The following is a 72,089-nucleotide window of genomic DNA, read 5'->3' as shown; positions in this document are numbered from 1 at the left end:
ATCATGGGAAAGAACCTTGGGGTCATTCCTTGGCCTCTGGGGAATTGGCTTTGAGCCATGATCTGCCTTGTCCTGTGCCCACTTCTGCAGTCCCCCAGATGATTGGTCAGAGCCTGCCACACTCAGGATGCCAGTTAAGGTGTAGGTCTTCCATGTCCACAATTCCAAAGGGCTCACAGTCCATGTGTGCCAGGCTCAATCCCCTACAGTACTTCCCAAGGGAGGGAGGCCATTAGAGAGGGAACAGAGAGGAGGCCAGGTTAGCAGTCTAGGGCTGGGGAATGAGAGGTCTTTGTTTCCTGGAGTTGTGCCCCACAGGGAGATGATTGCAGGGAGCAATCCCAGGCCATCCATGGGCTGGCAGAGAAAATGGCCATCAGGGAACTGTAAAACCCTCCTTTCAGGATTGGGGCACCTTAAGCCACCTAAGAGTCATAAGTGTCTAAGGTAAGTGGGTGAGAAGCAAGGCTCAAGCGATAGCTATCTCATCATCCCTTGCCATTTCCCTTCCCTGCCCTGAGGCCGGCTACCATTTGAGGCTCAGTTTGGGCTCAACCAGGATGCTCTCACCCTCTGCGCAGATGGTCCCCTGAGGCCTGTGTCTACGTCCTCCCAAAATGGCTCTCTGAGGCCCATCATTTTCTGTTACAATGACCCAAGACTCCCCTGACATGCTTTCTCCCCTCTGCCATCATCACTCACACTGTCCTGTCCCCTGAGACAAGAGAAGCCACTACTCAGGGAATCTGGAGGACCACACTGGGCTCACACAGGAGGAAGTGTGAAGAGACTGCAAAATGATTGGGACCTTCGGTGTTTGTCCAGCGAGGGAACCTGGCTAGGATTTTAGGCCCACCTGAGTAGTGGTATGGACACCCAGTGTTACTTATCATGATAAAGACTTGCTTTGTCACATCCCCTAATATTAATATGGAAGTTATTTTCTTAGAATAGTGAAACTATGAGTACGAAGAAATAGTGTTTGTTCAGATTTGTATGGAAATGCTGCAGACATGTCCATTTTCCATTATAATTCTTATGTGAGACTTGAAGTGTTTATTGAGTTTTAAGATACATTTTGATTGTTCTGCTCCTGGCAAATTTTATGGTCATGTTTGCAATGTAGAGACATAGAATTCAGACAGTTTTTAAGTGACTTTCAGTTTCTTTTAGAGTACTTACTTGTAAATTTTGATTTTTTCCCCCCTTGATTCTCTTCAGCTTATTATTTGAACTTTATATGCAAGCTGATAGATTTGTTTTCTTATTTCCTTTTGTGGAACTTTTGTTTTAAAGTACATTTTTTTTTCTTCTGTTAGATATGTGAGTTTGACTGTGAGTACTTTTTCTAGTACAATTTTTAAATTTTCATTTGTGTGTGTGTGTGTGTGTGTGTTTTGAGAAGGAGTCTCGCCCTGTCACCAAGGTTGGAGTGAAGTGGCAGGATCTTGGCTCACCTCATCCTCCGCCTGCCAGCTTCAAGTAATTCCCCTGCCTCAGCCTCCTGAGGAGCTGGGATTACAGGTACATGTCACCATGTCCAACTAATTTTTGTATTTTTCATCAAGACTGGGTTTCACCATATTTGCCAGGCTATTCTCAAACTCCTGACCTCAAGTGATCCACACACCTTGGCCTGCTAAAATGCTGGGCTCAGAGGCGTGGGCCACCCTGCCCAGCCTCAATTATTTGTTTATGTTTTTGAAGCTTTCCTCTGTTGTCTTCATGGACACATATTTTAGAGTTATTGAAATAATATATTTTATTTATTTAGTCAATACTTTTTGTAGAATTTTAAAAGTAATGTATTTATTCACTAAATACAGTATTGTGAATAGGTTAAACCTTGTGTATTATTCTCATTCTTTCATAAATTGTTCAAGAACTCTGATCCTGTTTTTCCCCTGCCTGAGGAGAACATGCAGATAGTCACGAAAAGTTGTGTGAGTGGATATGAAAATATAATTTGAAGGCCAGGTGAGGCTTCAAATACCAGATTACCAGATGTCAGAAGTTCAAGACCAGCGTGGTCAACAGGTGAAACCCCATCTCTAGTAAATTTTCAAAAATTAGCTGGGCATGGTGGCAGGTGCTTGTAATCCCAGCTACTTGGGAGGCTGAGGCAGAAGAATTGGTAGAATCCGGGAGGCAGAGGTTGTGGTGAGCCAAGATTGCAGGACTGCACTCCAGCCTGGGTCACAGGAGCAAAACATTGTCTCCACTGCCCCACCACCACTGCAAAAAGTGCTAAATTTATAAAATTTTCCTAAAAGCCAGCATAATTTTAATTTTATTGTAGTCATCATGGTCAGACGTTGTTTATTTTGGAGAAGTCATTACAGAAATCTGAAAAATCAAAACCTGAAGAGAATACTTAAATAAACCACACTCCTGATGCCCAAATCTGAAAAAGCAAAGGTGTTTCTGATATAACAGTCCAAATTCTGCATTTCTTCTCTATTGGGCAGTATAATATTGCACATACGAAAAACAAATGCAGTGTTCAATAAAAAGCATTGGAATTAAGAGGATTCACTGCTTAGTGAGTTAAAATGACACACAAATAGAGAAGAAAAGAAAGACAATGATAGAAAATATGTTGTCTACTGATTTAATTCAGAATAACTTTCACTTTCATCTATTACCATTAAATAGTACCATTACAATAATATAATTTTGAATATTGACTTCTAACATGTGAGTGGTTTTTGTTTTGTATAGTTGGAAATCCAATCAAAAATTCTTTATACATTTTATTTTGTCATAAATTTGCTAACAGCTAGGTAGGTAAATGCTAGTTGCCTGAATACCTCTCACTAAGTAGTTTGTCTTTCCCATTAATTTTAATATGAACTTGGTGTGTATTTTGTTGGCATCTTTACTAAACCTGTAGGTGTTGAAGTTGTTCAAGTCTCAGTCATGGATTCTTTTGGGTTTCCTCAAGGCTAAAATACACTTTCTATGCTGAGTATTAACAAATTCCCAACTTCAGACCATATCTTTATTCTGACCTTCAGACTTGAGAAATCCGACTGTATGCCTTACATCTCCACATACCAAAACCAGACCTTCATTTCATCCCCCAAACATGTTTCCTCCTATAGTATTCCACTATTTCAGAAATTCACAGTACCAAATACCCTGTATTTCAAGCTAAAAATGTAGAGGATGATCCTTGAGGCAGCCTTTTCTCAATGACTCTTCCTCATTGACATCCAACCCTTCACAGGTTGTGTGTCCCTTATGAGAATTATATAGTCTTAGTAAATAAAGACTGGCCCCTAAGTAACCTTCAATCATCCACTTTTTTTTTTCAATTCATGTCAGTTTCTTTACAGAACAGCTGGAGCTCTGCAATGTCAATGTTGGAGGAAGTACCATTCTCTGCTAGTATTAATATTTTATTTATCAAGAGATAAATGTTCCTTGAAAATGACCACACAAAGCTATACTAAGTAACACAATTAAATGATGTCGTTGTTTTACAGAAAAGTACAAGGCAAATAGAATCAATTGTTATTATATGATCTTTATAACTACACACACAGGTACTAGAAATTTTAGACCCCAATTCATGCAACTGAAATTTGGGTCTCAAAATAATTAACTTCTCTTAAAGTCTAATTTCAGATTATAAAACTATCTCTTTCCACAATATTGTGCTGACTCCCTTTAAGAACCAGCTGGGGAATTATTAAGAATTAAAAAACATCATTTTCTTCAACATCTCCTAGCTGAGCCAAAATCTAAATTTTCTGTGGAGATGTTGTTATGTACAATTTCACCAAAACTTTTACAACTTTAACCACAGTTATGCTTCAGTGACCTGCCTGTTCATCCAATACCTGCACACCTGCTTTAGCACAGAAAAATTTAGAAGTTAATACAAGTATTAACTGTTATCATTATAGACAATGACATCTGAAGACACTTTCCAATCTTCCTTTATCATATAAAATTCAAAATGTCAGTACAGTGTCCATATTGTCAATGTAATCTTAGTAGCAGTGGATCATTTACAGAAGGTAATTTTGCCACAGTGGTAAAACATTTTTGTTAAATACTGCTATTTTATAGCTATACATAGCATTAACTCACACATAGTGCATAGCTAGAAATATGAACCTAAAGAAAATTTTCAGAAGTTTCATAGTTTTTGCAAATTGCAAGCTAATAGGTTAATTACAACTGTGAAGTGCTAGATAGATGGAGTAATATTTACCAAGAATGAAAAAGAAGATGGGGGCAATAGGGGCATATGACTTGAGAAGGCTGGAGTTAGGAAAAGATAACGTATTTATTCCTGACTCCTGGCTTGTTCTTTGTTTGAAGGTTGTTTTTTTTTTTTTTTTTTTTCTTTCTTTCTTTTTTTGTTTTTGTTTGGTTCTGTTTTTGTTGTTGTTTTCTGTGTTGTTGTTGTTGTTGTTGTTGTTGTTTTACTTTCTCTTACCTGTCAGACCAGAGTTTCACAAATATCCCCAAATAATTATGTGGGTCATAAAATATATATCTAGATACTTCTAGCTATTTTCCTTAAAATCCTGGTTCAGTCATCTGAAATGAGACCTGGAGAACCAGTAATTCTCACAAGTATGCTAAGTGATTATTACCACAATGACAACTGTGAAATATTTAGAAAACCATCTAGGAGCTAGGTAATCAACATTTAATAACTGGTTCTTACTGTAACAGCGAAGGATTTTGTTGAAATGACTATTTAAACACAAGTTTTATTAAAAAGAATTGAACACTTCAGGGCTTTCTAATTAGTATCTTTAAAGTATGTTTTGCTAAAGTTGCAAAATTATTTTTTCATTTGAAGTTAGCATTATGGGCACAAAGGATGTCTGAATTAGCTTTCTGAAAATCTTCAGATCATAAATTCTTAAAATTATCTTGGGTGTTTATAAAACTACAAAAAATCACTAATAAAAATATAAATAAAAATACCAGTATCCAAAATAATCAAAATAACTGTTACAAATATACAAGAAAACATATATACAATTTAGCCCAGTAAAAGAAAGTAGTACAGGTAAATTGTTAGATCCCTTTTAGAAAAGAAGAAAGTCAAATGACCAAGGAAAAATGGCTAGATGCTTGAGCTCATTAGTAATCCAGGTACATAAATCAAAACCACATTAGGCTCCAATTTTCATTCATTAGTTTGGCAACTATTAAATAATAATACTGAGTGTAGTCAATAATGTAAGGAATGGTAATTTTTTTCCACCAATTCACAGGACAATCTAGTGATATTTAGTAAAATTCAAGTGACCAAAACCTTTATTGTTCCAATGGAAACTTTTTGTAGGATAAAAGAGTACTAACATATTCAAAATCATTTATTATTTAACTTGTTATTTTGTTAATTTATTATTTATTTCCTTACAGGTAAATTGTTTTTGCTATATCGATGGATCTATGAAATAATTATCTTTCAACTAATTTTGAAAATGAAATCCTTTCAAAAATTGAAAACCACATATCTTGAAGCAAAATAGAAAAATAACTACATTTACTATTTAAATATTAGAAATAGTAGGCAGAATAATGATTCTGGAATGTATTTACGTAAATTAATCTGTTCCTTAACAATAATTATTCATAACTATTTTCTGGAAAATGCATATCTTTTAATTTTACATTGATGTTTAAATAAAGTTATTTGCAAACTTTTCCAAAATTGCCTCTTCTCACCAATAAAAGTCATCAACAATGTTTAGCTTTTTAACTGAACATGACAAATCATTTATCACATTGTTCAATTTTTTTTTCTGGAACAACAAAATTTCAACAGCTTTATTTTGGTTCCAATAATTGATTAAAAATTCAAACCATTTTTTTTGTTTAATTTTCTGTTTGAAACATCTAAATGGCATTAATCAATTCTTTTGGAATTTCTTCTGTAGCTAATGGAGCTAACATATTAACGACTACTTATACATATTTCTTAACTGCAGAAAAATTAGAATTAAAAATATACATAATTGATTTAAAAAATTAGTAATTTGATGTAAATAAAAAGCTAGGCATCTCAGAATTATGTGCTTAATTCTTTTCCAAATTCACATATTAAACCTATGAAAAGGTCATCTTCAGGCATAGTGTTCTTAATGTAACTAAGTATTACCTTCTGAAATAGCAGCTGATTTTTCCCCTCTGCCCTCTATATTCAGGATATTACTTTTAGCTTGTGGTCCCAATATCGACTACAAGGCTTTATGATCTTTATGATTACACCATGTATTTATTGACACTTTTCAACCCATAATTTGATAGAAGGGAAATTGAATAGTTTTTAGTTAAACATGTACTTGCATTTGTTAGGTCATTGTTGCTGAAACAGATTCTTTAAAAAATAGTCATTAGCAAACAGCCCAGAAATAAATAGTTGTAGGTATACGAGAAATGACAAAATCACTGTGGCCAGACCAACTAATACTCTCTGTGTGCTCAGCTTCTATTTCCAGCACATAATTACATATATCTAGCATACTATTTCCTTCACTTTCCCCAAACCCGTCATATGATGATCTGGAACTGTCATTAAGTGGACCACACAGGAAAAAAAAAAAAACAAAAAACGATGTCAAATACTTCTCCCATCACCAGGCAAGATTGGAAGAAACTACCCATCCCCAGCCACTACTGAGTCAGTGGATATTGATTATCACCCATTGTGCTGCATACTGTCCGTGAAGAAGTAGCAGAATCTTTATTTTGTGTGAACTGCGTTAGGAAAATAAAGTTAAATTTTCAGATTTATCACCCTACTAAAGTCATCATTCTGTTAACATTTTATTTTTTCTCACGTACTGATAGAGGCCTGACAATAGCTATAATTATTAAACAAAATGAACATTTAACACACACATGCTGGTTCTAATCAATGTAACTTATAATAATACTTTATTAAAAATGAAAAATCTAAGACAAGTGCTAAGCCAATTAGCATGGATCAACAATAGTAATAAAGTGGTAGTACAGGGAGCTAATGAGAATATTTCATCCCCTCAAAGTTAAAACTGTACACACACTGCAGTCCAGCCATTCTTTTAGTGTATTCATTAGAAACCCTCACACAAGTGTACCTAGAGGCATAGGGAAGGTTTTTCACTGTAGTATTCCAATAAAGACATCATGGAATGTGAGAATTCAGTAGACTGAGAACTATGCCATCAATAACGGCAGCTCTGAACAAGAATGTTAACAAAGAATATGTGAAATAATACACACCTTAGAATATTCACATACACACTGAAAATTTAGAAAACACTAGTATTATTTACAAATAAATATTTTAATAAATTTAAAAAATATGAAGGTAATAGCAAGTTCATGATAATGGCACCTCCAGAAATGGAAGAAAGGAAATGAACCCGAGGGCGTATATTCCAATTACAACCAGAGGTAATGTAAATACAAAAAGGAATATATTAATAACTGTTATTTTTAAGTGGAGTTAGTTGGTATTTTTATATTATTTTGTATTTGTATACATTTTTAAAATTTTACTCAAAAACAAAATAATTTTATAATGAACAATATACTCTTTACATTGGAATCATCTTATGAAGTAATTGTTTTAAAACTTCCCTGTCCCCATTGCCACCTCCAAGGAACTAAAACAATTAAAAATTAAAAGGTGGTATTTTAAAAAGAAAAACATTTTACAAGTATTAAATAAAATATGTTACCAGCACATCACATTTTTTGACTGATTATCTATGTAAAATCGTATAGTAGGAGAAGAGAGAAGGACATAGGCAGAATTTCACGTATGAGTAGAGGCAATAATTTTATGTTTATTTAAAATATCTTCTTAAGACATACTAGTGGCCAAGAATCATAACGAAAGTGCTCAAGATCACTGATCATCAGAGAAATCCAAATCATAATCACAAGATACCATCTCATACCCAGTCAGAATGACGATTACTATTAAAAAACCAAAATAATAATAACAATAATAATGTATGTGGGCAAGGCTGCAGGGGAAAAGGAACTCACATACTCGTGGTGAGAATGTTCAGTCACAGTAGAAAGCAGTTTGGGGATTTCTAAAATAACTAATAATAGAACTACCATTCCATCCAGCAATCCTATTACTGTGTATACGTTCAAAGGAAAATAAATCATTAAAGCTACCAAAAAGACATGCGAATTCTCACATTCATCACCATAGCAAAGACATTGAGTCAACCTAGGAGCCTGTCCATGGTGGATGGGATAAAGAAAATGTGGTATATATGAACTCTGGGATTGTACACAGTCATAAAAAGAACAAAATGATGTCCTTTGCAGAAACATGGGTGTAGCTGGAGGTCATTAATCTAAACAAATTAACAAGGAAACAGAAAATCAAATATAGAATATTCTCACTTACGAATAGGAACTAAAACTTGGGTGCACACAGAAATAAAGATAGGAACATTAGACACTGAGGACTCCAAAGTGAGGACAGAGGGAGAGGGGCATGGGCTGAAAACCTTCCTATTGGTTGCAAGGTTCCCTTATCTAGGTGATGGGATCAATAGAAGACTAAACGTCGGCATCACGCAACATACCTTTGTAACAAGGCTGCACATGTACTCTCTGAATCTATAATAAAAATGAAAATAAAAAAATGAGATTTTTTTCTATAATGTAATGCCTTACATTATAGAATTAACATTATTGCAGTGATACATAACTGAAACATGGTAATAAAATCTATATAAGCTTTATGTAACAGTGAATAGTCTCCTGACTGTCTTTAAAATTATAAAAATGGGATGGCTACCTTTATGCAAATCAACTAGACTTCAGTTGCACTCATTAAGGGAGCAACAGCTGAGTTAATCAAGTGATCATAAACAAATTAAAATTTATGTGAAAATTCTACCTTATTATATTGCCTTCAAAATCATATCCCAAATTTTCTTCTATTTTGAGAAACATCACTCTACATGTATATAGCACAAAGACTGCTTTTGCAGATTAGCATGATTTTAATAGAGCAAATTTCATCTTCAAATTTCATAAGCACTTTCCAATACATAAAACCCTGTTAGAAAAAACTGTCAATCTGGCTAGACACACTTTCAAAGAGCCTATCAGGTTACAAATCACTTATGCCTCACTCTTATGTTACCATGATAGTGCCTAGCACATACATAGTGTTTCTTAGCTTGAAAGAGCCTAGGAACTTTAACTAATTAATCCCTTAAAGAGATCATTTAACTGTATAATTCATACTTGCTTAAATGTAATTCAGCATATATGCCATGTTGTGTTTTCCTAGCTTTCTATTTTAGTCTTCAGATAAATATTTACGTGTGAATATATCATGCATAGGAATCTATTACAAATACAATTATGCAGACTGCACTCTGTCTGCCACTAAACGTTAACAGATGCATATACATCCAACACATAAAATACATGTGGTACATTCTGCTGTATTTTCTTTTCTTATTCATTTCATATCTCATTTTCAGGTATTTCAGAGTGGACTTCTCAGATTTGCATGGCTAAAACTTTTTAAATGAAGAATATACAATTCTCTCGTTAATTTTTATAATTACTTTAGTTTTCTGGAAAGTGTATTAAAACTAAATGTTTATAGTTATGCTGAATATAAAAGAATATCGTATGTGAATGTTTCACCCCAATGAAAGAATATTTATTCTATTTATTATATTCTAGTAGGATTTCCTTCTCTGCAGGTAGCTGGCTACAGAGGTCTACCAAAAGAAATCTATTTCTGCAGTAAATACCAACACTGGGTAACTCAGGAAAGCACTCCTTCAGTCTGTAAAGCATAATACATCTTTTCCCTGAGCAGAATAAATTCTTATTCAGTTTTACTCTTCAACTAAAATTTCAATAAAAGTTAATCATTTTCCTTTTTATTACAAAGAAAATCTGGTTACTTTCTAATTACTTGCCTGAAATCTATTCTCTATAACTATCTAAAATTACATAGACATAAACACATGCATACAAAAGAAACAGTACAACTGGAAGACCAACCAATGTGTACAAGTTTTCTGTTTTAAAAAACTTTCTACTGTACTATTTGCATTAAGATTATAGTTGTCATTCAATCAATGACCTATTTTAAATTAGTGCCTAGGACATCATGGAGAAAGTGTGTACAAGGCAAGAAACATTTCCCTATGTGTATACTTTATTTGTAAATACATTTATACTGTGTAGGTAAAATGGTTAACTTTGTTGCCAAAGACTGGTACTGGCTAAAGTTTTCTTAATATATTCTTCTTCAATTTTTTCCAGAATATTTTGAAATATTGTTCATAAATTTACTCTAATTTCATCTGGGAATAGATGGTCAAAGGAAAATGGAGAAAATTGTTTTTTTCCCTATAAGTTTATCATCTTCTGAGTATCAAACTTGTCATGAAAGGACAGATGCATCCCCTGCTCTTACTTTAGGACCAGACTTTCCACCAATAGATTATAAATGTGAAAATACCAGCCTACTTAAAGCCACTGTTCTGCAGAAAATACTATTACAGTCTGAGATTGAACCCAAAGGATTGGCCTTGGGAACTTTGAGACTCTGGTCAACTAATTTCTAAGCTTAATTCCAGGGATATTCTCTGTTGCAAGAGTTATTGACTCTTTAGTCAAACACTCTATCATGGAATATCTAACCTAGTGGGCCATTTGGTTATGAGATGGTAAAATATAATAAAAATATTCCTGGAATGCAGATAGCCAGAATTATAGGTCTTCAAGGAAAAGTACTCTCAGTAATAATGTGAAAGTTTGTCTGAATTCCCATTTCCACATTATGATAATTATGACACATTATGTATAATTTCTGTAAATTACTTCTGGTTTGAAAATATTTACTCTTGAATGTGGATTTATCTTTAAAAATAATATTGTTTCATAGGACCATTTGCATGTATAAATTATGCAACATTTTATGGGAGCTCATACATGGACATCTCATACAAAGCAAATGATGAGACAGATGTTTGAGATGCATTAGGGTAGATGAAGAAATACTGTTACTATTCTCTGGGTCTCTAATTTCCAATAAGACAAACCTCAAAATAATCACAAATAAGAGTCTAAAAAGAATCACTCAATCTCTTGTGTCCGATTGTTGTTTTGTATCCTGTAAACCCTTTATGCTATATCTGACTTAAAATGTATTAAAGATTAGATGTTGGTCTTTAGGACACCAAGTGGAGGCAGGGCGACACATGCAGTTGTTGCCTGGGGGATCTTATCTAAAGAAAGAAGTCAGCAACAGGCAGCTGAATGGGCAGTGGGCCAGTGCCAGGTGTTTAGCTGGGACTTGTATAAGTTTCTCAGAAATTCTCACAAGTATTTGAGGGAAATGAAACTGGTTTACCAATGCTCTTTTAAAAAATCAGCTAAAGAACATCCTATAGTGTCCTGAGGAGAAAAACGAGCAAGGCACATAATTTGAGACAGCAAAAATACTAGGTGACTGCAGGAACATAGAAAATCTCAGGTAGCTATTTCACATGACTAGCAAAAATACACTATTAAAATGGCTGCATAAACTAGGAGTTGATAACACTGAAGAAAACCAGGGTGTGGGCAAAGGGGGCTGGGAACAACTGGACTCGACATGGTGTTGAATTCAGCTAGGTTTCACCTTGGAGAAAATAGCAAAAAAGTCACTGCTACTACCGTGCAGCAGAGCGACTGATCAAAGGCAAGCAACTGCTTAACTATGGCTGGTTCACATATGAAAAATAGAAATTCCTTACTTACTTTTTCTGTTATATGAAGTAAAAACATTCCTTACTGATACAACATTTCATTTTCTTCCTTATTCTCTACAATTTCTTTTCTTCTCACATTACTTATAGTTTGTAACTTATTTTGTCAAATATATGCAATGAGGTAACACTGCAGTATTATAGAAAGCACACTGCATGGGAAACAGACTCATTGAAATGGGAAAAGGACCCTAATCCCCTTCTCCGCTGGGCGTGCAATGAAGACCGGTTGTGGGGCTCCAATCCCAGGCAGCGTCTAAGGGTGAATATTTATAGCTCCTGAATTCCCAGCGGGCATGTGTTACATGGTCCATACGTAGGTGGCTTGTGTTAGTCAGCTCCATCAGAAACTCTGCCTTACTGGAAAGAGAGGCTTTCTGGATCCTGGTATTTCTTGCCTTCGTGTACTTGAAGAATTGGCTCACACATGGGCTTGGGGAGTAAGTACAAGGTTTCATTAAGTAGAAGGTGTCAGCAAATAGATGGGGACCCAAAAGGCAGATGCAGTGGGAAGGTGGTTTTCCCTTGGAATGGGACAGGTCAGCATTCTCCTCCCACAGTCTCACGGAACTCCATGTTCTTCTGCAGTGAATGGCCTGCCGCCTCCGTCCTTGTGCTCTCCTTCCTCTGGTGTCTTCTCAAGGTCCAGTTGCTGTTTCTATTCTGCTGATGGTTACTCTAGACATCCAGCTGCTGTGTCACTGCCTGCTAGGGCCTCGAGGTTTCTTATATCACAGGATGGAGGTGTGGCAGGCCAGGGTGGTCTTGAGAAATGCAACATTTGGGCAAGAAAACAGAAGTGCGTGTCCTCACCTAGGTCAGTAAGCACAGGCCTGACGGTGGAGCCCTTGCCAAGGACCATGCCCTGCTCTACCCAGCACTTCCCTGCCCCACTTCCACATCAGTTTTTTAATTTAAATCTCCAAAAATAGTACCCAAATCCTTTAGAGAAGACAACTGGAGAAAATGGCATTAGAAGAGCCAGTCTAGGATTAGGGTCATTACATGGAAAATGGAAACACAGAGAGCATGTTCTGCTGGCCATGGAATCACTGAGGAAATATATCCCCTGCTGAGAAGGAGAGGGACACAAACTGGCTTCTCTCATCTTCTTGCTCTCTAATCTCTGTAGCATCATCCCTTGACAGAACTGAAACAGGAAGTAATTTTTTATGGGAGCCTAGGAACCAGGCCTCGCAGTGACCAGGCCTCTGTATTACAGAAGAGTGCCAGAAGAGGTGATTGATGTACCTGTTGGCATATAAACCCAGGAGCACAAACAAAGGAACATCAGAGAAAAATATAATATCAAAGGATCAAGAGAGGAGGAATCTCAGGAATGATTTATGCATGATATTTGTGAAAAAAACAAAAAAGTAAAACAGAGCTTATGAGGTAGTAAACAAAACAAGAATATAGCGAGCAACAGGCAAAATTGTAGTCAAGGGTATTTAGCTTTTCTTTATAGGATTTTGAAAATCCCTTCCAGAATCCTTTTCCAGTATCTTCTATTCATGAATTCATGCAAGAAATATTTATTGAGCTAGTATGGTCTAAGAATTGGGCAGATGGCATCATATGCACTGTAAGTAATTCTTTTCTTTTTCTTTTTTTTTTCTTTTGAGACAGAGTCTTACTCTGTTGCCCAGGCTGGAGTGCAGTGACACGATCTCAGCTCACTGCAAGCTCTACCTCCTGGGTTCATGTCATTCTCCTGCCTCAGCCTCCCGAGTAGCTGGGACTACAGGCACCTGCCATCACACCTGGCTAATTTTTGTATTTTTAGTAGAACGGGGTTTCACCACATTAGCAAGGATGGTCTTGATCTCCTGACCTTGTGATCCGCCCACCTCAGCCTCCCAAAGTACTGGGATTACAGGCATGAGACATCACAGCCCAGCCTATGCACTGTTAGTACTTCTGTTATTAATAGAAATAATGTTTCTTTTCTCCCACAATGTTTTTCCGTCAAATATTTTTTGAGGAAATTCATATTCTTACAGATCCAGTAGATTGTTCCTGCCCTAAGAAGTTTCCCAAAACCCATCTAAACCCAGTTAAGAACATCCTTCCTCTCCAACTAAGTTACTAAATTTTATATATTGTAACACTTGTCATGGTACATTGCAATTATTGTTCTTCTTTTCCTTCTCCAATTAAGCTATGAATGTTTTGAAGGAAAACGCTATAAACACAATGGTTTGACATTTGTCAGTATTTATTTTACAAAAGATTATTAGATATTTATATATAATATTCTAACATATTTATCCTGATTTTTGGAAAACAATATAAACAATTATCTCTGTACATTCCCCATGAACTGCTCAATATTAAACAATGCCTATGCTTTTGTAGCAATTACAGAAACTCCCAAAAAACACCTCAAAGTGTTTTTCTTTTGTTTTGTTTTATTGTATTACTTTTTAGACACAAAATCTTGCCTGTGGGCCAGGGTGGAATGCAGTGTGCCATGACTGCTCACTCCAACCTTGAACTTCTGAGTAACTAGAACAATAGATGAGTGCCACCATGCCCTGTTTAATTAATTAATTACTTTTGTAGAGTTAGGTCTTGCTACCTTATCTGTGCTGGTCTCCAACTCTGGGCTTGAAGCAGTCTTCCCTTCTCAGCCTCCCAAAAAGCTGGGATTCCAGGCATGAACCACTGGACTTCAAAGAGGAAATTTTAGATTTTAGAATACTGCAATATGTTAGACTTAAATTATTTTTTGAGTTTGCAGTTGCAGTGGCATTTGAGAATAATTATTTCTTATGGTAAAAGTGTGATTTTTCATATCTCTTCATCTAATTCTGAAATCTTTATTTTGTTTACTTAAGTCTTAATAACTGGCAGCCAGCTCAGCTGACAACTGAGTACATGAGTGTTTTTGTGTTGAGGTTACAAAGACAAATGTAGAGAGATATTAAGGACCAAAGACATTTATTTTGTTTATAAAACACTTATCTTTGTATTATGGCCATATATTTGAAAAATTTTGATAGGTATTTCATATGAGAAGGATTATGTACTGCTTAGTACATCCCAGATGTTATCTAGGCAAATCTATGTTTCTTAAGTCATATTATCCCATATACAGTATTATGAGCTAAGTACAGTTACCTTCTCACTTTACAGATAAACTGAAAGTTATCTAAGCATTCACAGTTCACAGGAAGATTAAAACATCCGTGTGGGCAATGATGGTCTCAAAGTGACTGCAAGACCACAGTAAACACCATCAAAAATAGACAATGGGGTTATATCAAGCTAAAGTGCTTTGGCACACCAAAGGAGACTAATCAGAGGGAAAGCACATCCTACAGGGTGGGAGTAATTGTTGGATTACCATACAGATGTATGAATATTTACAGTACATACAGAACTCCAACAACTCAATAACATGAAAACAAATGGGCTAAGGAAGTGAATACTCAACTGTGAAATTAAGACATACAGTTGCCCAGAAGACACAGTAAAAAGCACTCATCATCCCTAATCCATCAGGAAAATCCAAAACAAAACCACAATGAGATTTCATCTCACTTCAGTCAGAATGCCTATTATTCAAAATATAAAAAAATAAAAACAAAAACAAAAACTCATATCTGGTGAGGATGCAGAGAGAAGGAAATCCTTGCACACTTTTGGTGAGAATGTAATTAGTGCAGGCATTTTTGGCTTTTATTTAAGTATAAAGAGTCTTCAGAAATCTACAAGTAGGACCACCCACCATATGGTCCAGCAAATCAGAATACCAGGGAACACCCACAAGTAAACAAATCAGTATGTTGAAGTGGTGCATGCACTTATGCAATTATTGCTGCACTCTTCACATTTTTGCAATAGGCAAAATACAGAGGCAACTTGAGGTGTCCCTCAATTGATGAGTGGATAAAAAAAAATGGTGCACATATGCACAATGGAAAAATGTACTGCAATAACAAAGAAGGAAATCCTGCCAGTTGTGATAACGCACGTGAATCTGGTGAATGTGTGCATGCCATTTTGTTAAGCGACATAAGCCAGGTATCAGAAAGGCAAATAGTACAAGACCTCATTCCTGCATGAAATCTAATTTGCGGACCGCAGAGAGGTAGTGACTCAAATGGCTGGGGTGGTGTTTAGTGAAGAGACTGTACTGAGGAGATGTTGGATGAAGAATACATATTTCTAGTTAGAAAGATGAATGGGTTAAAAACCTTTTCTACAGTATGCTGACTATGACTAGTGATAACACATTCTTTCTTTAAAAACTTCTAAGACAATGCATGTCAAGTTTTATCACCACAAAAATGACAAGTATGTAAAGTCATGCATGTGTTGATTAGCTGGATATATCCAATGCATAATGTATATGACCTTTTGAACATCACCCCTTAAGTTATAAATATGTATCATTTCATATGACAATTTAAAAAATAAGCATGCAATTTTTAAAAAGCCTTAAGAAAATAAATGTCAATAAAGTATTTTATTATAAAAAAGTGCTTTTCTTTTCTACCTGTAACAATGTGTTTTTCATGACACAGGGAAGAATGCAACGTCATTTAGTAAGTTAAAAAATATATATATAAAAAAATAAAAATAAATCCCAATGTAGATGATTAATTGAAAGATAGAAATTACAGGTCCGGAGACTATAGTCTATGAATTGAAACTTTCACTGCATGTTTCAAAAGAAGATGTGAGGAGGCAGAAGAAAAAGCAAAAAACTCAAAAAGCCATTCCAGGGCCCTGGGTCACACCTGTAATCCTAGTACTTTGAGAGGCTGAGGTGGGAGGATTGCCTGCACTCAGGAGTTCCAGACCACACTGGGGCAACATGGGCCCACATCTAAAAAGTAATAAATTAGTTAATTAACACATAGGGTTGTCATTCACCTGTATTGCCAGAGTCTGAGTTGAGAGGATCACATGGGTGTGGGGTCTCCAGGCTGCAGTGGGCTGACATTGTGGTGCTGCTCTCCAACCTAGGAGACAGAGTAAGACCCATTCCCAGAAAACAAACAAACAAAAAAGGATCACATTAAGTAAATTAAAACTATGTAGTGTGAGGAGAATCAAATGAAATATCATTAGAGCCTATGCGATCCGATGAAAGAAACCAGCTTCCGCATAATAACAGCCCCAGATGGGGAGAACAATGAGAAAGGGCAGTGAGAACACTGTAAATAATAATACACCAAACTTCACAAATGAGTTAAAAGACACGAATATACAAGGAGTACTTCCTTTGTCCTCAAAGCCCTTAATAATGAGTGTCTTTTTCTGAATCCCTGACATGCATTCAGCTCGCCTGAACCTCTTGGTGAGGTTCTGAGACCATGATGTGCCCTTTCTGTATGTTCTCATTTTGTTATTTCACATCACTTACCTGTACCAGGTCATAACAAATCATGATTACTTGACATTGTTTGACACAATGAAGAACTCAGATATGAGTTCACTAAACAATAGTTTATGACATGTCCTGAAGAAATTCTGTATACGTGATGGTTGTCAAAAGGATAATGCAAAATAAAAATGTAGAGAGAAGTACATTTTCTTCATTTCATCAATGAGCTCGTGTTCACACCACATGTATCTTTGAACTATATAGCTGCCTCCTGCAAAATGATCTGACACAATCTCTTGAAAATTCTCATTCCATTGGAGATCATAAGTATAACACGTTTTCACTGTTCCACCTATTGGATATACTGAGTGGGGTGAGTAGGATCCATGTGACTTTTGGCTTTGCTGTAATGCTCAGTTTTTTGTTTTTGTTTTTGTTTTTTTCTTTTTCTTTTTTAACACTGTCATTGCTAGATAGGCCTGAAAGAAATGGTTCATTATGGCTCACAAAAATAACTCATCTCCTTCAGCTAAGATTCTTTATAAAATGAATTTCATCCAGACATGAAAGCAATAATCTGATGCCACTGCCAACAGATTCAGAATTACAAACTACATTCAGATAGAGGATAGGAAGATAGATGATGCAGATGAAGTTGGGGGGAAAGGAAAGGAAGGAAGAAAGGAGGGGTGTAAGGGAAGGAAAGGAAGAAAGGAAGGGAGAGAGAGTTATAGATGTTCAAAGACACAGTTACAAAGTCTAGCACCATTGTAGAGATCAGCATGTACAAATTAACACAGGCTGTGTGGAAACATATCAGACAGACAGATACATAGGTGGAGTTAGAGAAAGATACAAACCCACACAGAGAAATAAACATACACAAACACAGACACACACTTAGCAGCTTAAACATGAAAAAACACCAAGACCCTGACACTAGAAATAATAGAGATGTTTTACAGTTACTGAGGCAGAATGTAAATCTGTCAGTGACCTTAGCATCTGTGGCCCATGTGCACAGATATTCAGTGGAAAAAATGTTAGACAGACTGTATAATTCTGCACGATCTCTGATAATACCTAAACATTTGGAGCTCATGTGAAATCACTAGACTGAATTGCATGTAGGATTTGAGGAAGAAGCCCAGGCAGCCACGTTCACTTGGTGGGGTGGCCAATATGGCTCAGCCACCAGCCAATGGCATGCCCATCCATTTTAGACAGTTTCTGGTTTGCTGCTTGCCTTGGGAAAAGCTCTTCCCCTATCACCGTTTTAAAATAGGCTAGCTCCCAAACTAGCCCTGGCATCTACTTATGGTCTTTTTCTTATCTATTTACCTCCTAGAAAAATTATTGCAAGATCCTTTCCTCAACTTTCTCCTGTGCATTAACTTTGGGACAAGACCTGATTTTCAGATGACCTGATTACAGGCAAGTCCCCAGACATTTCCCAAACTGAGTTGCCCTGAGGGCACACACCAATCTGCTGCTCCACTCCCACTATAGGGTTACTGTACTGGACCACAGTGCCCTTTGACCAGCACACGGTAGGACAGAGGCCAGCTTGTTGGAGCCAAAGGGTTCCCATTGTTTTTGGAATAATTTACGGAGAAAACCTGTTTCGGCTTTGCATGTGTGTCATGGGGACAGTAGTCAGAGGAGGTCAAGACTCCCACTGGAGAGCCTCAGATGTCTGCATAGGAGCAGGGGTGAAACTAAGCTATAGATCTTCAAAGCTCAACTGCTGATACCGAGCAGGAGGTATGGAATGCACATGGAAGGCAGCACAACAGATTCATGAACTTTGACTGTCAAACCCTCCTACCTGAAACAACATAGCTCTTCTCACGGAAGCTGTGCTGACCAGTCCATATACGACAGGAATTTTAGCACTCTATTAGTGTGTGGCTGACATGGATGCTCATGTTGGAACTGTTTTACCTGGGAACAGGGAAGAAAGTTCTGCACCCAACACTGAAATCCTCCTCCTCAATCCATGACAGAGGCAACCCCTTGTTCTGTGCACAGACACAGATGTTCCTGGGAAGCAATCAACCACTCATAAATGAACACTGTATGTTTTGTCCTCCTGTATGAGACTTGTAACATATGCTCTGCAACTACATTCTCTTTACATTTTTAACCTTATGCAAAGTACACTGAAAAGGCCACAGAAAATAGAAGGGGCCTGGGCTCTAGAAACAATGTGCAGTGCCAATCACTGGGGAGAACAGAGCCTCACTAGGGTTCACACGAGCACAAAATGCATTCATAATGCTGTTACGAGTGCTCCTCACCTAATAAGGATCTTGCAGAAAAGCTTAACCCAAATAAAGATGTAAACAGAAACAACAGTGTCCATATCCTGGGTCATCAAGTGACAGACAGTCCATGTGTCGATCCCCCAGCAATCTTATATTCCACAAATCAAACCCTTTTCCCCTCACTTCTGCATGTTTGTGTTTTCCCTTAATCACCTATGCCAGAAAAAAAATTTGTATCCTGAACGCCTTCCCACATGCCACTGTAACATTTTGCACAGTACCTCCATACCCCTTACATGCCCATTTCTTCTAATGTTGATGTGTAAGAAGACCTGAGAGGCTGATTGTCCCAGATGTCAGCTCTGATCACTCCATCATATTCAACTCAAAATCTGGGAGTCCCTAGAGAAACACAAACCCATGTCAAAATACATTTCCTCTCAGCCATACTTTAAAATGTTTTAATGTTAGGGCCTGCCTAGAGGAGCCTACCTCTTCCCCATTTGTTATCTCTTAAACTTCTTCCTACTATGTGTTACAAACTGTTCTCCACAATACCTGCCCCATTCCCAGTGGTCTCTGTGACAGGAGTCAGCTAACAAGATGCATTGTACACTAAAAGCACACAGAAATCTGATGGTGCAATAGCTTAAGAAAACCCATTAAACTAAACAGTCTTTTGTGGTTTGTGGCAAGGATGAGAAGGAGGCACATTCAGGGAGCCCAATCTTAAGGGGTTGGTAGGATGACTCTCAGTGGGGTTGACAGCCATGGAATCAAGGGCCACAAATTGAAGTTAATGATTCAGCTTTACTTCTCAATGAGTCTGGACATGCACTATGCTTCTCTGGGCTTAAGACTCCACAGCTATAATCTGCTTTGCACTGCAGTCTGTAATGTGCCTTTTTCAGCCCAATAACCTGAATGCCCTGGATTCTGGCACTCTGTCTTCCTCTGAAGGAATTTCTATATGTATGAAAGCAGCCTCAATTTCTACATTTCTGAAATGAGCGTCCAGACTCCCTGAATAGGGAGGTATATCAACCCTCCCACAGTGGGCATCAAACAGCTCCAGTTCCAACTGAACAGCTCACCTGAAATCTCTGTTCCCTCTTCAGGTGGCTTCATCCTCATGTAGCATTGCATGGGATTGTGCCACAGGTCCTTACATAGGATCTGTCAGGGGAATCAATCGAGAGAGGCCTCATCAGGACTCAGGACTCAGACTGGTGACCCAAGCAGTTGGGAACACATCGGCATCATTCCTGATGTTTCCCAGTGAGGACCCACCTCAGCAATCCTATTACCTCTTGCAAAGTTGTGGTCAGAAAACCAGTTGAAGAAGTTAAGTCTGCTGTTGTGTCTGTGGCGATAGGCCTCAACTTCATAATCCTGACACCACTGAATTGGAGTGGAATGAGAAGCCCTGTATTCTACAGACAGAGGATGTTTTGGTAAGGGGGCTGGAACACGTTGGCACTGATCCACCCACCTTCCTCCTTCCACTACCCATCCTGGGAGCCACCTGTCACCTGTGACGTTCACGAGATATTCCTTGGTAATCACTTTATTCTGGAAGTAGGGGTTACTCCGAAAGAACAACATGATCTGGCAGAGATGAACGGGATGCTTCGCTTCTTTCACCTGTCCGGACAAGGTGGAGAAAGCTTAAACACCTTTTTGGCTGAGGTGCCCACTGTTGCTTGCAGGAATAAATTATCTCCCTTAGCCTCCCCCACTCAACCCTCCAGCCTTAGTCTTCCCGGCCTCACCTCCAAGTTGATCATGTAGCTCAGCATGTCTTCATCTTGGTCAGTGATCAGGGCCGACATCTGAGGGTGGTTTGCAATCTGATTGAGGTCAAAGAGCCTTGAGATGCAACGGAAAGAAAAGCTAGAAGCAACGGGGAAGGCCTAAGAGCACCCAGAGGGGCGGCTAGGGGATTTTTTTTTCCGATCTGCATCCATGAATGACCTCCCTTTCTCCTCTCCCTCCCCCTGAATTCAGACCTCTCGGGTTTCACCGAGGGTGTATCATTGTGAGGCTGACCGCACTGACACGGGGAGGGGCGATATGCAGAGAACTGCCGGTGTCTGAGGCCTGGCAGAATCTGCTCATACCCGAAGAAGCCCAGTCCCAGATCGGACTGGCAAGGCGGAGCAGTCACAGTCCCTTAACAACAGCTTGATTCACAGCAACACGTGTTCTGCTGAGAACTCGCTTCTGCTCTTCAGAAAGATGCCCCAAACGTCTGCTGCTTGGCACCATGAAGCGTTTCTCTCACGCACGCAGGAAAATAGTACCCGTGTCTGCTCTGGCTTTCTTCAGCCACATTTGTCTGTGGAAACTCACCCGTGTTCCCCAAATGGTCACATCGACGCCGAGCCGTCCGTAAGTTCCTTACACTTCCCAAGAGCACCTCTCAACTGGCAAAGCAGAAGAAACACTGCAAAGGATACCACATTGGCCCAGAAGCCAGGCATGCTCTGGATGATGGCGCCTCTGCGGTCCAGGTGGGGCTTGCGCCTCCGCTCCATCTTTTCCCTCTGCTGAGAAAAGGCCTTCCTGGCTCGGGCATTAACCGGCTCCAGCTCCACCTGAACGGCCAGCAGCTCCTCCAGTGCAGACTCTGGGCTCATGGGCCCAGGGCCAGGCTGTGCCCGCTGGACCTGCTCCTGCCGCTTCTCGTCGGCTTCCTGGTGGGCCACCACCTCCACCTCCGCGATTATGTCATCCGCTCCCAGCACCGCCTCCTCCCCCAAAGCTACCTGCTCGCTCTGCGCCCCGGCCTCCCCCTCCTGTAGAGACTCCATCCTGAAGACGGTGCCCCCCTTCGGACTCCCACTGACCACCGCCTGTGCTGCCGGACCCTCACCGCAGGAACCCTGCTGCTGTGCTTACCGGAGGCTTTGGGTCGGTGGATCCTCAGGGCGCATGTGCCTGGCTTCCAGGGGCTTCCCCTAACGGACAGCGCACAAAGTGCGCTGGGAGCTGCGTCACTACCAGGTCTCCTCCCACTGCCAATAAACGCAAGGGCGGTGGGTGTCTCCCTGGGGGCATCGGCCCAGGCTGGCCTGCAGCACCAGTCTCCCGGGGTAAGCCTCTCTCAGAAGCCCTCGGAGCTTGTGCCAGGTAGCGCTGCGTCCAGGCAAACGCGGGCTGTGTGGCCTTTGGAATTGTGGGCATGAAAGCTCTGTGCCCTGACATCCTGAGTGTGGCAAGCCATTGACCCGCAGGGAACACATGAAATAGCTCACTTCATTAGGCAAGCCAGGTCGATGTTACGGAATATTGCCGATCCAGAGGAGAACTCTCTCTGGCTGCTGGGACGAGGATGGCTGGGGTGGCCTCAGGAAAGTGGGTCGATGCGGGTGCATGGGAAGAAAGTCGCCGGTTGTGCTGAGGTGCAATTCGTCTGCTCCAGAGGCCACAACCCCGGCATGCACTCTCGCAGGTCTAGGCAAATACAGGTTCCGAGTACTTGAGGATGCTGTATACCAGGAGCATACCAAAGGGCCTCTAGTCCTATGCCCTGAGAACACCGTAGGCCAGCCGTCAGGGCTAGCCAGTGACGGCCTGCGTGCACGCTGTAGTGCACTGCTTTGCTGACCCAGAAACTCCCGCACGCATAGCAGTGGCTGTGATGCCTGCTGGCGGGCCTCTGCAAGCCCAGGTCCTCTGCCTCCGTCTCCTGAGTTCCTTTGCACAGTTGACCCAGCGGTGGACCTCAACGCCATGGCGAGTGCGGCGATCTGCGGGCCCGGCGGGGCTCCTCAGGAAAATTGGATCCACGTAGGTGTGGGACTAGGCTCTCAGCCGGGTGAGACCCGAGGGCCTTTCGGGGAGTGAGCCTCCTGGGGAGAGGCCCGCAGAGCCTAGGGGCACCGGGGATGGACTAAGCTGCACAGGCCGGGGTCTGTGGGTGCACCCAGGAGGGCACCATGTTCAGGCTGGAGGCTCTGCTGGAGAGGACGGCCGGGGTACAGAGCAAGGAGGCGGCCTTGCAAGAGGAGGTGGTGCTGATGGTGGGAGACATAATGGCTGAGGTGAAGGTAGTGGTTGAGGAGGAGACCGACATGGAGTGCCAAAAGGAGGACCAGCAGGCAGAGCCAGGCCTTGGACCTATCACACCTGGGCCATCAATGGACTCGCTGGAGGACTTTCACTTGGAGCTGGACTCCGTGAATGCCCCAGGCCACAGGGCATCTCCGACCTCTGGGCCAGAGCCATAGCCTTGCAGCTGCTCATTCGGGATGGCTGGCATTAGGGGATGGCCATCAGACTTGGGGGGTAGGGCATTGGGGCTGGGTGGGGGAAGGTGCCAGGAGGGATGCGAATGGAGTCAGCCAGAAGGCAGGGGATGGGGAACAGGGTGGGAGTCGAGGCCAGCCTCCTGCAGATAGGAGGGCAGCTTTCTTGTGGGAGACCTGGGAGCAGGTGGTAGGGACTGGGAGCCAAGCACAGCAGCCACAAGGGAGAATGGCAGCTCCAACTACCCTTCACTCACAGCACAAAGTTGAAGGGCACGTTTTCTTGGGAAAGTCCCGGAGGAAGGAAGGGGAGTCTGTATGCTATTGTCAGCCATTGAACCATTCGCGCTCTCAGTGCCTATTTCCAACAAGCTCACCTAGAAACAGAAGGTGCTCAAAACTCGGGTTCATGGTGCATGGGGCTGCTGACCTCCACAAGACAGGAACCAGCTCCCCAGATAGGCTTTCTTCCCCCTGCCAGTGCTGCACCCAAAGCGGTGTAGAACCTGAGCATATGTAACCTTGTTTGCAACCATGCCAGCCCCATGGGGAGCGCCAGGCACAACTCTGCAGCCCTGTCTACCTACAGGGGTTCCCTCAAGTGGACAGGCCCACCCCTCAGGGAGACCAGGATAAGAGGACACCACACACCCTGACATCTGCAGAGTGTGTCTGGCACTCAGCACGCAAGGGCCTCCTGCAGCTCATGAATCCTGAGACCTGAGGAATAATCCGCCTCACACCACTCCACCCCCTCCCCCTCACACCACTCCACCCCCTCCCCCTCAGCCACAACCACCTGCCCACTTCTGCCTCCTGCCCCTGGTCAGCGCAGGATATCTTGGACTGGCTTCACCCATCCAAAGACTACCACAGGTGTGACGTTGCCTCCTCCCTAGACAGAGATAGAGGATTAACAGGGGAGGGTGACAAGCCAAATGTCTAGGAGATAACCCTGCTCCACATTCTCTGCACTCTTGCAAAGTTACAGGGTGTTACAAGGCATGCCCACCCAATCATTTGGAGGCTCTTTGACCCGAAGTAGATTGTTTGGCACACCCAGATGTCGTCCTGAGTCAGATACCATGATGAAGTCTTGCTTTTTTACATGATAGATTTGCAGGTCAGGCTGGGGAACTGGGGTCTGTGGGAGGGGTCCAGTGTCTGAGTCAGTTTGAGGTCCCTCTGGGGCCCAGTGTTTGTCTCAGTGGGAGAGCTGGGAATGGGAAACTCATGCTTCACTCCAGCTATCAGGCCACCTCAGCCCAGCTAGATGAAATGGTTGCATTGAGTCCATTCTCTTTCTCTTTCTTGGTCAGGTGGTGGAGGAGCTCAGCCATCCTGGTTCCTGGCAGTAGGCTGAAGATTTCCTTTTGTCACAACCTTTGCCTATGCTAATGATAGTGAAGTGATCATTAAGGAGTATTGCCTTGGCATCCTCGGTAAGTAGTGCCTCCTAGCATGGTAGAGGAGCTGGTGTGTGGGAGGGTAGGCCTGGCTTGAACCTTCCTGGCTCCTTTCCCTCCAGGGTACAGGGTTTATGTATCATTTCACTGCAGTCCAGTGGTCCAGTGGGATCATGAAGGTCAAGTCTCCAGCTGCAGGCAAGACATTGCCTGCCTGAGCTTGTTCAGCTGGCTGAACACGACTGCCCTCATGATTGCTGAGGTGGGGGCCGTGATGGGGCATCATGGGAAAGGACCTCGCTGGTCATTCCTTGGCCTCTGGGGAATTGGCTTTACACCATGACCTGACCTGTCATGGACCCATCCTGCAGTCACCCAGATCATCAGTCAGGGCCTATGGCTCAATCCCTTGTAGTTCTACCCCAGGGAGGGAGGGACAGCATTAGAGAGGGAACAGAGAGGAGGCCAGGCGAGCCCCTCTGTCCTAGGGCTGGGAACTGAGAGGCCTTTAAATCCTGGATCTGTGCCCCACATGGAGAACTGAAGGATCATGGAGGAGACTGCAGTGAGCAATCCCAGGCCATTCATGGATTGGGGGTGAAAGGCCCATCAGGGAACTAACTGTAACACCCACATTTCAAGATTGGATAACCATAAGCCACCTATGATGCATATGTGGCTAAGGTCAGTGGGTGAGAAGCAAGGCTTAAGGAAGACCTGTCTCATCATCACTTGCCAGCTCCCTCCCCTGCCCTGAGGCTTGCTACCACCTGGGGCTCAGTTTGAGATCAACCAGGGCCCCCTCCCTCTCCATGCAGATGTCCACTGAGGCCTATCTAGGTGTCTGTCCTTTCAGCATGGTTCTCCCAGGCCTGTCATGTTCTGTTTTGATGACCACAGGCCCCCCCGACATGCGTTCTCCTCTCTGCCATCCTGATTCCCACTGCCCTGCCTTCCCAGATAATGCAGGACACTGCACAGGGAATCTGGAGGACCACACTGGGCTCCAGTGTGAGGAAATGTTCTACTTTCTTCATGTATACATATTTTAGAGTTTCCTCCAGGGGAGGAAATGTGAAGAGATTGCAAAATGGCTGGAGACCTTCAGTGTGTGACCATGGAGGGAACCTGGCTGGGAACTAAGGCCCACCTGAGTGATGGCGTGGACACCCAGTGTCAGTTATCTTGATAAAGAGCTGCTTTGTTACATCACCTACTATTAATATAAAACTTAATTTCTTAGAATATTGAAAAAATGAATTTAAGTACAAAGAATGACAATTTGTTCATAATTGTGTGGAAAAACTGCAGACATATCCATTTTCCATTGGAATTCTTACGTGAGACTTGAAGTGTTTACCAAGTTTTAAAATACATTTTTATTGTTCTACTCCTGGCAATTTTTATGATCATTTTTTCAAAACAGGGACATGGATTCTAGAAAGTTGTTGATGGAGATTCAGCTTCCTTTAGAGTACTTACCTGTAAATTTTGATTTTTTTTTCTCTTGTGGTTCTTTTCCATTTACTGTTTGTACTATATATGCGAGGTGTTAAGTTTGTGTTTTATTTGCACCTTCTGGAACTTTTGTTTTAAAGAATTTTTTTTTTTCCTGTTCAATATGTACGTTTGCCTATGAGCTCTTTTTCTAGGACAGATTGTTTTTTGTTGTTCTTCATTAGTTTTTGGTGTGTGTGTGTGTGTGTTTGTTTTGAGATGGAGTCTTGCTCTGTCACCCAGGCTGAAGTGAAATGGCATGCTCTCAGTTTACTGCAACCTCTCCCTCCCAGCTTCAAGCAATTCCCCTGACTCAGCCTTCCAAGGAGCTGGGATTACAGGTGCACGCCACCGTGTCCAGCTAATTTTTGTATTTTTAGTTGAGACTGGGTTTCACCATATTTGCCAGACTGGTCTCGTACTCCTGACTTCAAGTGATTTCACCACATTGGCCTCCCAAAATGCGGGGCTTACCGGTGTGAGGTATCATTTTATTGTTTATGTATTTTAATCCTTGTTGTCTTTTCTTTATGTACATGTATTTTACAGTTATTGAAATAATATATTTTCTTTGTTTACTCACTACTTCAGTATGATTTTAAAAATAATGTTTTCATTCACGAAATACAGTATTGTGAATAGGTTAAACCTTGTGTAGTATTGTCATTCTGTCTTTCATAAATTCTTCAAGAACGCTGACATTGTATTTCCCCCACCTGAGGAGAACATGCAGATAGTTATAAAAAATTATTTGAATGAGTAGGTATGAAAATATAATTTTACAGACAATAAAGTTTAAAAATACAATTTCACTTTTGTATTTTGCATCATTTTGAACATTTTATTTGCTGACACATGAAATTCTGTACTCATGCTTATGTTAAATATACACTTTTGAATCATTTTCAAGAATGAAAACAGTCCAAGGCCAAGCGTTAGTTCAGGAAGTAAGTAGAAAGCCGTTGTTATACAGAAAAACTATATTTATTGAAGGTATATTTAGAGAAATTTTAGAAGGCTTAAGTCAATATTTTTGTTTTGGTTCCTCTGGTGTTTTATCATACTGTGGCCAGACTATAGCATCACTAGTTATAGTCACTAGGCTACCAAAGTCTCAGTGCTGCAGTAATTATTATTGAAATTGTTATTGCAGTAATGATTATTGCAAGTGGCAGTGTGGTTGGCTGTTTAAGGAGACTACAGGACTTAGGAGTTTCCACCCAAAGCATAAGGCCCTGGTTTAGTGGGTGGCCTTTTTTTGCTGAAGTAGATAAGATCCAGAAGGGCAGACTCACTGTACTAGCCAGGGTTTTGAGACTGGGGAAACCTTTTGTCTCCAACTGCCATTGCCAGATATTGGTCTGCACATAACTGCACTCCCTGGACTCACTGACTCCTGTAAATTCAAACACAGAATTTGGATTTAAATCCCTATCCCCACTTCTTAAACTTAGATCTAATAAGTGGATAATAAAATATGTATTCAGAAGAAAAGGAGACATCAGATAAGTACATAAGCAAATCATCCTGATCAAATACCTTCAAAAATGTTAGTACAAAGAATCACTGAAGATTAAAACTTAAAAAAAAATGTTTTAATTGGGGAAGTAGAAAAAGGTTGGACTCATTTTCCACTCTGAGGTATAAAGATACAATTATTAGAATATGGGAATTAAATAAAATGTCCAATTTGTTTGAAAAGCAGCATACTAGCTATTTAGTATCACTAGAGATTAATTATACCACATAAGAAAAGTCAGAGATTAACAACAAAATTTTTTCAGAGATTTTGTTCTGCAATTAAAGACTTTCAAAATGGTTTCCTACTGATCAATGATTCACTTATATTTATCATTTAGGCATACTCTGTACACCCTTTTATATAGAGACAAAGTTATAGTTTTTGTCATGTAGAAAGAAAAAAACATTGACTGTGTACCACATTTGCATTAGAGTCTTTGGCCTCAGTAATGAAGCAAACAATGGAACTGCCTATGCCAGGGACAAGGTGGGCACAGCTGGAAGCTTCCATCACTTGCATCTTTAACATTTTGGAATTCTTATCAATCTCTCCTAGAAAGACAAATTAATTATAACTATCCTAAAGAACACTGTTACATTTAAACACTAAGTATTGAGAGAAGACCATGATCTGTCTTATCACTGTCTCATCATTACTTTAAACTTCTAGGTATAACTTATACAAAGAAATTCAGTTTATTTTATCTCCATTAACATTTTACATCACACATTTATATATTTCATTCTGTTTCTAGTGATTTTGTTTTTCTGTTGAGATCAAGTTTCGCTCTGTCACTCAGTCTGGAATGCAGTGGCCTGATCTCAGCTAGCTGCAACCTCCACCTCTTGGGTTTAAGCAATTCTCCTGCCTCAGCCTTCTGAGTAGCTGGAATTACAGGCACACACCACCACTCCTGGCTAATTTTGTATTTTTAGTAGGGATAGGATTCCCCATGTTGGTCAGCCTGGTCTCAAACTTCTGACTTTACGTCATTCACTGGCCTCAACCTCCCAAAGTACTGAGATTATAGGCATGAGCCATCACACCAACCCCCACCCTTTATTTGAGACAAGTTCTTGCTTGGTCACCCAGGCTGGAGTGCATTGGAACACTCTTCACACTCTGTAGCCTCAACCTCCTGGGCTCAAGCTATTTTCCTGTCTCAGCCTCCCACATAGCTGGGACTATATATGTGCAACACTACACCAGACTATCTGTTGTTGTTGTTTAATGATGAAGTATTGCTATATTGCCCAAGCATGTATCAAATTTCTGGGTGCAAAGGGTTCTCCTAGTTCAAGCCCCCAAAGTGCTAGAATTACAGGAGTGAGCCACTGCATATAGCCTCGTCACTCTTTAATCACTTTTTAAATGCCACTCTTCAAAATTAATAAATAAATTTTTACTTATGAAATTCCAAATTCCAAGTCAAGTTCAGCTTCATTTTCATAAAGAGGTAAAAACAAAACAAAACAAAACCCTTCTTTTTTCTTTATTTTGAAATTAAGAAAGAGTTGGAAAGCAAATCATCTCTACTTTGGTTTGCAAAATTGACTGTACAGAGAAAGAGCCTCATATAATTTTTTTCAGATCTAAAATCATGTGAAGTTATGAGAATCATCATCACATAAAACAAAACCAAATCTCCTAGTGAGTCTCTTACATGGATTAAATATCTTACAATTAGTAATGTATACAATTGTGATTATAGTTATTCCTTGAACCATAATATTAAAAATATGAACCTCATATTTTTGGAACTGCTACCCTAATGAGAAAAGTAACCACTGACCTGGTGTAATAATTTGTGGCCCAGTGGGTCAGCAGTCTGAACTATTCAGGTTCTTTAGATAGCCCAAGGGTGCTAAGAGCCAAATGGCAGTCTGGACATCTTGGAGGAGTAGCAATGCTGGGTCATTCCTTGCTGCCCTACTCACTAAGCAGAACCTCTAATGCTGTAGAATGGTAAACACTTTCACAACTCTCAGTGGTGCCCCAGGGTGCCTCAGGCCCAGAATCACAGCAGTGTCTTCGGGATTCCTGTGTGTAGAGGCAAAGACTTATCATAGTACATTCATTAGAAAACCTGAATCTTAAACTACATCAGGCTTTCCAGCATATTGCTTTAGTCATGATACACAAGATCCCTAGTTCATCTTCAGAGAAGTCAGAAATTTAGGAATAAAAGAGTCCGCAGACAAAGGGATTGTAGAGGAATTAATTAACAGAGGTACTCATAAACCAAACACAGGGAGACAATTTCTTTTTAGTCTAAAAAAAATATTATCTGTATAAGTGAGAAGTGAATTTGGACAGAGACACCTTCAGCAATGTTATTATAGGATAATGAATTATAGGGTATGGGAAGAGGCAGGCACAAACTTACATGTTCCTGATGCAGTGGGCAGCTGTGAGAACCCAAGAGCTGCTAACTATGGAACTACTGCAGACATGACTACCACAGCTGATGATCACAGCCTGTCAAGGCATGGCATATCGCAGAGAAATCTGATCTGCTGAAGCTGAGGAGAAAAATAAGCTAATTGTGCTCATTTGAATAGAATTGCCAATGGTAGACCATTTTTTTAAAGTTTTAAATCCCTCTATTTCTGGTGAGTCAGCATTGTTAAATATAACTATCAAAGACAAACCACTATCTCATTTGTGCTTATTCATTTTTCTTGAAAAGAAGTGTTCCTCTTATTATCTTTCCAAATTCATAGTTTCTTTATGTCCTAGCTTAAGCTTATTTAATCAAAATATTGGTAGCCATTCCAGCTTTCTCCCCATTGCAACATTTTTATAGTTATGATTTTAGCTACTTAGAAGCCATTGAAATAGATAGGGAACAATAAATGCAATGATTTGAAGATATTAGATAATGAAAAATTTGGAGATAAGGCACCTGTCACTAAATTAGAGGGGGCTTATCTTTCTAAACTTATCATCTTAGTGAGGTAGCAAACCAATAATTTAAAAATAAAATTCAAGTTTGAGGTTCAAGAAAGAGCTCATATTTTAAAAATAATTTTAGAGTTCTTCAGAAAACTGAGTTGAAGCAATACTCGTTAGTATACATACAGAGAGATAAAAATGGTGAAGAGAACCTGTCTCTAGAAGGTGTAAGGAAGTGTAGATGAAATTAGAAGTGTAACTAAGATCTTAAGTGTAGTTGACTTTGGACAATGTGAGGAAATAATTATGGCCTCCTTTATGTTTTAAATATATTATTTACTGTAGCTATGTCAATAGGTGGTAGCTATAAAATAGCTGCAGTTAAGTGCACATTTAATATGTAAGACCAAAAGAGATCCTTCAGTTTCCAAGGAAATAAGTGGAAGTAAAGTAATGTGAAGTAGCCATTGCTAATATTGTGATAGATTTTCTGATAGGGAAGGGGAAAATTGATAATCTCAATGTAATACAGTCTAGTACACCAGCACCTAAAACACATTGCTTACAAACTACTGTGTTGTTTTCAAACATCATAATATCTTTAAGTTAAAATATACTTAATTTAAAATAACTCTGTTACAAATGTAAGGCACTGTGTGGTAGTAAAAAAAAATGTCTTTATGTTCAGAGAGTGTATCTTAATGTTAGCCCTATTCATCTTTTGCCGTGAGAACTTGATCAATCCATTCTACTTATCTAGTATCAGAATATGCACTTAAGGTAACTATAATAATCATGCTATATGATCTACATTATAGAGTAATCTATAGTGACACGATGGAAATTTAATCATATATCAAGTATGAAATGCTTTTGTAAGCCAAAAGGAAAATAATTCTTATGATTTGGTAAATAAAAAACTCATGATTTTTGCAGAAAGAGCTTTCTCTCCTCTCTCCTACCTTCTGTTCTTTTCTATTTCCATTCTCTTCTTCCTTTACTTCTACCAAGTTTTTGAGCCTTACTCTGAGGCTGTGGCAGAGAGATGAAGTGTGGCTGAATAGATTTGGGAGTGTAGGTAAAAACCGAGGCATTTGTAGACGAAGAGACTGAAAGAGACATGAAAGCAAGGTAGTCATGGGTCGTTGCTGGTGCCAGGGTGCATGGCTAAGCTGTGTCACTCCCTGGAGCCTGAAAACGAAAGCATGCACTTGACTGACATAGGGCTTTGTGGAACTCTCCTCAAAGTGACTCAATATTCCCTCCTGCACCCAAGTGTCCTTTTGCTGTAGATGGCACACCAAAGGTGCTCCCAGGTCACCCTGCAAGAAACAAGAGATATGATATCAATCCATATTTTGAAGGATGGCCAGAAGTAACGTCAGATGTTGATGATATTCCTCTTTCTCCCTGGCATTCATGCCCCCTGAATTTGCACCTTACAGCCATCTTCCTGCATAGCTTTCTTGACCTCCACAAATAAAGGAATTCATTCAGCTTGGGGCAAAATTGGGCACAAGTGCTGACTTGTAGGATGCTGAGGTGCTTTTTTGTAGAATTCCAGGACTTTCTGATGGAAAACAGAGAAGAGGTGTTTGTGTTTGTTTTCAAATTTAGCCTAGATCAGAGACAGAAGTATGGTGAAGAGAAAGACAATTTTATTATTATTATTATTCAAGAGAGGATAATATTCTCTTTCCAAACATGCTTCTCTTGCATTCCATTGTCTTCTTCATTATCACTCTTCATAAGGGACTAACTAAGTAGCCAATAGTCACATAGTAGTATAAATTAGCCAGATGCAGTGGTGTGTGCCTGTGGTCCCATTTACTCAGGAGGCAGCTCTGGGAGAATCCTTTATTCTTGAGAATTTGAGGCTACTGTGAATCAGTACTGGAGTACCACTGCACTCCAGCCTGGGCAACAGAGCAAGACACTGTCTCTATCTGTGTTTCTCTCTGACACACAGAAACACACATGCGTACACACAAATACACACACACAAAGAGAAAGATACTCATGAACAATTTCAATGTTGTAATTGTTTTATAATGGTATTTTAATCTTGAAATGAATTACTCAGACTTTCATAAAATTGGCACATATAGCTGTGGTAAGGAACCACTGTTCATTTAGTATGGAGCCAGCACAGAAATGGGAGAAAGACAGTTGCACAGAGACTATCCAAGGGAGTTTACCAACTTCTGCCTCCCAGCGGTTGGGACAGAGGGGGACATGGCCAGGGTGTAATCCACAATCTGCTGAAGGAATATACCTGTGCAATAGAGTGAGATTACTGTTACTGCTCTCCCATTTCTGAAATCTAATTTTAGGTTTTTAGGAATATGCTTGGAAATTCAGTATCTTCAATTCTAAGAAAATACTTGGAAAAATGCACTATTCATCCTATAATTTTAGATACACTAGAGAGGTTATCTACATACTTTCCCTTCAAATAATAAGGTATACAATACATGTAATGTATCTTATTATTTATATCCAAGATATTATACTATTATCCAACAGTGTGTGTATATATGTATATACCTCAAGTAGAAATAATACAGCATTTCTGTGAAATAAGCCTATCTTTAAAATACTGTTCTCTGAATAGAATTGTATTCATAAAACATAGCTCATAAATCCTGTTTGGCAAAAATAAGACATTCTCTCAATATTTAGACATCTCTGCTGATTCATACAACAATCTAAATTTTGGTTTTGCAAAGGTCTGAGAATGTAACCTCTGATCTTATAAACTCTGGTTTTAAGGTTCAACAAGAGTCTTCATACCAAGTATGTTAACTCAAACATATGACTAGATTAAAAGTGTCTGCGGTTTCATGGGAAATGACACCTGTCTTGAAGAGCCAGAAAACCTGGAAACTTTCTTTCCAGATTACAGCTAGTTGACGCTCAACCAGGGAAACATTGAGATCTGAATGCCTAAGAAGTTGTCATTCAGGCTTGGGTCCAGATTGAGATCCAGGCATCCGGAGAGGTTGTTTTGTTAAAAGTGTGGCTGTGGCAGCATGCAAGGATGAAAAAGAATGAGAAAGAATGGACTCTTCAGTAAATGTTGAGGAAGATATTTTCTGAAGAGGATTAGCAGAAGAGCGTATGGATAGGAGAATAGGAGAGGAGACTAGAGGAGAAACAACTGAGCAAGCTGGGAAAATGCAGAATAAAGGAAATGAACAAGAACAAAAGACTGAATAAGAAGAACACAGTGTACATGGAGATGGAAGAGAATAAGAAAGAACAAAGAAAAAGGAGGAAGAAAGAGAGACAAGAGAGGTATAGGGGATATCAGGGTTCTCTTTAACCTTGATAATTTTTAATTTCCCACCATAATGCTGGTAAACAACTCTTCCAGGAAACCAATTGCTTGTAAGCTGGCTTGGTTGGAGAGAATTGATTTTATCTTGGCTTTCTGTGACAGTTATCTCACTTAACAAAGCTATAAAATACTGATCCGGGAAAGGAACAGTTTTTACTGGCAAAAATGGTACATGTTTAAACAAGAAGCCAAAATGATTCTTTTTTTTTTTTTTGAGACGGAGTCTCGCTCTGTCGCCCAGGCTGGAGTGCAGTGGCCGGATCTCAGCTCACTGCAAGCTCCGCCTCCCGGGTTTACGCCATTCTCCTGCCTCAGCCTCCCGAGTAGCTGGGACTACAGGCGCCCGCCACCTCGCCCCGCTAGTTTTTTGTATTTTTAGTAGAGACGGGGTTTCACCGTGTTAGCCAGGATGGTCTCGATCTCCTGACCTTGTGATCCGCCCGTCTCGGCCTCCCAAAGTGCTGGGATTACAGGCTTGAGCCACCGCGCCCGGCCCAAAATGATTCGTTAATAGTGTTTCTCCATTTGGCTCAATTTCAGGAGGAGAAAATGATGCAATTATGTCTGCCTTATAATGGGTTCTGGGTTTTAGTATTTCTGTTTCAGGCTGGATCCAGGTTCTTACTTTGCAGCTTTAAAAATAGCAAAGGATTCAATAATATCAACTTCAGACTGCATCCAGTGTCTGTTTGCTTGGGTTACAGGTAGTATCCAAGATAGGAGTGTTCTTCCTGTAAGTGAGGTCTATGGTTTGACTACTGGAGGTAGAATCTTGGGCCAGAAACTTAGAAGGAAGGTTTCAGACTGGATAAAAGGGTGAATTATATTAACTTCAGGCTGGATTGAGGTACTGACTATTGGAGATTTTGAATAAGCCCATGAGCTGCCTTTATTCATTTGAATGTAAAATTAATATCTGACGATATCAGTTTCCTGTTTGATCCAGTGTCTCACTGCTTGGGTTAAGGGTGGGTCCAGGTTGGATATGTAGCAGCTCTTTGCTGAGTCCAGGGCAAAAATATACCAACTTCAGTCTGGAGCCAGGGATAGAGCGACTGACTTTCAGGATGAATCCTGGGTCTAACTATATAACATTGAGTCTGTAAGCAAGATATGACTGTATCAATTTCAGTTACATTTCAGGGTTTTATTTCAGGGTAGTTCCGGGGACGAATTTCAGAGTAAGTCCATGGTCTGATTGTAGCAGGTCCATGCTGAATACAAGAGTAATTTATGCTAACTTGATTCTGGGTCCAGGAATGTATCATTTGAGATTCAAGTTGGGTCCAGGACCAAACTGCATCATTTTGGGTACGAATGTGTCAACCTGGCCTCAGGCCAGGTCCTAATTACTGGAGATTCAGGCTTAGTCCATTGTTTTACTTTATCAGTTTCAGAATGGGTCCAGTGTCTGACTGTATTGGTTTCAGCATAGATCCAAGGTTGGATAACATCACTTTGAGATTGGGTCCAGGGTCTGACTTCATTCTTTTCAGATTGGTTCCATGGCTGGATTTTTTGGCATTCCGGCTGCATCCAGGTAGTAACTGTTTGACGATAAGGTAGAGTAGTATTTCTTCTTATGTAGTTTGGGTCTGAAACCAAGCACTCAGAGTATTAATGTCATGCATGGTCAGACATTTTGCTGCCTGCATTTCAGCCTGATACAATAGTGTATCAGATAAGGACAGGGCCCGGGTTCTGACTGCTTGAAATTCAGTATGAGTCAAAGGACTGATTGTAATAGTTTTAGCTTGAGTCTAGCGGTGGATTTTGCCTGCTTCAGTCCAGATCCATAGTTTTACTGTATCAGCTTCAGAAATGGTCTGAGATATCATTGCACCTTCATCAGATTGGTTACATGGGAAGAAGGCATCAGTTTTGGATTTGATCCATGATGTAAATGTTGTAGTTCTATGTTTGGCCCAGGATTCTATTTTACCAGGTCCAAAGAGAGTAAATGTGCTCAGTGTTTGAAATTCTGGCTGAGTCCAAGGTTTTACTTTTTCTGTTCCAGTTTTAAACGAAGTTCTGCCAACTAGAGTTTCAGGTTGGGACCATAGTTTTGCTGCTCGAGGCATAGGAACTATCCAGGATATAAGTGTTCCAAATTCAGGCAAGGTCCATTCATTGATATTTTCAATTTCATAATGTGTCCATAAATTAGATGCTTGATTTTCATGTCAGATCAAAGGTTTTCAGGTTGAGGCAGTAATGAAACTCTATAAATATTTCAGCTTCAGGCAGTTAGCTTCAGTTTTAAGTATTGTCCAAAATGAGCCCATTTCGCTCTGTGTATAAGAATTTACATCTTGAAAATCATCATGAGTCCACTTTGTGTCTGTGGAAGCTGCATTCTCCGTCCATGTGTTTACCACCAGAGACTCAGACCGGGATCACGGGTGATTGATTCAGACAGAGGTAGTGTCCAGGTTTTTCCTTTTGTAGGGATAATCTTGGTCCATGGTAACACTGAGAAAACTATAGCCTATGCCCCTGAATTTTCTGCTGAAGATTCATCATAGGTCCATAATATATCATATACAGTCTGTGTCCAGGTAATTCCTATGGGAGACTGGGCCTGCAGTCACAGTATAATTTTTTCAGATACGGGCTGTGTGGAGGTAATAACTACAGAAGATTCAGCCTGGGTCCACAGTGCAACTATATCAGATACAGGAGTTGTCCAGATATTTGTTACTAGAAATAAAACTTTGGTCCATGGTGTGACTATGGAAGCTATTAAATCTATCCATGGACTGACTGCTAGAGATACAGGCTGTCCACAATGATAATGTATTAGATATAGGCAATATCCAGGGATTTACTGCTGAAGATTCAGATTGGATCAATCCTATGTATATGTCAGACAGGCTGTATCTAAGTAATTAATGCTGCAGATTCAGATTGGGACCATAATGTGGTTGTATTAGATGAAGGCTGTGCCCAGTCTACTGTTGGAGATATAGCCTGTGCCCAAATTGTAGCTGTATAAAAAATAGACCGTGTCCAGGGATTTATTGGTGGAAATACAGCCCGGGTCCAGGGTATAACTTTGGAAGCTACAGCCTCTGTCCAGGTATTTACTAGTAGATACTCAGTTTGAGTCCATGCTTTCAGTGTACCATGAAAACTTTGTGAAAAGAAGATTAATGTTAGAGTTACAGGCTGTGTATACAGTGTGAGTGAATCAGCAACAGGCTTTACCCAGGGATTTACTGCCAAAGATTCAATCTGGGTCCATGGGATGACTATATCAATCTTGGCTTATAACAGAGGACTTGGGGCTGGAGATTCAGACTCTGTACAGATATTTACAATTGGGTACTTAGACTGCATCATGGAATTTACAGCTGGAAATTCAGCCTTTTTCCAAGTGTTTACTGATGGATGTTTCATTTGGATCCATAGTTTGACTCCATCAGGTAGTAACCAGAAGTGGTTGCTGGAGATTTTGTCATATTATGACTGTATCAGCTACAGCCTCTCTCCTGGGAATTATTAGGAGAGATACAGTCATGCACTTCAGTGTGACTATATCAGTTACAGCCCCTGTTAAGGGATTTATTGCTGGCAACAGATCCTGCGTCTATGATGTGACTATTTTACTTTTAGACTATCTCCATGGATGTACTGCTACACAAACATTCTTAGCCAATGGTGTCACTCTATCAAGTAGAGTATATAGGCAGAGACTGTTGATTTAAAATGAGCCTGGGTCCACAATAAGACAATTTCTATTTAAAGTTTTGTGGAGGGATTTACACCTACAGATTCATGTTGGTTCAGTGGTATAACTGTAGCAAGTATAGGCTATGTCCACCATTTACTTTTGGAGATTCAGCCTCGGTCCACCATGTGAACTTACTGGTTTTATATTGTTTCCAGAGATTTATGGCAGGTGATTTGACTTGGTTCCATAGTTTGACTGTATAAGCTATTGCCTGTGTCAAATGCTTTACTGCTGAAGACTCAGCCTGGGTCCATGGTACGAGTGTATCAGATACAGATTGGATCCAAGGCTTTACTATTAAAAATTCCAACTGAGTCCATGGTGCGTGTATATCAGCTACAGGTTCTGTTCAGTAAACTACTGCTGGAGATTCAGCATGAGGCCATGGTGTATCTGTGTCATACACAGGCTGTGTCCAAAGATTTCCTGCTGGAGATTCAGACTGTGCCCATAGGCAGTATCCATGGATATCCTGCAGTTTTTTCAGCCCCTTTCCATAGTGTGATGGTATCAGCTGTGGACATTGTCCAAGTATTTACTGATGGACGTTCAACCTGGGTCCAAGGTATGATTATGGAAGGTATAGACTGTGTCCATGGAATTACTGCTGGAGATACAGCCTGGGCCCATGGTGTGACTATGGAATTAACAGCCTCTGTGCATGGAATTACTGTTGGAGACTCTGCTTGTGTCCACAGAATAATGTTATCAGATTCAGGGAGTGTACAGAGATTTACTAATGAAGATTCATCTTGGGCCCAGGTTTGATTGTATAAGACACATACTGTGTCCATGGATTTATTGCTAGAACTCATCCTGAATCCATTGTATAGTACTATCAACTACAGACTTTGTCCAAGGATGTATTGCTAGAAATTCAGGCTTGGTCCACAGCTTGTCTGCATCAGCTATTTTCTGTGTCTATGAATCTTGTGCTGGAGAATCATTCAGGATCTCCTGTGTGATTGCATAAGTTTCATACTGTGTCCAGGCATTTCCTTCTATAAATTCAGCCTGATTCCTTGGTAGGACCGTATCAGCTGTAGCCTCTCTCCAATGATTCATTGCTGGAGTTTCACCTGGAATCCATGGTTGAGTCCAAGATACTGGTGGATGTTCAGTGTGGGTCGATGGTAGGAATATATCATGTGCTCAGTGACTTACTCCTAGAGTTGCAGCCAGAATCCCTGTTGTGAGTATATCAGTTTCAGACTGTGTACAAGGATGTAATAATAGTGATTCAGCCTGGATACACATTGTGACCATATCCGATGTAGGAGAATATATCCATGAATTCATCACTAGTGATTCAGCATAGGTCCCTAGTATAATTATATCAGTTTCCAACTGTTTCCAGGAAGGTATTGCTGGGGACTCTACCTGTGTTCACAGTGTTACTGTTTCAGTATCAAACTATATCCAGTAATTTACTGCTGGCAAATAAGCCATGGTCCATGATGAGACTGCATTAAATTCAGCTGGGAGCCAGGTATTTTCTTTTAGATATTCAGGCTGAAATTTTGTTCAAGGATTTCTTCACCTGGATTCCAACGTGTGACTTTATCAGATACAGAATGTGTCCAGAGATTCACTGCTGGAAATTTGGCAATAGTCCACAGCATGACTGGATCAGTTTCAGACTGTCTCCAGGATGTTAATCCTTGAAATTCAGACTTTGTCGAGGTGGTGACTATATCTGCTAACATCTTGGTCCAATAGTTTACTGTTGGAGTTTCAGTCTGGCTCCACAGTGGGACTGTGTGAGTCTCAGATTGTGTCCAGGAATTTAATTACTGAGACTCTCCCTGCATCCATGCTGTTAATATAGTAGTTTCATTTTGTACCCAGGGGTTTATTACACCATTGTCTTTCTGAATCCAGGGTCTCAGAGTGTCATCTTCAGCTTGGGTCCATGATCTAACTTTATCGCTTTCAACCTCACTCCAGTGTCTAAATGCATAAGCTTCATGACGTATGCAGTCTCTCGACTTATCTGGCACAGGTTGGTTCCAAAACCTCACGATTTCAGTTTCAGACTGTATTCAGTGGTGATCTGTCAGAGTTACTCGTTCTCTCCACTGTGTGAGTGTCTCTGCTTGAGACTTGAAACAAAAGTTTGATAATACCAGCTTCAGTGTGATTCCAGGGTCTGCATCTATCACCTTCAGATTGGGGCTCAGGTACCACTGTTCCCATTCCAGTTTCAGCCCAGTACTTAACTAGATCTGTTTCTGGTTGGGGCCAGTGTTTTTCTTTCCATTCTTCAGTCTGGGTTCTGGGCCTCAATATTTTAAATTTAATATTTAAATTGAATCCAGGGTCTCATTCTTTCAGTTTCAGTTTGTAACCATGGTTTTATTGCATCAGCTTTCAGGCGACTCAAGAGTTTTCCTGATGGCATTTCTGGCTGGGTCTAGGTTTAGACTATGGCTGTTTCAAGCTGATTCCAAGGTCTGATCATGTCAATGTTAGAGTGAATTAAGGGCTTAATTATGTTCATAATAGGATGTATTAAGATCCATGTCTGCATCAGCGGTTTGAGTGTAATAGCCTCATGTTTATTCAATGTACTAAATCGTCCATTTGATTTGAGGGCCTGATCATACTGGTTTTATGTTGTGTCCAAGACCTAATATTGTCACCTTTTGACTTAGCACATGAATGTGGAGTATGCAGTATAGAAGAAATCCAGAACTAAGTTGACTCGGGTTCAGTGAGAGTCCAGTATTTATCTGTCCTTTCTATAGTTTCTTGGGATCCAAATACATTCAGAACTGGCTGACACCATGATTCAAAGATATGTGTTACAATAGGATAGTGAGATCATTCTTCACGAAGGTGAATGAGCCCATAGTTCAATTTTATTAATTATGAAAGGTATGGGTGAAATCTAGTTGTAAGCTACTGGTTTAACACCAGAGTTAACTCTAGGAGCTACAGAATACATTTGGTTTCTAATATACACTTCACTGAATCTGCATCACTGTCCCTGTTTTATAAGACACAAATTGTTTCCAAGTTTCAACTTCCGGAGTAATTTCTAGTCAATGTCTAGCTACAAGTTGTCTATGAGATGGAACATTAGTAGACTGAACTTGAGATTGACCAGTATCTGTCTTAGAAGGAACTTGAGATCCACCTATGCCATTTGAAAAGAGAAACCAGGATCCACCAGCATTAACTAATGGTAGAGTATGAAGCCTAATTATACTAGCTAATGTATTAATCCAGGATCTTACTGAATCAGTCACAGTTTGATATTTATAACTCATTGCATTTTTCTGTGGATGATTCCGGGGTATAGGTATAATAGCTGTTTGGGAGTTCTGGGGTCCAGAAAAAAAAAAAGAAACATAGAGAAGTGTCAATTTCTGGGGTACCCCAGGGTTCAGATGTATCAGGATGATCCCATGGTTTGGCAACAGGAGAAATCCTGGATTGTACCATTGGGAATTTGCTAGCTGAAGAGAGGTGAGCACTTTGAAAGTGTAATAGCCTATTGGCATAAAAAAGGTCTCTATTATTTGAACTAAAAAACATCGAATGAGGATTCCAGTGCTTTTTGTTCACTGGGGAAGTGCTTAATCTTCTTCTCCATGTTAGTACTGAAAATCCATGGAAGACCAAAGTGGCAGAAACTGTGTTAGAGCTAAGTGTGTTTTGTGGACTATCTTCTACTCCAGGGGGAAAACTGCAGAGTAGAGAAAAAATAGGACCCAGTGGTTTCCGGGATGCCTTGATATAAGTAAGCCATCTCATCCGAGATACGTATGAAGCTGTCCTGATGACAAGAATAGGGTCATAACAGGCCTCTGAGGTATTGCTGAGCAGGCCTACAAATCCCCAGTGACTGCCAAAGAGGCAAAGAACAGGACTACCTTGCTATACCTGAATGGGTGGAAACAAAGATAATCATATATATTAGAAATACATGTAGATATAAAGCATACATCTATTAAAATATAATATAATATAATACATAAGTTACATATATATGCAATACATATATATTAATCATAAAATACACAGATACATATATTTTATATGTTATGAATACTTAAATTATAAGATATCAAATTATAAGTATAAATTATACTTTTCTATGACATATAAATTTCATATTACTTAATGGACAGTAATAAATATTACATGGTACATGCTTCAACATTTCCATATAACACTTAGGCATAAATAATTCTAACTCTGGTTAAAAGGGTAAAATCAAATACTAGAGGGAAATTAGAGGAAAATTCTAAACAATAAAAAATCACCTACATAATCAACATGATTATCTGAATTATTATTTATGCCCTGAGTCAAGAACTTTTAGGCAAAGCACAAATTATACAGTCATATGAAATGACTGTTTGTATCATCTCCTCTGCCATTAGGTTTGTTGAAGCCATTATCATTTGTTTAGTCTCTCTGCTTGATTCTGTTACCCATTTGTAGCTTACATTTTGTTTTCCCCATAGTGAGAATTATGCTCAGAGTAAAAGCACTTATTCTGAAACTGACTACATAACTGGAAGTACAACACTCCTCAGCAAATACAAGATAACAGAAATCATAAAAAACAGTCTCTCAGGCCACAGTACAATCAAATTAGAACTCAGGATTTAAAAACTCACTCAAAACTGAACAACTACATGGAAACTGAACAACTTGCTCCTGAATGACTCCTGGGTAAATAACGAAATTAAGGCAGAAATAAAGATGTTCTTTGAGACCAGCGAGAACAAAGACACAACATACCAGAATCTGTGGGAAACATTTAAAGCGATGTGTAGAGGGAAATTTATAGCACCTAATGTCCACAACAGAAGGTAAGAAGGAGCTAAAATCAACACGCTAACATCAAAACTAAAAGAACTAGAGAACAAGAAAAGCAAAAGCAAACAAATTCAAAAGCTAACAGAAGACAAGAAATAACTAAGATCAGAGCAGAACAGAAGATGATAGAGACACAAAAACCCTTCAAAAAGTCAATAAATCCAGGAGCTGGTTTTTTTGAAAAGATTGACAAAATAGATAAACCACTAGCCAGACTAATAAAGAAGAAAAGAGAGAAGAATCGAATAGACACAACAAAAAATAATAAAGGGGATACCACCACTGATCCCACAGAAATACAAACTAACATCAGAGAAAACTATAAATACCTCTACACAAATAAACTAGAAAATCTAGAAGAAATGGATAAATTCCTGGATGCACACATCCTCCCAAGTCATATCCCTAAATAGAACAATGACAACTTCTGAAATTGACACAGTAATTAATAGCCTACCAACCAAAAAAAAAAAAAAAAAAAAAAAAAAAAAAAAAAAAAGAAGAAGAAGGAAAAGAAAAGAAAAAGAAAAAAAGAAAAATCCAAGCCAAGATCAGTGATGAACATGGATGCAAAAATCCTCAGTGAAATACTGGCTAACCAAATCCAGCAGCACATCAAAAAATGTATCCACCACAATCATGTCGGTTTCATACCTGGGATGCCAGGCTTATTTGACATATGCAAATCAATAAATATAATCCATCACGATAAACAGAACCAATGACAAAACACATGTGATTATCTCAATAGATCCAGAAAAGCCCTTCAACAGAATTCAACACCCCATCATGACAAAAACTCTCAATAAACTACATATTGATGGAATGTATTTCAAAATAATAGAAGTTACTCATGACACACCCACAGCCAATATCATACTGAATAGCAGAACCTGGAAGCTTCTCCTTTGAAAACCTGTACAGGACAAGGATGCCCTCTCTTTCTCCACCCCTATTCACCATAGTATTAGAACTTATGACTAGGGCAATCAGGCAAGAGAAAGAAATAAAGGGTATCAAACAGGAAAAGAGGAGGTCAAATTGCCTCTTTTTGCAGATTACAAGATTGTATATTTACAAAATCCCACTGTCTCAGCTCAAAATCTCCTTACACTGATAAGAAACTTCAGGAAAGTCTCACGATACAAAATTGATGTGCAAAAATCACAAGCATTCCTATACACCAACAGCAAACAGAGAGCTAAATCATGAGTGAACTCACATACACAGTTGCTACAAAGAGAATAAAATACATAGGAATTCAACTTGCAAGGGATGTGAAGGACCTCTTCAAGGAGAACTACAAACCACTTCTCAAGGAAATAAGAGAGGACACAAATAAAGGGAAAAACATTCCATGCTCATTATAGGAACAATCAATATAGTGAAAATGGCCATAGTGCCCAAAGTAATTTATAGGTTCAATGCTATCCCCATCAAGCTACTGTTCAATTTCTTCACAAAATTGTTAAAAACTGTTTTAAATTTCATATGGAACCAAAAAAGACCCTGCATAGCCAAGACAATCCTAAGCAAAAAGAACAAAGCTGGAGGCATCATGCTACCTGATTTCAAACTATAATACAAGGCTACGGTAACCAAAACGGCATGGTACTGGTATCAAAACAGATATATAGAACAATGAAACAGAATAGAGGCCTCAGAAATAACACCGCACCTCTACAACCATCTGATCTTTGACAAACCTGAAAAAAACAAGCAATGGGGAAATGATTCCCTATTTAATAAATAGTATTGGGAAAACTGGCTAGCTATATGCATAAGACTGAAATTGGACCCCTTCCTTACTTATAAAAAAATTAACTCAAGATGAATTAAAGACTTAAACATAAGACCTAAAACCATAAAAACCCTAGAAGAAAACTTAGACAATACCATTTAGGACATAGGCATAAGCAAACACCTCATGTCTAAAACATCAAAAGCAATGGCAACAAAAGCAAAAATTGACAAATGGAATCTAAGCAAACTAAAGAGCTTCTAACAGCAAAATAAATGATCATTAGAGTGAACAGGCAACCTACAGAATGGGAGAACATTTTTGCAATCAATCTATCTGACAAAGGCCCAATATCCACAATCTACAAAGAACTTAAACAAATTTACAAGAAAAAAAAAATAAGCCAACCCATCAAAAAGTGAGAGAAGGATATGAACAGACACTTCTCAAAACAAGACATTCATGCAGCTAATAAACACAGGAAAAAAAGCTCATCATCACTGGTCATTATAGAAATGCAAATTAAAATCACAGTGAGATACCATCTCATGCCAGTTAGAATGGCGATCATTAAAAAATCAGGCAACATCAGATGCTGGAGAGGACATAGAGAAAAAGAATGCTTTTATACTGTTGGTGAGAGTGTAAATTAGTTCAACCATTGTGGAGTACAGTCTGGTGATTCCTTAAGAATCTAAAACTAGAAATACCATTTGACCCAGCAATTTCATTACAGGTTATGTATCTAAAGGATTATAAATCATGCTACTATAAAGACACATGTACACTTATGTTTATTGAGGCATTGTTCACAATATCAAAGACTTGAAACCAACCCAAATGTCCATCAATGATAAACTGGATAAAGACAATGTGACACATATACACCATGGAATTATAAGCAGACATAAAAATGTATGAGTTCATGTCCTTTGCAGGGACATGGGTGAATCTGGAAAGCATCATTCTCAACAAACTAACACATAGTATCAACAAACTAACACATTCTCAACAAACTAACACATTGTATACTTTTGTAACAAAATTGCACGTTCTGCACATGTACCCCAGAGATTAAAGTATATGAAAATGAAGTACATATAGACATATACTATACCTGTATTCAAATATATATAATGCATAAATTTCATCTATATGCAATACATATATAAATTATAAAATATACAAATATATATTGTTTATTTAGGAATACTTACGTTTAAAAATTAGTTATATAGCTTATATAGTTTATACATATATTAAATTATAAGATCTTAACTGAAAAGTATAAATTATACTTTCTATCACATGTAAATTCCATATTACTTGATGGACAGTAATAAATATTACATGGTACATACTTCATGTGTTCCATATAACATTTAGGCATAAATAATTGTGACTCTGGTTAAGAGTGAAATAAAATACTAGAGGGAGTTTAGAGGCAAGTTCTAAAGGATAAAAAATCACCTGCATACTCAACATCATTATCTGAATATTACTTATACCCTCAACCAAGTAACTTTAAGAAAAGCACAACTTATACAGTCACATGAAAGGAGTGAGTGTATCGTCTCCTCTGCCATTACGTTTGTTGAAGCATCATCATTTGTTTGGTCTCTCTGCTTGATTCTGATACTCACTTGTAGCTTACAGTTTGTTCCCCCAGTAGCCAGAATTATACTCAGAATAAAACCAAAACAATTTGTCTTTGATCTCACTTAACCTTTTTCCTTTGTTCATCTTGCATCATACATGATGGGAGTATGACTGCTTGCTTAATTCTAGTATGAGAATTATTTCAATAGTTATTTTCTCTGCCTGGAATTATTTTCCTCCAAATATCTTCCTAGGTTCCTTCCTGAAGTGTTTAGTCTTTGCTCAAGTAAAACATCTTTAAAGGCATGGGATTTCAAAAATGTTTTTTACATCTTCCTGTCACCTAATTAACTATGAACTATAGGTGATGTACAAATATTTGTAAAATGTGCTTGGGTTAAATGTGCCAATGTTATTGATACTTAATACTTAATACTTAATGTTATTGATACTTAATAATTTTAGTCTTTAGATGGAAAAACAATAAAAATAGAACAAGTCAAGAAACCGTCTTTTCAAAGTGGTGGTAGACAGAGTCCACCACCGTCTTCAAGGAACAGAAGCCCTTTACGAAGTCTGAGATCTGCAAGAGGAAGTAGTGGACGAACAAGAGGGTGGCTTCCCTCATATGAAGGACACTTGGGTAATGTTTTAAAATATAAAGATAGAACCATAGGACTGAAAGAAAATAAGTCTGAAGACATCAAAGTTTCTTAATTTTATTTATTTCCTTTATGAACAGAAAATTAACTTACTGATAAAATTATTTCTAAGTACTAAAGGTGTATTTTAAGAATGATTGAATGAATATCTAAAAATAGTTTTAAAATTGTAATAAGTTTGCCTTGAAAAAACACAAATTTCAAACTGAATTGAGTTTATGAATGCTGATTGCCTGTACACAATAGGTCTTCCGTAGAACGGATTTATATCCACTATAGTTTAGAGTTTTCTACTTTGGGGCCCAGAACTTCATATCAGTTGTATTATCAAAATATGATAGAATATTTAAAACTTTCCAACAGTAAAAAGTAACCCAGTACTTAAGATTGATTTTGCAATATTTGTTTGTGTGTGTGTGTGTGTGTGTATACATGTGCTAACATCTATGCAAATCTATTACCTCATAATTTTAATAGAGAGTTTGTACCTTGGCCTGCCACAAAGCATTTTCAATTTAAGAAATGTAGAACTTTAATTTCTGAAGAGTCTGTAACTCTAAAAAGGTCTAAGAACCACCGCTTCACACATATGTATGAAGTATCTGCAGCCTGTCAAACACTTGCTATTTCCTGCTTTTTAAAATTTATTGCCATTCCAGAGTGTGTGTGAAAAATGGTATCTCATTTTGGATTACAAATGCATTTTCTGAATCACTGATAATGAATATCTTTTCAATGTGCTTTTTGGGTATTTGCCTATTTTATTTGGAGAAGTATCTATGTAGATATGTGGCCTTTTAATTGTGTTTAAGTTGTAATTTACTTATGTTTTGGATACTAGAAGTTGAAAAGATAAAATTTCTTGCTTAAACTTATGCCCACAGAAATCATACAAGTTCCTGAGAAACCAGGGATTATGCTCCACCATCTAGAGACTATGCATACTGTGATTACGGTAATTCTAATTGGGATGAACATTCCACTAGAGGATATAGGTAGTATAACTTTTTATGGATTTGTCAAACTGATTTCTTAAATTATTCATTCCAACTAACATTGTATCAGGGTTCCAATTTATACACATCTCCTCAAACGATTGCTATTTCCTGCTTTCTGTTATTCTAGTTGGGATGAACATTCCTCTAGAGGGTGTAAGTACTAAAATGTTATCTGGATTTATCTAATAGATTTCTTAAATTGTTCATTCTGACATTAAGAAAACTTTTTATTTTTTTTCCACATTAGTGATCGTGTTGGCTGTGGTGAGACCCATGGTAGAGATCATTCTGAAGGTCCAAGTGGAAGTTCTTACAGAGATGCATTTCAGGGATATGGTGAGGGTCCAAGATGGATTTGTAAATTATAGAATTGTATTTAATAGAACAGAACATTATAAAGGACAAATATAACATGTTTAAATATTGAGTATTCTTAACAGTATAAAACATATGAATTCTATGAAGGTGAGAACTTCAGTTCATGTTCAGAAAATGTCATTCAACATGTACTTTAGAATTAAACTTGTTAAGCCTCAAAATACTACTCTTATACACTTCTTACAAATAAAACCTTCTGACTATTACAGGATTAATTAATATCCTGTCAACAAAGGTAGAGGAAAGCAGATATTTACAAATAGCATTTTAACATATTCATGCTTTAGTGATAGCAGTAAAAATGTTTAAATGTAGTCCAACATATTATTTTATCAACCCTGCAGAGACCTCTCATGGTACACCACTTGCATGAGGATCTCGGATGTCTTATGGTAGAAGCAGCCGCCATGATTATAACAATACACAAGATAGATATGGTAGAAGTTGAGAGAGTTACGTAAGGAGCTGTGGTCATTTTTATTCCTGTGGCAGAAAAGACCTTAAAAGGAATCTACCTTCTCTGGATAGGGTGACACCCTGTTCCTCTTCAAGCATATGGTAGTTAAAGTTATGTGGCATCTACAGGAATGGTGGGGAAAGTTGATCTGAGAAAGGAGACTGAAGCAGATATTAAAGCAAGTATTCAAAATAATAATTATTGCATATCAAACTTTGTTTGCAAATCTAAAATTGACATGTTGTTTCTGCATTGTTACCTGCGTCTTACTAAAAGAAACATGTTGGTTTTGTGGAGAGAGGTAGATACTAACTGCCTCTATTAAGGTTTTGAGGTACTCAAAGGAAAATGATTTTTTTCAAAGTCATTTCATACTTGTTAATGCTATTTGAAAATTATCTGTTTAGATGTTGTATTTACATTAAAATTTTCAGAATAAAATTTTACATGTAATGCAAAATGCCTGATGTTATTGCTTAGCAGCATAAGCTTAAAAGCAAATTCAGTAGGATAGTAAATTGTGTTGTTTGTTGGACATTTTCCTTTGTTTCTTTCAACATAAATAGATACAAAATTAGGCATATGTTATATCTCCCTTGCAAGCTGCACAAGTTTTCTAATTATGCTGTTTCTCTTTAAAAATGTTTGAGAAGTCTTCAGAAAGACTACAAAACTGTCTCCTCGCCATAAAACATTTATTTCTTAGAGGAATAGTATAAGTGAAAGGAAATAATTAGATGTGGTTGATACTAAAGTTTAAGACATCTGGAACATTCTAATTGAAGCATTCTGTGACTGAAGGGGGATAATGGTAATGAAATTTTTCTTTTTACCTAAATCAAAAAAGTGAACCAGCTAAGTTTCTCAAGTGCATAGCATAATGAAATTAAATGTTCCTAGTTTAAATAGTGGAAAGTAAGTGTTTTGCCTTGGGCAGTACTCATGTTAATTTTTTCTTGAAAGTTGTGACAATGGTTATCGTAAGTAATGATTTAGTAATAAGTTCTTAAAAATAGAAATAATTTAGAATGGTTGGGATTTTATCAATTTTTTTTTGAGATGGAGTGTAGCTTTGTCGCCCAAACTGGGGAACAGTGACTCCATATTGGCTTACTGCAACTCCATATTGGCTTCTGGGTCCAAGCTATTCTCCTGCCTCAGCATCCTGAGTAACTGGTGTTAGAGATATGTGCACCACAGCTGGCTCCTTTTTTTTTTTTTTTTTTTTTTTTTTTTTTTTGTATTTTTAGTACAGACAGCATTTCACCATGTTTGCCAGGCTGTTCTTAAAATCCTGATCCCTCTCCTTGGACTCCGAAAGTGCTAAGATTATAGGCATGAGCCACTGCTCTCAGCCTATCAGATTTAATTGACGATATGAATGGAAATGCTTTAAACCTCACACTTTTGGGAAAGTGAAGTGTATAAAACACAAACAACAGCATAAAGTTACAGATGGGATTGCTTAAAGGTTTAATAAATCATTGAATGATAAAAATAAAAAGATTTGGACCTAAATAACTAAATCAATTAATTTTCCTGATTATACAACCTAAAGAAATGAAATACATGAAGTTCCAGAAGTTTTACAGTCTATAAATCTTACAATTAAGAGACTAATCTACAAGGAGGAAGTATTTTCTTGAGAAAATTTTGACAAGATCATCGCTTTTTATAGGGTAAGGGTGCAAATAATTGTAAAGGGAGAAGTTACCAACTTTGATTTTCAAGTGAGTTATTCATGTTATGAAATTGTGTTTTCATTCACCTGTAACACAGGATTGTGAGGATGAAGTGGAAAGACAAAACTCCCTAATCTTGTGTATCTTACTGTCCAGGTGTGATAGCTCAGGTCTTCAATTCCAACACTAGGGGAGGCCAAGGTTTGCACATCACTTTAGGTCAAGTGTTGAAAACCAGGCTGGCCAACACCATGAAACCCACGTCTACCAAAAATGCAAAAATTAGACAGGTGTGGTGGTGCCTGCTCGTAGTATGTTACAGTTAAATGGGAGGCTCAGGCAGGAGAATCATTTGAACCTGGGAACCTGAGGCTGCAGTGAGTTGATATTGCACCATGCACTTTAGCCTGGGTGACACAGCAAGACTCTAACTCAAAAATAATTATATAAATCAACAAATATATAAATAATAAATAGGGTATCATTCAGTTCAAGAACTTATCACTTATTTTTTCTTTTTCAGAGACCGAGTCTCACTCTGTTGTCCAACCTGGACTGCAGTGGCACCATCGTAGTTCACTGCAGCCTTGAACTCCTGGGTTCATATGTGTGAGCCTTCCATTTCAGCCTCCCAAGTAGCTGGAATTACAGACACACACCACTGTACCCAACTTTTGTGTTTGTGTGTGTGTGGTAGGGACAATGCTTTGGATATATTGTTCAGGCTGGTCTCAAACTTCCAGGCTTAAGTGATCCTCCTTCCTTGGCCTCCCAAACTGTTGTGATTATACCTGCGAGACACTGAGTCTGGAATGTCATCTCTTGGTATGAGTGACATTACACCCGCGCTCTATTAATTCTTTTGAGATATACAATAAATCATTATTAAGTGTAGTCATCCTGTACTACAGAACACTAGATCTTATTCCTCCTAAGAAACTATAATTTAACCCCTCATTCCCTCTTTCATCTCTTCCTTACCACTACACATTGCTTGTATCAAAATATTGCATGTATGCCAAAAGTATCTAAAACTGTTATGTACAATTTTTTAAATAAGTAAAAAATTAATAAAAAGAATATCTCCAACAAGGTGATAAAATAGGAGACTCTATTCTGTTCCTCCATCCACCAATGCAACAAATAAAAAGTCACACTGACATCAATTTCTTATGCGATAAACTCAGAAACTAGTTGAAATACTCTTGCACATAGGATTATGAAAATACTCACTTAAAAAGAGGTAAGAAAAACTGAGTCATGATCTTGTTCTAGAGTTTATGTCTGACACAGTGCCCTAGAATCAATAGGGAACTATTATTTCACAGCTTCTCTCAGAGGACTGAAGTATTAAACCACATATGTAATGCCACAACTGTTACAGGTGCTTCTCAATGAAATGATTCATAACTTGCCTATCTCTGGATTCTAACACAGACTGGCATTCACAACTCTCCTAGGACCTCCAAGATGAAAGATGCATTTAAATAGATATTCAAGCACTTCCGAAACTGTTTCCTCCTGGCTTACTGGATCTCAAGCAGTCAAGAAAGATCAGCTCGCATTTTGTACCTCGAATAACTTAGATTGTATATTAAATACCTTGACTTTCCTTTTTCCTTTTTCTTTTGAGATGGAGTCTTGCTCTATTGCACAGGCTGGAGTGCAATGGCACAACCTTGGCTCACTGCGACCTCTATCTCCCAGGGCTCAGGGATTCCCCTGTCTCAGCCTCCTGCACAGCTGGGATTACAGGCACCTGCCACCATGCCAGGCTAACTTTTGTATTTTTTTGTAGAGACAAGGTTTCACCATGTTGATCAGGCTGGTCTTGAACTCCTGACCTCCGGTTATCCACCCTTCTTAGCCTCCCAAACTGCTAGGATTACAGGTATGAGCCACCGCACCCAGCCATATCTTGACTTTTATAGCTTCATCCCAGATATCTTGCTTCTAATTCTCCTAACTTTTGAATCTGTCAGGGTCCTCTGAGAGCAGACACATAGACATTTCTCATCAGTCTTCATCATCACTCACTCTAGCAATATACTGAGCTTCTAAATTTTCCTTCCCACGGGTCAAACTACCCAACTATGGCCTTGACTTCTCAAGTTGCTGCCTAAGAGTTTGAATATTAACTTGCCAATCTCTGGAAGCTAATGAATCCCAGCATTTTGTAGTTCCAGGATTCTAAAGAGGAAAAAAGATTATTTTACAATAACTCTGCATGATTTTTAAACTTGCCTGTTGATATAGTTTGGACATTTGTCCCTCCAAGCCTCAGTTTGAAATGTGGTCCTCCACACTGTAAATGGCACCTGGTGGGAGGTGTTTGTTTGTGTCATGGGGCTGGATCCCACATAAATGACTTGGTGCCCTCGCCATGGTTAATAAGTGAGTTTTTCACTGTATTAGTTCCCACAGTGTAGATTACTTCCAAATATGTTGTTGAAAACAGCCTGATACTTTCTCCCTTTCTCTCTCTTGCTATCTCCACATGTGATATGCCCATTTTCCTTTTACCTTCTGTCATGAGTGAAAGCCTTGTGAGGTTCTCACCAGATGCAGATGCTGACACCACACATCTTTTACAGTCTGCAGAACTGGGAGCCAATGAAAGCTCTTTTCTTTATAAATTTTCCAGTCTCATATTCTTTCATAGGAACACAAACAGACTAAGACACGTATCTCAGGCTGATAACTGGCCTATATCAGTAAGCAGTGGAGGTCAGCATTCACTATTTCCTATGTTTCATAGAGGACAAAGAGGTGGTTTTCAATGGTCCAATGAGATCATCCTTAAATCCAACCCTTGGCTTGCTCTAACTTTCAGCTTCTCAATGGAAGAATCCCAGGCTTTTAAACTCCAACCTTAGGACCAATTTTTTTTTTTTTGAGATAGAGTCTTACTCTGTCACCCAAGACCCAGGATAGAGTAATGTGGCATGATCTCAACTCACTTCCACCTCCACCAATAGGGTTAAAGAGGTATTCCTGCCTCAACCTTCCAAGTAGCTGGTACTACAAGCACGTGACACCAGGCCTGGCCAATTTTTGCTATTGTTGTTGTTGTTATGTTTAGTAGAGTGGGGTTTCACCATGTTAGCCAGAATGGTCTCGAATTCCTGACCTCATGATATGCCCACCTTGGCCTCCCAAAGTGTCGGAGTTACAGGCATGAGCCACTGTGCTCATCCTAGACCAGTCTTTTAACTTGCCTGTTTCTAGGGTCTGATGTGACAGAATAGGCATTCTGCGATTCTGCTAATTCCCACCCTCTCTGCAAAAAAACAAAACAAAACAGAAAACTCAACTCACAACTATCCTTAGATAAGGACACTTTAGTGAATGATTCTATAACTTGGGATTGAATCTATGACACATTTTTGACTGTAGATCTGAGCATAGCCACACACATAGGTTAATGAACAGTTTTAATTTGATCCTTTTTCTCCCACCCAATCCAGCACAGTGTTGCATACAAAAAAATTTCCCTGGACTCACAGTTTCTTCAGAGAGGAGAGAGTTGAAGGTGTACATTCAGCCTTTTCCTTTCCATTTTGCAATTTTTCACAGGTGTTATCTTTAGTCTTGCCCTTGGGGGAAACATTGGAGGTATCAGACAACTGGGGTCAATTAGAAACGAAGTACATGGATGGGGCTCACAGTGACCATAACAGTAATCTTACTGATGGCTTTGCATTCCAGCCAGCAGAGTTACACCATCAGAGTAACTAGGCAACAGCATCATTCTGCAGCAACAACCATGGTTGATGAGTCTGCCAGGCTCAAATCACTGGCCAACTGCCAAATCCCAACTTGGCTTTTCTTTGCAAAACTTCCAGTACTGTGACCAAGAGGCAGCTTGGTGATTAACCACAGAAGGGACATGTTACCCCACCCAATTCCAGCTGCCATACTTTTGACTATCCTAGCCCTACGTGCTCCACCCATCCCCAGGCTGAAAAGCAGAGGCAATTTAGTAATTAAGGATGAAGTTTCTTGCCCTACCTGGACCCAGTGGGCAAGTAGCTGATTAATAAGCCTTGGTACCTCAGGAAGGAAGTTCACTTCTGATATAGCTAATGGAAGTCACTGGGGTGTTAGAATCTCTAGAGCATATGGCATAATAGAGAAACAGAATCCCAGCCTCATCTCCAGACACTCCCACTGCTGCTGGAAAACAACTACCCTGCTTCGGAATGTGCCTATCTCAGCCAATGAATGTAGTCTATCCAGGCTCTGTCCAGCAGAAAAATGGATCTAGACTCTCCAACCTCTGTTGTCCACGGGGAAGACCCACTCTCAGCTCTGGCTCTTCCACTTTAGTCAGGGAATTATATAATCTTTGAGAAACTTTCTGGGCAATATGTAACTTTCTTAGGAGACAACAGGCTCTAAATGATCTGTTCAACAGCAGGTGTCAAGGGACCTGAATGTCAGTCCCAGGTCCTCCTGCTGCAGGCAGAAAACTAGCCCATCTGTGCAGAGACCTTCCAGTAACCATCACAGCCAGAATTATAGGCATGCCATTCTCTGTTCCACAACAGAATCTAAGTGGACCCAGTCTCAGCTCCAGCCTGTCCAATTTCAATTTCCGAAATGGAATCATTTGTAATAAGTAACTACCAGCCAAAAAAAAAAAAAAAAAAGAAAAAGAAAAAGAAAAAAAAAGCCCAAGAAACAATAGATTCAGAATGAATTCTACCAGATCTACAGAAAGCTGTCTCATATTGCATTGTGTGGATGATCCTAGTTTGTTCAACTGGTTATGTAGGTATGCTTACACACAAAGAAAGAGAGAGAGAGAGACGAAGGAAGGAAGGAAGGAAGGAAGGAAGGAAGGAAAGAAGGAAGGAAGGAAGGAAGGAAGGAAGGAAGGGAGAGAGAAAGAAAGAAAGAAAAAAAAAGAAAGAAGGAAAGAGAAAAAAAGGAAGGAAGGAAGGAAGGAAGGAAGGAAGGGAGGAAGGAAGGGAGGGAGGGAGGGAGGGAGGGAGGAAACCACACACACATATGTTTCATGTTCACTCAAAAAAACTGCATTGGAAATGCCAAGCTGGCCTTTGGTGACCTCTGAAGGCTCAGCAGGGAAGCACCCACTCCTTCCTGAAATTATGTTTATTTATATGGTTTACAATATATTTGTTAGTCTTTATCTCTAAACTTGAGCCTGGGTACAATGGCTCAGGTCTGTAAGTTCAGTAGTTTGGGAGGCTGATGTTTGAGGATCCTCTGAGCCCAAAAGTCTGAGACTACAGTGATGTATGATTCAGCCTGGTGACAAAACAAGACCCTGTCTCAAAGTAAATAAATAAAAATACAACTGATAGTAATATTTTTGTTTTACAGTTTGGAAACACAAATTTCCTTGATCAAATATATGAATATTTGATAGTCACTAACACAGCACATTTGCTTGTGCATGGGAACCAATGCAGGAAAGCAGTGGTATTGGATGCTCTTTCCACTTAATGTCTGAACATGTATATACTGTGATGATAACGGGTAAGTTTGGACCGGGAAGACTTTCTGCCAGAGCCATCAAAACTGTGGAAATAAAACCCTCCACAAGTCAAAAAACGAAGCAATCTTTACTGACGACAGTAACTGTAAAATACTTGCAGATTTGATTTCATTTTTAATCTAGTGTAGATTAGGCAGCATAACACAAACTACCCTGCCCCTAGTAGTATGCAATTTGATGGCAAATGTCAATTAGATTTGGTTGTTGAAGACTACAAGAATCTTAGTTAATACCATGATTACATGAGTAATTTTCACAATATATACCACCTTATTTTAAAGTTTCAGTTAGTCCACTAGAGACTTAAATATTATTTTACACTTAGTTCCAAATTCATGTGGATAAGGGGCAAAATGGCAAGGTTTTATTTTTATTCATTTCTTTTTGGTTTCATGCCTTTCAGTCTCTCCTTCCTTCCTCTCTCCCTCCCTCCCTTGCTTCCTTCCTTCTTCCTTCTTTCCATGTTTCCTTCCATCCTTCCTTCTTTTCCTCCGTCTTCCCTCCCTCCCTTGCTCCTTCCTTCTGTCCCTCCCTTCTCCCTGTCTCTCTCTTCCTCCCTCCCTCCCTCCCTCCCTCCCTCCCTCCCTCTCTCTCTCTCTCTCTCTCTCTCTCTTTCTTTTTTCTTTCTTTCTCTTTCTTTCTTTCTTTCTTTCTTTCTTTCTTTCTTTCTTTCTTTTTTTCTTTCTTTCTTTCTTTCTCTTCTTCTTTCTTTCTTTCTTTCTTTCTTTCTTTCTTTCTTTCTTTCTTTCTTTCTTTCTTTCTTTCTTTCTTTCTTTCTTTCTTTTTTTTTTTCTTTCTTTCCCTTTCTTTCTCTCTCTTTCTTTTCTTTCTTTCCTTTCTTTTTTCTTTCTTTCTCTCTTTCTTTCTCTTCCTTCCTTCCTTCCTTCCTTCCTTCCTTCCTTCCTTCCTCTCCTTCCTTCCTTCCTTCCTTCCTTCCTTCCTTCCTTCCTTCCTTCCTTCCTTCCTTCCTTCCTCCTTCCTTCCTTCCTTCCTTCCTTCCTTCCTTCCTTCCTTCCTTCCTTCCTTCCTTTCTTTCTTTCTTTTCTTTCTTTCTTTTTTTCTTTCTCTCTCTCTCTCTCTCTCTTTCTTTCCTCTATCTCTGTTTCTCGCTTTGATTTTTTTTTTTTTTTTTAGAAGGAATCCTTCTCTGTTGCCCAGGATGGAGTGCAGTGGCATGATCTTGGCTCACTGCAACCTCCCCATCCTGGGTTCAAGCAATTCTCCAGTCACACCCTCCCAAGTAGCTGCAACTGTAGGCATATGACATGAATCCTGGCTATTTTTTGTTGTGTATATTTTTTGTAGAGACCAGGTTTCACAATGTTTGCTTAGACTAGTCTCAAACTCCTGTCCTCAAACAGCCTCTCAAAATGCTGGGATTCCAGGCGTGAGCCACAGTGCCCATCCAGTTTTATGCATTTTTCTCCTAAGTGATCTCTCCTATCTATTTTATTATTTTATTTTATTTTTATTTCTGAGACAGAGTCTCACTTTGGTGCCCAGACTGGAATGCAGTGGTGTCATCTTACTTTACTGCAAACTCCATCACCGAGTTTCAATGGATTCTCCTGCATCAGTCTCCCAAAAAGCTGGGATAAAATCCATGAGCAACCAATCCCAGCTAGCTTCGTTATGATATTGGACATGGGATCTTGCCATGTTGGCCAGGCTTGCCTCAAACTCCCGACGTCAAGAGATCTGCCCACCTTGGCCTGCCAAACTGCTGGGAGTGCAGGTGTGAGCATCCGTGCCCTGCTTCATATCTGTTCTAAAGCTCAGTTGATAAGCAATATTGTCCTCCTGGAATGCTTTATGTTTACATAACAGCTATAGCACTATTATTTAGCCCCTTCGGATAAAATATGATAACACACAAAACATACATACACTTACACAGACAGAGTCAGTGATCAAAAGATGAGTGTAGGCCAGGGCCTAAAATGAAAGATGAGTTGTGCAGTTGCCTAGAATTAAATCAGACCAGAGGATTTGACCCATATGAAACCAAGAGATTTGTGAACAGAGGCTTTCAAAAATCTCCATCAGATACATGTTAGATTATTCTCCAGCCATAGCAAGGGGACATTAAAGATCTCTTATGTTTAGAAGAGCCTTGATGGTTTGACTTTTCCAGCGTATTAACATTCGTGACATTGGCCTTTAAAGCTCTCCGCAATTACTAAAATCAGCAGACAACTCAGTTTTTCTAGGAGTCTAAAGTGCTTTTCCAAATTATCTAAAACTTAGTGGCTTATAACAATAATTATAATTTACTAACTCTCAGTCTCTGCAGTCTTCCACAGTCTCTCAGCCAAATGATTGGGTTCAGTGGCACGCAGGAGGATGAAATCCAGTGATGGCTCAGGGTAGGGACATTGTCAGGTGTCTCCTCATCTCCCTGGTGCCATGGCTAGTATGATTCAAATAGTGGGGGCTGGACTGCTGAGATCTTCAGTCATCTCCTATTTCTTTTTCTTCTCTTTTCTTTTTTTTTTTTTGGTTTGAAATGGAGTCTTGCACTGTTTCCCAGGCTGGAGTGCAGTAGCGCAATCTTGATTCACTGCAAGTTCTGCCTCCTGGGTTCACACCATTCTCCTGCCTCAGCCTCCTGAGTAGCTGGGCTACAGGCGCCCACCACCACGCCTAGCTAATTTTTTTTTACTTTTAGTAGAGATGGGGTTTCACTGTGCTAGCCAGGATGGTCTTGATCTCCTGATCTCGTGATCTGCCCACCTCGGCCTCCCAGAGTGCTGGGATTACAGGCGTAAACGACCGTGCCTGGCCCTCCTTCTATTTCTAAGAGTCTCTCCATGGAATGTCCCTTCTGCATAGTGTTATCAAGGTGTTAGAGTTTGTGATGTAGTGGTTGGGGTCTCCTGAGGGGTTTGCCCCATGAGCAAGAGACTAAGGCAGACCTAGGCCAGAGGTGGCCCAGTATCCAGAAAATGCTTGCACTGTTTTCTATTCATGAGAAGCAAGTACTGTGTTCAGTCCCACCAGGAATATTTTCAAAAGGGTTTGTGGAGAATTTCAGTGTTTCAGACCAATACAGTGGCCATGCCTAATAATTATTTATTTTTTTAAGCGCTGGATAGGTTTTACCCAACGTAATAGCAGATACAGACTTTTGAGCTTAAAACCTAAATGTCATAGCTCTGAACATTTGGTTATATGTTAAAATAATTCTCAAGCAAAAATTGATTTTGAAATGAAAGCTATAAATAAATAAATGAGATAAATTCATAAATATCTGGATGAAATGCTTATAAATATGGTCAGCCTTAAAAATGTCATGAGGTCTAATGTGCCACTATTTTACTATTTCTATGGCTATTACTTGGACAGGAGACAAGGACTCAGGGCTGGGGCACCAGGAGTAACACTCCTGGCCAACACCATGTGGTGAGGACAAGGAGTCCATCCAGGTTAAGGAGAGTATCAGCATAATGTGACCTGGAGGAGAGGTATTCCTTGTAAGGTGACCAGGATCAAGGTCTCCAGCACACATTGAAATCTCCCATGCCCAGCTGTGGTGGAGTGAATCCCTCAGCTGGTGCTGGGCTTCTAGGTATATTTGGGAAGAAGCTCCCTGGGCTGGTAGGATTCCCGCATTCCTTTACCATGAGGGAAGGTGAGGCTTGTGGCCTCTGCTCTATTTGTTGCAGCTCTTTCCCTTCCCATTACCCCACTGCTGGGTAAGGCAGCAGGATCCCAGAATGTAGAAGGGACCTGTGTTGTTGACAGTGCCTGTGGGTGGCCATGTACTAGGAGGAGAGTCCCCACTGAGCCTCCTGTGAGCTTGGAGGCTGGGAAGGAACACCTGTGGGTCAACGGCTGTTCTGGAGTCCAGGGGCCCATCTAAGAGAAGGCCGGGGGGAGTCGTAAGCCTGTGGATCTGCAATGTAGGTGGAAGAGCTGTATCTGCCATGGCTGACATCATCAGGGCAAGACACCCACCAGGCGGAGAGCTGGGCTTATGCATTTTACCCCTGTCCTGAGGAGACCCTGCATGCGTGCATCTACTGGGACCAGTGATAATGGAGACTCTCCTCTGTGTCCACACATGACCATAAGCTTAGGATCTTGTATGCCTTTCTTCCTCTCCACCCAGGTGAGGTACCTTGGAGAGGATACACAGAGTGAAGCTCTTGTGTGCACACATGCAGCACTGGAACGGGGTGTCACCAGCCAGTTAAGCCACTACTCACTAGGCCCTCTCCTGAGCTCCCACATGGCTTAGTGGTAAGTGTCCCATCTACATGACCCTGCAGTCCAGGTTTCTCCTCCACCTATCGACCCGTGCCCTCTTGGTGAGAATGCCAGCCTCCCTGGAGACTCAGACCCTGCCGGACCCACATGCTGTCCTATGTCTCATGGGTTAGACACTCTCTGGTGCACAAGGATTCTCGGAGAGTGAATCCCAAAGCCCCACAGGTTCTATTGCTTCTTTCCTGAATGCCCACCTTCCCTGACCAAACACACAGGAAGACACAGTCAGTTGATAGGTTTTATTTCCCTCCGGGTGTCATTTCAGGTCCATAACATCTCCTTTAGGTAGCTCATGCCAGCCATCCTTTTCCTCCTCCCTCTGCCATTTGTGAGAACTATGAGGATTCTTTGTGTCTCCCTAGCGTGCAGGCTTCATGGGTCCTGAATTTGGATTGCCAAACCCAGTGGTGCCCTGTTTGCCAACTCAAGAGCTAGGTTGAGGCACATCAGTGGGCAGGAGTGGGGGCCCCCCTAAACCAATGTACACAAAGGTACACAGGCACAGGTGTGCACACACTAACACAGCTCAGACACGCAGGCTGGAACGTGCCCACACTCACGCTGGTACAAGGAAAACTGGATGTCTACACCAATACTCAGATGGGCCTTAATGCTCAGCCACATTCCCTCACTGGACACACACAGAAGGTCCCCTGCCATTTAATTGATCATTTACAATGGGATTTATTTTTACTTTTATACTTAATTTAACTTACTAAAGTATATTGCATTCTTTCCCCCATCATGAAAAAGACTTTGACACAAGTAAGGAGGAAGAGCATTTTTGTAATAAAATACTTTATCTGCATTTATACTATTAAGGCATTTTACAAATTTTATGTCTGTTTTTTTAATGTCATAGGAAATGTCTCCAGGCCAGGGCAGCATGAGTGAGGATGGCAGAGAGGAGAAACCATGTCAGGGGAGCCTGGAGTCATTGAAACAGAATATGATAGGATTGGCCATTCTAGAAGGACCTAGACCTAGGTGCATCTTGTGTGTACCTCTGCGTGGAGGTTAAGAGGGCCCTAGTTGAGCCCAAACTGAGCCCCAGGTGTTAGCAGGCCTCAAGACGCAGAAGGGAGCCAGAGAAGCATGATGAGGCAACTATCCATTGAGACTTGCTTCTCACCCATTGATCTTTGCCACTGCTGCATCTTAGGTGACTTCAGGTTTCCCAATCCTGAAATATGAGTGTTACAGTTCCCTGATGGGCCTTTCTCCCCTAGCCCAGGGATGACCTGAGATTTCTCAACACAGGCTCCTCCCTGAGCCTTGAGTTCTCATGTGTGTCCCAGCTCGAGGACCCACAGGGCTCTGAGCCCCCAGCCCTGGGCTGCTTACCTGGCCTCCTCTCTGTTCCCTCTCTGCGGGCCTAACTCCTTCCAGTAGTGCTGCAGGAGATTGAGATAGAGGCCTGACTGATGATCTGGGGGACTAGGGAAAGGTGTCTGTGATTGGCCAGGTCATGGTTCAGAGACAATTCCCCAGATGCCAAGGAAAGACCAGCAAGGTCCTTTCCCCTGACACCCCTCAGTGGCACCCACCTCAGCAATCCTGGCTGACCCTAAGTGGTTATGGTCAGTCAACTAGCTGAAGAAGCTCAGTTAGGCTGTGTCCTGCATGAAGATGGGGGCTACTCCCGTATGACTCTAGAACCATTGAACTACGGTAGAACCAGAGGCCCTGTATTGTGGAGCAAGAGGAGTCGGGAAGGCTCATGCCAGGACTAGCCTCCCACACTCCATCCCCTCTACCATGCCAGGAGGCACTCCTTACTGAGGATGCCAACACAATACTCCTTAATGATCACTTCATTGAGCAAATAAAGTTTGTGACAAAAGGAAAACTTCATCCTGCTGCCATTACCTGGGATGGCTGAGTTCCTCTACTTGCCAGCCTAAGAAGAAGACAGACTCAAAGGGACCATTTCATCTAGCTGGGTTGAGGGCCTGCTGGCTGGGGTGAAGCATATGTTTCCCCTTCCAGCTCTCCTGCTGAGGCACCCCTGGTCTCCAGGAGGACCTCAACCTGAGCAGAACCCTCGACCCCTCCCCCAGACCCCGGGTCCCCAGCAGGATCTGCAAATCCATCCTGTAGCTTACTTAGCAGGACTTCCTCTTGGTTTCTGAACCCAGCCAATATCTAGGTGTGCAGCACACTCTGAGCCTCTGGTCAAGGAGCCTCCAGATGATTGGGAGGGCATGCCAGGAAACACCCTGCAAATTTGCAAGAGCTGGGAGTCTGTTGGGCAGGACTATCCCCCAGATCTTTTTCCAGGCACCCTGCACTGGTAGTCGTTTCTGTGTCTGGCATGGGGGGCATGGTAGTGGGTGTGGTGATCTTGTGGCAGGGTGGAGGGAGGCCCAAAAGCCTCTACCGACAAGGAGCGGGGAGCACAAGCAGGCAGGGGATTTTGGTGTGGGATGTTGTGGTGTGAGGTGGCTATTTCCTCAGAGTTCCTGAGCTGCATGTAGCCCTTGTGGGCTGGGTGCTCGACAGGCTCTGCTGAGGGTGTCCAGGTGTGCGGTTCTCTCTTCTCCTGGTCTCCCTGAGGGGTGGGCATGTTCACTTGAGGGAACTGCTGTGGGTAGAAGAGACTACAGTACTGTGCCTGGTGCTCCCCATGGGGCTCGGCATGTGTGCAACAGAGGAGTGTGTGCAATGGAGGTAATATATGCTCAGGACCTACAGCTCTTTGGGTGTAGCGCAGGCAGAAGGAAGAAAGCCCGTCTGGGGAGCTGGTGCCTTCCTTACAGAGGACAGCAGCCCTGTGCACCAATAACCCATCTTGAGCACCTTGTGTTTCTGGTGTGAGGCCTCTGGACACAGACACGGGGAGTGGAAGTGGTTTCTATGGCTTGCATGGTCATGCAGACTCCCTTTCTCCAAGGTCTTTCCCAGGGAAACGTGCCGTTCAACTTTCTGCTGTGTCTGAAGGGTCCTTGGTGCTGCTATTCTCTCTTGTGAGGGCTGAGCTTGGCTCCCAGTCCCTACCACATGCTCTCAGGGCACCCCTAAGCAAGCAGCCCTCCTATCTGCAGGAGCGTAGCCTCGGCTCCCCTCATTGTTCCCCATCCCCTGCCTCCTGGCTGGCCCCATGTGCCTCTGGCCTGGATCCCATGCTTCCCTCCACCAGAAGCCCGATGCCTACCCCCTGCTGCCAATCATCCCGAATGGGCAGCTGCAAGGATATGGCTCTGGCCAGAAGCCACAGATGCCCTGGCTGATTGTCCCGTGCCCTCCACGCCTGGCAGGCAACTCTGCCAAAGCTTCTGCCTCAGCCACTGGCAGGTCATGCGGCCTGAGGCATTCACGGAGCCCAGGTCCAAGTGAAGGACCTTGACTGTCAACAAGTCTGTTGCCAGCTGAGGTGTGCCAGCGCCAGGGCCAGGTTGTGCCCGCTGGTCCTCCTCTTGCCTCTCCATGTCGCCCTTCTCCTCGACCACCACCTGGACCACCACTATTATGTCACCCACCACCTGCTCCTTCTCCTACCCCAAGGGCGCCTCCGCCTCCATACCCTGGCTGCCCTCTCCTACAGAGTCTCCAATTAGAATCGGGTGCACTGTCCACTCCACGTCCGTATATCATTTAAATACACTTAAAAAAAAATCTTAAAAGCGTTCCCATTTCTCCACATCCTCTCCAACATCTGTTGTTTCCTGACATTTTAATGATCATCACTCTAACTGGCATGTTATATCATTGTGGTTGCAGGGTCACAGATGAAGGTGGAAACCATCATACTAAGCAAATTGTCACAAGGACAGAAAACCAAACACCACATGTTCTCATTGGTAAGTGGGAGCTGAACAATGAGAACACATGGACACAGTGCTGGGAACATCACATACCAGGCCAGTAGGGGCTGAGGGGATGGGGGGTGGGGGCAGGGATACCATTAGGAGAAATATCTAATGTCAATGACGAGTTAATGGGGGCAGCAAACCAACATGGCACATGTATCCCTATGTTACAAACCTGCACATTGTGCACATGTACCCTAGAACTTAACGTATGATAAAACAAAAAAGAAAACAAAAACTTAAAAGGAAAAATAGCTCTCCAAACCCAAATACTACATAGAAAATCAGTATCAAGTGGCCTAGAAGGTAACTTAAATAAAAATGTCACAAACATTCAGCAGATAATATCTAAATGTCACAGTAAGCCTGGCAGTCTGCAAGAAGCTCAGAAAAACATGGTTTCCTTGCTCTTCTGAGTGTGCGGTAGCAACAGGCACAGAGATAAATGAGGAATAATAAGTATGGTAACTGCTGCAATAGGCAAATACAGGAAATATAACTGAAATAAGGGCAATGATTTTGATAGGTAAAACATTTTGATAGGTAAAACATTTGATAGGTAAAACATCATTTCATACATGATGAAATGTTAAAAAAAAATGAGTTATGATTTTAATACACGTTGCTGTCTTCTTCCCTCCAGAAGAAAACTCATGCCTCTGCTTTCTTGGTTGACATGTTCCTAAAGAGATGTAATAGGTTTGATTTTTTTACTAAATCACATTTTCCTCACTTATGAAACCCAGGTTTAAAAACCCTTTTGTCATCCCATTACTGGGTATATACCCAAAGGATTATAAATCATGCTGCTATAAATACACATGCACACGTATGTTTATTGCGGCACTATTCACAATAGCAAAGACTTGGAATCAACCCAAATGTCCATCAGTGACAGACTGGATTAAGAAAATGTGGCACATATACACCATGGAATACTATGCAGCCATAAAAAAGGATGAGTTTGTGTCCTTTGTAGGGACATGGATGTAGCTGGAAACCATCATTCTTAGCAAACTATCACAAGAACAGAAAACCAAACACCGCATGTTCTCACTCATAGGTGGGAACTGAACAATGAGATCACTTGGACTCGGGAAGGGGAACATCACACACCAGGGCCTATCATGGGGAGGGGGGGTGGGGAGGGATTGCATTGGGAGTTATACCTGATGTAAATGACGAGTTGATGGGTGCTGACGAGTTGATGGGTGCAGCACAGCAACATGGCACAAATATACATATGTAACAAACCTGCACATTATGCACATGTACCCTAGAACTTAAAGTATAATAAAAAAAAATCCTTTTGAAGGTCAAATGAGAATATTTGCTGTTACTGGATAAACTGTCAAGTCCCACCCAAATATTGTTTTCTTACGATAATTTATACCATGTGTGTATCACCTGGTTAATGTAGCATTCTCGTAAACGAAACCTTGAAATGTCTCTGCTGCTTAGTTTTTATTTTTCAGCTGTTTCAGTCATTATTATTTATCATATGCTCCCTAGGGGCTTTTGAATTTTAAAGATAATATGTAAAAACTGAAAAGAGAAGGACAATGAAATTGTGAGGCTACAGTCATAATAATTTTATGGATTAATTCAATTGTTCATAGAGGTAGATGAGATTATATTTCTCCCAAAAGATTCTTGGAGAAATTCTAAGATGACATACCCACTGTTTGAAATGGCTGTAAAGTTGTTGCTTAAGCTAGAGTTAACTCTCTGTAAAGCCTGAAGATACAGTAATAGTTTCATGTATTAAAACAGGGAAATAGGATTTTTAGTGTTACTTGCTCTCACCAGAAATAACCGTAAGTTTTAAACTGTTCTTTATGTCAAATTAAATTTTTCATTTTCCTACCTCATGTTCTGGATGAGGCATGTATTTTTAAATGTATTTTCACCCTTATTGTACTTCTGTGATAAACTGTGTACTTAAATTCATGTCATAATTATCTTTCAGTTTTACTTGTCTGTTCCTAAAGATTCACAGAAATAAAGAATTCCATTTATGCTTGTATCTTTCAGCAACCTCATTTCAGGTAACGATGCGCATTACTGCAGGTATCACATGTACAGGTCCAAAGGGAGAAGACAAAGAAGGAGAAAGGAGGCTTTTAAGTCTATACATTTGTAACACTATATCAGAAATTCAGTAGTCATAGTGAAATAAAAAAATGAGTTTGTGTCCTTTGTAGGGACATGGATGCAGCTGGAAACCATCATTCTTAGCAAACTGTCACACGAACAGAAAACCAAACACCGCATGTTCTCACTCATAGGTGGGAACTGAACAATGAGATCACTTGGACTCGGGAAGGGGAACATCACACACCAGGGCCTATCATGGGGAGGGGGGATGGGGGAGGGATTGCACTGGGAGTTATACCTGATGTAAATGACGAGTTGATGGGTGCTGACGAGTTGATGGGTGCAGCACAGCAACATGGCACAAGTATACATATGTAACAAACCTGCACGTTATGCACATGTACCCTAGAACTTAAAGTATATATATAAAAAAGAAAAGAATGGAAAAAAAAATGATCACAGTCAATTCCTTCTTATACCTAGACTGAAGTATGAAACTTCAAAAGATAAGAAAGTTAAGAACTTTAGGCTTGTCAGAATTTTTCTATATAAATAAAATTATTGGTGACTTTCTCTCACTAGAAAACATAAACAAAAATCCATGCTTTATATATGTGTAAATAAAAATATTTCTATTTCTATCAGTTATGACATGCAAGCAAGTAATAAACTGAAAGTACAATAATAAAATGATATAAGGGAATTTCTGTGTGTAAAATATTTTACAAAATTTACAATATTTTACAAAAACCATAGAGAATTCTTCATGAAACTATATTATACACTTTTTCATTATTTTACTTACATTTTAAATAATCAACAAATCAAAGGAAATTCTTAATCATTATTTATTACCAATAACATTATTCTACTACAGTAACTCTTTTGAGATTATTTTAAATAAAACATTACAACAAATTGTATTGACTGATTTCAGCTTTTGATGAAATAACACTTCTGTATTTGTAGTCATGTGAAGTGTAACTTTCTCCTCACAATGGATCTTATATAAAACCAGTGTTACTGTTTTCTCTGATACAAACCCTGTAATATCTCATGGCTTTCCTATATGCACACAGTACATGACTCCAAAGAGTAGGATTCAGATAGATGGAAAAATTACATTTCTGACAAAATTCTAGGAAAAGGAAGGGTAAAATGGGAGAATAATTTCTAAATTTCTAACTGTTCATCCTTGAATTTGGATATATTTAGATATAAACAAATATTTGCACACTGCAAGTTTGCACATGTGTATATAAATTTAAATGAGATACCCATATGTATGGGTTGTGTAATCTTTTAATTAATCCTCAATTTTACATGTGGGAAATTTGATAAGAGTTTACCCTTATCAAATACTCAATTTCAAGTACTATAGTCTATTTGATGTAAAGCCAACAAAATCTCTGTCAACATTCATTTCAATTAATCCAATAATGTTAACTACTGAAAACTTCATTCTCCTTGTCCCTTGTTGGCAGCCTGAAAATTGATTCTCATTCTAATTCAGCGCTCAGGGTGCTGTCCACAAGAGACTATCACCTTGCTGTGGATTGTGACCTCTCACTCCACCACTTTCATCCTATAACAGTCCTACCTTTGCATATTTAATGAACTTTGTACATGGTCAAAAAGATAAAAGTGCAGTGAAATGTCAGGCCATGCTGTGAAATGTTGCATTGTTTCTATATCTCTAATTGACCTTTCATGTTGTAGAGGACAAGAAAAATAATTAAATACGTTTATTAGTATCCAGTCCAATGTACTCTTTCTTATTAATATGCCAAACCTCACCCTTCAAGGCACTGACATCTAAACACAGTGAGATTTATCAAAATCTCTTCTTAGTAATAACCTTTATGTTAATCACTGTTGCCCAGATCTGGACTCTGACTGAAATCCTAGGGTGGAAATTGCTATAATGACTCAAACTACGGAATTACTATCTTTTGGCATAATTACTGCTGCCATCTTACTGAAAAATATCACATTAGATGGCAGCTAATCCTATTGATTAATTTTTAATGTCCAGCATTTATGATATTGCACAAGTAAAGATCTTTGATAACTTAAATGGTTAGCAGAGGAATGACTAAAATAACTCACAGCAATTCAAACACTTACTTACCAGAACTGCCATACATCAACTCCTGATGAAAACAATGTCGGGAAATTGCAAGTGCTGAACTGGTTACTAAAGCATGTATTTCAGGGTATTTTATAAAACTATCCATGCCGTGTATGATGCCTCACCTGCAAGGATAAAGCTTTAGCATATATAAAAATAGTCTTGGGTTCTTAATATCTTTCTACATTTGTCCTCATAGCCTCAATACAAAAATACCCATGTACTCGACTGTCAGCTGACTTGACTACCAGTTATTAAGGTTTAGGTAAACAGAATAAAGATTTCAAAATTTGGTGACCAAATATGAGAAATCACACTCCCACTGTAAGAAATATTCTCAAGTACCACTGCAAATGCAAAATTGCAAGAAGAAATTAGCTCTGACCTATTGCAATATTCTAAAATCTAAAAGTTTCTCTTTGAGGTCTGCTGGTTCATGCCTGGAATCGCAGCTCTTTGGGAGGATGTGAAGGAAGGATTGCTTCAAGCCCAGAGTTCAAGACCAGCACAGGCAACACAGCAAGACCTTTCTCTACAAATATCACCAATTAATTAATTAATTACATTGGGCATGATGGCATACATCCCTTGTTCTATTTACTCAGGAGTTCATGGTTGTGGTGAGCTGTGATCGCACACTGCATTTCAGTCTGGGACACAGGGCAAGACTTTCTCTACAAAATAATTCAATATAACAACAACAACAAAAAAATTAAAATAAAACTATTTCAGGTGTCTTTTGGAAGTTTGTATAATTGCTCCAAAAACACAGACATTGTTTAAAGTTGAGAATTTCATGGGGAATGAGCAGTTAACATTGTTTATATTGTTTTCCAAAAATTAAGATAAATCTGTTAGATTGTTATATATGAATATCTAATAAACATTTATACAATGAATATTGACAATTGTCAAACCATTGTGTTTATAGACTTTTCCTGAAAAATATTCACAGTTTCATTGGAGAATGAAGAGCAATAATTGCAATGTACTCTGACAAGTGTTACAATAGATACAATTTCGTAACTTAACTGGAGAGGAAGGAAGTTCTTAACTGGTTTTATAGGGGTTTGGGGAACCTTCTTAGGGCAGAAACAATTGACCACATCTGTAAGGATACAAATTTGCATGAAGAATGTTTGGGAGAAAAACACTGTAGAAAAAAAGAAACAATCTTTCTATCAATGATAGAAGTACTAACAGTGCATATGATGCCATCTGTCCGATTCTTAGACTGTACTAGCTCAATACATGTTTCTTTTATGAATCCATGAATGGAAGATATTGGGAAAGGATTCTGGAAGGGATTTTCAAAACCCTATAAAGGAAAGGTAAATACCCTTAACTTTACAATTTTGCCTGCTTTTCTTTATGTTCTTGTCATGTTAACTACCTCATAAGCTCTGCCCTACTTGTTGGTCTTTTCACAAACATCATGCATGAATCGTTCCTGAGACTACTTCTCTCTTGATCCCTTGATACTATATTTGTCTCTGATACACGTTTGTGTGAGATACTTGGTTTGTATGCCCACGGATACATCAATCACCTCTCCCTGGCACTGTTCTGTAATAGAGAAGCCTGGCCCCTGGGAGGCATGGTTCGTAGGTGCTCACAAAAATTACTTCCTGTTTCAGCTTAGTCAAGGGGTGACATTACAGATTAGAGAACAAGAAGACGAGAGAAGCCACTTTATTTCCCTTTCCTTCTCAGCAGGGGATTTGTTTCCGTAGTGATTCCAGGGCCTGCAGGACATGCTCTCTGTGTTTCCAATTTCCATGTAGTGACCCTAATCCTAGACTGGCTTTTCTAATGCCATTTTCTCCAACTGTCTTCTCTAAAGGAATTGGGTGTGATTTGGGGAGTTTTAAATTAAAAAAAAAAAAAAAAAAAAAAAAAAAAAAAGATATGGAATGGGGGCAGGGAAGTACTTGCTAGAGGAGAGTGTGGTTCTTAGCTAGGACTCCACCCTCAGGCTTGTGCTCACTGACCTAGGTGAGGACATGCACTTCTGTTTTCTTGACCAAATTGGTGAAGACATGTGCTTCTGGTTTTTTTGCCCAAGTGTTGAATTTCCCAAGACCACCCTGGCCTACCATATCCCCATTGTGTGCTATAAGAAACCCCAAGAGCCTAGCAGGCAGAGACAAAGCAGCTGGACCTCGAGAGGAACCATCAGCAGAAGACACAGCAACCGGACCTTGAGAGTACACCAGAGAAAGGAGAGCACAGAGTCGGAAGCAGCAGGCCATCCACCGCAGAAGAACACAGAGCTCTGCAGTGCTGTGGGAGGAGAGCGCTTACCCTATCCCATTCCAAGGGAAAACCACCTTCCGGCTCCATCTCCCTTCTGGCTCCCCATTCATCTGCTGAGAACTTCTACTCAATGAAACCTTGAACTTCTTCTCCAAGCCCACGTGTGAGTCAGTTCTTCAGATACCCCGGGATCCAGGAAGCCCACTGTCTTTGCAGTAAGGCAGGGTGTCTAATTGAGCTAACACAAGCTGCCTACAGACGAAAAAACTAAATTATCACTGTTTAACACCTGCCCGCTGGGGATTCAGGAGCTGAAAAGATTCACCCCTAGATGCTGCCTGGGGTCAGAGCCCCACAACCTGTCCTCATTGCTTGCTTGGCGGCGGGGGATAAGGGACATATTTCCGTTTCAGTATGAGTCTGTTTCCAATGCAGTGTGCTTTCTACAATACTGCACTGTTACCTCGTTGCATATATTTGACAAAATAAGTTACGAACTATAACTAATGTGAGAAGAAAATAAATGGTGGAGAATAAGGAAGAAAAATGAAACACTGCGTCAGTAAGGAGTATTTTTGACTTCATATAACAGAAAAAGTAAACACGATTTAAATAAACAGGGATTTCTAGTTTTCACATGTGAGCCAGCCATAGTTAGGCAGTTGCTGCCTTTGATCAGTGGCTCTGCTGCATGGTAATGGTAGACCTGCATGGTAGTAGCAGTAAGTCCAACACCATTCTGGGTCCATTTGTGGCTAGCCAACTTTGCCCACACTCTGGTTTTTTGGAGTCTATCAGCTTCTGGTTTATGCAGCTACTTTAACGGTGTATTTTTGCTAGTCATTTGAAACTGCTGCTTGAGATTTTCTATTCTCCTGCAATCACCTAGTATGTTTCCTGTCTGAAATTACGTGCCTTGCTCATTTTTTCACCTCAGGACCCTATAGGATGTTCTTTAACTTATTTTTTTAAAAAGCATTGGTAAAACAGTTTCATTTCCCTCAAATACTTCTGAGAATTCCTGAGAAACTTATTTCCAGTCTCACTGGACTGGACCACTGCCCACTCAGCTACCTGTTATTGACTTCTTTCTTTAGGTAAGATCCCCTAGACAGTAACTGCATGGGTTCCCCCCACCCAACTTCCACTAAAGACCAACATGCAGTATTTAAAATATTTTAAATCTTAGATATAGCATAAAGGGTTTATAGGATACAAAACAACAAATCATATACATATATTAAGAAAGAAAACTTTAGACAGTATCAGTCTTTGACAAAAAAATTAACCATTTTAACTCTATAGTATAAATGTATTTACAAATAAAATGTATGCATAGGGAAATGTTTCTTGCATTGAACACACTTCCTCCAGTGGTATCTTTTTTTTTTTTTTTTTTTGAGACATAGGTTTTATTTTTGTACTTTTTTCCAGACAAAACTAATGTATTCAAAATTACTTCAAAAATGTTTAGGAATATTTATTTTGTACAATATAACTGCACATGTGAATATAATATACATGTACACATATATTGTATACTACACATATACAATATAAATGTAAATGTGAATGTTGACGTAGATATGAAATCAACCATTGTCTGTGGTGCTCTAGTATCTCTTTTATTTTTT

At 39.9% G+C, this 72,089-nt stretch overlaps 1 protein-coding gene and 1 pseudogene across 1 annotated transcript; both read right to left on the bottom strand.

Annotated features, from left to right (window-relative positions):
• Nucleotides 1-20,597: 20,597 nt before the first annotated feature.
• On the bottom strand, nucleotides 20,598-22,583 carry LOC126947221 (testis-specific Y-encoded protein 3-like). The gene is made up of 4 exons (XM_050777928.1): nucleotides 22,380-22,583; nucleotides 21,836-22,267; nucleotides 21,149-21,226; nucleotides 20,598-21,020 (listed from the first exon to the last, which is right to left on the bottom strand). Exons 1-4 carry the CDS (start codon nucleotides 22,581-22,583, stop codon nucleotides 20,598-20,600), a joined length of 1,137 nt encoding a protein of 378 aa, XP_050633885.1.
• Nucleotides 22,584-27,632: 5,049 nt separating this feature from the next.
• Nucleotides 27,633-63,333, bottom strand: LOC126947220 (uncharacterized; annotated as a pseudogene).
• Between the last annotated feature and the right edge of the window lie 8,756 nt (nucleotides 63,334-72,089).

The sequence above is a fragment of the Macaca thibetana genome, chromosome Y (genome assembly GCF_024542745.1).
Source record: "Macaca thibetana thibetana isolate TM-01 chromosome Y, ASM2454274v1, whole genome shotgun sequence".
In the NCBI taxonomy this organism is placed as follows: domain Eukaryota; kingdom Metazoa; phylum Chordata; class Mammalia; order Primates; family Cercopithecidae; genus Macaca; species Macaca thibetana.
This window is presented reverse-complemented; position numbering and strand designations above follow the sequence as displayed.

Coding starts and splice junctions, on each gene's coding strand:
- LOC126947221 (XM_050777928.1), bottom strand. CDS start 22,583: ATGTCAGGGCACAGAGCTTTCATGCCCACAATTCCAAAGGCCACACAG. Junction 21,227..21,835: donor CTGGCTTCTGGGCCAATGTG/GTATCCTTTGCA, acceptor GACCTCAATCAG/ATTGCAAACCACCCTCAGAT. Junction 21,021..21,148: donor GCTACATGATCAACTTGGAG/GTGAGGCCGGGA, acceptor TTGTCCGGACAG/GTGAAAGAAGCGAAGCATCC.